General features: G+C 39.8%; 8 protein-coding genes across 10 annotated transcripts; 5 read left to right on the top strand and 3 right to left on the bottom strand.

Moving 5' to 3' along the window:
- Positions 1-11445: 11445 nt before the first annotated feature.
- On the top strand, positions 11446-13209 carry LOC103970369 (protein RGF1 INDUCIBLE TRANSCRIPTION FACTOR 1-like). The gene is made up of 5 exons (XM_009384123.3): positions 11446-11898; positions 11985-12164; positions 12265-12339; positions 12481-12621; positions 12707-13209. Exons 1-5 carry the CDS (start codon positions 11896-11898, stop codon positions 13028-13030), a joined length of 723 nt encoding a protein of 240 aa, XP_009382398.2. The 5' UTR covers positions 11446-11895; the 3' UTR covers positions 13031-13209.
- A 1762-nt stretch (positions 13210-14971) lies between these two features.
- On the bottom strand, positions 14972-16951 carry LOC135596548 (probable xyloglucan galactosyltransferase GT19). Its single transcript, XM_065088601.1, has one exon. It carries the CDS (start codon positions 16542-16544, stop codon positions 15111-15113), a length of 1434 nt encoding a protein of 477 aa, XP_064944673.1. The 5' UTR covers positions 16545-16951; the 3' UTR covers positions 14972-15110.
- Positions 16952-17795: 844 nt separating this feature from the next.
- On the bottom strand, positions 17796-27938 carry LOC103970366 (carotene epsilon-monooxygenase, chloroplastic). Of its 2 annotated transcripts, none has more exons than XM_065089141.1 (10): positions 27306-27938; positions 26481-26777; positions 25137-25334; positions 23296-23397; positions 22033-22173; positions 21848-21955; positions 19568-19650; positions 19232-19394; positions 18870-18928; positions 17796-18098 (listed from the first exon to the last, which is right to left on the bottom strand). In XM_065089141.1, exons 1-10 carry the CDS (start codon positions 27828-27830, stop codon positions 18086-18088), a joined length of 1689 nt encoding a protein of 562 aa, XP_064945213.1. In that variant the 5' UTR covers positions 27831-27938; the 3' UTR covers positions 17796-18085. The 2 variants fall into 2 exon arrangements, with proteins under 2 accessions (XP_064945213.1, XP_009382394.2); XM_009384119.3 differs by having other exon boundaries at positions 17796-18104; positions 27306-27935.
- Positions 27939-28237: 299 nt separating this feature from the next.
- Positions 28238-30328, top strand: LOC103970365 (purine-uracil permease NCS1-like). Its single transcript, XM_009384118.3, has one exon. It carries the CDS (start codon positions 28349-28351, stop codon positions 30014-30016), a length of 1668 nt encoding a protein of 555 aa, XP_009382393.2. The 5' UTR covers positions 28238-28348; the 3' UTR covers positions 30017-30328.
- A 9060-nt stretch (positions 30329-39388) lies between these two features.
- LOC135596889 (clathrin light chain 2-like) lies at positions 39389-44797 on the top strand. The gene is made up of 3 exons (XM_065089139.1): positions 39389-39997; positions 43764-43917; positions 44029-44797. The coding sequence occupies exons 1-3, from the start codon at positions 39504-39506 to the stop codon at positions 44446-44448; spliced, it is 1068 nt and encodes a 355-aa protein (XP_064945211.1). The 5' UTR covers positions 39389-39503; the 3' UTR covers positions 44449-44797.
- A 9188-nt stretch (positions 44798-53985) lies between these two features.
- Positions 53986-55741, top strand: LOC103970363 (CBS domain-containing protein CBSX5-like). Its single transcript, XM_009384116.3, has 2 exons — positions 53986-54406; positions 54662-55741. Exons 1-2 carry the CDS (start codon positions 54081-54083, stop codon positions 55476-55478), a joined length of 1143 nt encoding a protein of 380 aa, XP_009382391.2. The 5' UTR covers positions 53986-54080; the 3' UTR covers positions 55479-55741.
- A 1320-nt stretch (positions 55742-57061) lies between these two features.
- LOC103970362 (uncharacterized) lies at positions 57062-61559 on the bottom strand. 2 transcript variants are annotated; one of them, XM_018820809.2, is made up of 5 exons: positions 61265-61559; positions 59841-59993; positions 58763-58810; positions 57793-57844; positions 57062-57531 (listed from the first exon to the last, which is right to left on the bottom strand). In XM_018820809.2, the coding sequence occupies exons 1-5, from the start codon at positions 61484-61486 to the stop codon at positions 57332-57334; spliced, it is 675 nt and encodes a 224-aa protein (XP_018676354.2). In that variant the 5' UTR covers positions 61487-61559; the 3' UTR covers positions 57062-57331. The 2 variants fall into 2 exon arrangements, with proteins under 2 accessions (XP_018676354.2, XP_018676356.2); XM_018820811.2 differs by having other exon boundaries at positions 57796-57844.
- Positions 61560-63771: 2212 nt separating this feature from the next.
- LOC135596887 (sphingolipid delta(4)-desaturase DES1-like) lies at positions 63772-67098 on the top strand. Its single transcript, XM_065089138.1, has 2 exons — positions 63772-64140; positions 66000-67098. Exons 1-2 carry the CDS (start codon positions 63979-63981, stop codon positions 66837-66839), a joined length of 1002 nt encoding a protein of 333 aa, XP_064945210.1. The 5' UTR covers positions 63772-63978; the 3' UTR covers positions 66840-67098.
- Positions 67099-70752: the final 3654 nt, after the last annotated feature.

Here is a 70752-nt window from a genome sequence, read left to right as displayed (position 1 = left end):
CAACAGCCCTTGTGGGGCCTCCGTGGCTTTCTCCGTCTCCATCTTTCTTCTTCCAGCATCCGCCTTTGCGCAACAAGCACCTGATCGCTCTAAAGCACACCCAAACCATGAAGAGACTGAGGATTCCGAACCAGCTCAGGAGAAGGATGCCAGTGTAGGGCGGATTAGAAAATACTCGCACAATGGCGGCCGAGAATGCTAATGCCGTCGAGAACACCGCCAGCCATAGAATCCACTTTAGGATTCCCATCACCATTTTAGTCTGTCTGGGCACACAACATATCAACAAGAGGATGATGCTCAAGGATGAAAACAACGCGAACATGTCGAACAGCAGGAATAACCTGAGACCATGTTTTAGAACTGCCTCCCCTTCACTTGAACTCCCATCAAAATTGACTCCTGTATTGGGGGGAGTCGGCCCACCATCATCTTTCTGCTTAAACCCACCAGGGGGGTTTAGCCCAGCTTGGAATGTGACGGTGGCGATCAACGTCGCCACCAACATTAGTGTTGCTGGTTTGTTGTTGTACCTTTCTTTAAGTTCAGACAATACTTTTCGGGGGCTGCGGTCATCCTTAGAAGGTCGAGCCTGGCGTCGGAACGGGTTCCAACGATTTGGTCGGCTTCTGTGTGACGCGACAGTGGCAGAGGCTCTGGCATCACTCGGTGACGATTTCGGCTGAGTCTTCCCTTCTTCTGCGGCGGTTCTTCCACCTGCTGCCCGAATCAGTTCTCCCAACAATAGATCTCCATGTTGGAAGGGTGAATCCAGTAGCATATCAAGGACGGTGTCGCCTCTCATGTTTGTGGCGTTAACTTCGATACCTCGCCTTCCCAGAAGCAACTTCACGGTCTGCATTCATTCGAGCTATGTGTCAGAATTAACGTTGCACACATGACTTTTTGATTCTTATGATATTAAAGATCGTATCTATTAACGATAAAAGATGTAATTCTCGGATAGATGTGTCTTCCTAATGAATATATATTAATTTCAAATTAATATTTTGATGAAAGACATCTTTTGTCACTATAAATTTTGGAACATGATCCTCTCTTTTCATCCATAGCATATGTCAAAACAAGGGAAACTAGAATTATGTCAAGGTTTTTTTTTTCAATTAAAGTTGATTTTCTTAAAAAAAAATTAAATCTAAAGATCATGAGATTTATGTTGTGCACAATGATGTTTTAGTTGTGCAAGAATTAAACTATTTAGATATGGTATCAGAGTCATGATTTAATATTTATAATTTTTATTTTTGAATTTGTTTATCTTATTATCGTATCAAATTATGTTTTTATTATTTAATATTTATAATCTAAGAGTTATTGATTTTATTCCCAGAATTGTAGAAACTAGGAATGCTAGATTCATTGAAATAGATAAAATAAGTGAGAGTGGTGAATCACGAAATACAATTATTTAAAAAATTCAAATAGAGGTAGCTTTACTAGTAACTTCAATGTTGTTGTTCCCCCAAACTGTTAAACAATTTGATAATGTTCAAGAGCAATAAATAAATAAATGATCAACCATTCCATGATGAAATAAACATCAATCAGTCTATAACAAGTCAATCACAAATAATAATATTAAGAATATCTCAAAATAAAGGAGTTCTATTATTTCTAATAATTATGTGGTCTATTTACCAGAGTCAAAATTGACTTAGTTATATATGATGGTCCAGTTTTATTTTATAGGCCATTGAAACTATAATTTCTAAAAAAATAGGTTAATGCAAGAATTAAAATCTATGAATGAAAATCAAGTTTGAGACCTTTGATGAATTACTTGAATGATGTAAAAAAGTCAATTATTAATAGGTTTTTAAGATCAAATTGTACTTGAATGATAATATATACCGGGTCATGTGCTAAAGGTTTCACTAAAAAAGATAGCATTGATTATATAAAAAATATTTTATTTAATTTTCAGAAAAGATTTTTTCAAATTTTTTATGATCTTAGCTTGTTATAACTTAGAGTTACACCAAATAGATATGAAAAAAGATGTTTCTAAATGAGAACTTGGAGAAAGAAATTTACATCTACCAACCTAAAGGCTTTCCAATTAAAGGGAAGAAACACATGATATATAAACTTAAGAAATTAATATATGAAATTATACAAACTTCTGGACGATGATATCTTAAATATAAAAAATTCTTTACATTTATGAAAATACTGTTGATCTATGTACATATATGAAGGTTGGTGAGAGTAAGTTTATTTTTTGGATTGTAAATGATGATGATATTTTGCTTGCTTGCTGTTAATGATCTTGGCTTATTATATGAAATAAAAAATATCTTTCTAAAAACTTTAAATTAAAAAATATGAGAGTGGCAACTCATGTGATAGGAATTAAAATATTTTAAGATCGATCATAAGGATTATTGGGATTATCTCAGAAAAAATATATTAATAAAATTTTAAAAAATTTAAGAAAAAATTATTTAGGAGGAATTATTCCAATTTGGAAAGGGGATAAATTTACTTTATGCAATGTTCAAAGAATAAATTTATATTAGGTCAAACATCAGTTTTGCTATTGGAATATTGGGCAGATATCAAAGTAATTCTAGATTTGACTATTCAAAAGCTATAAAGAAAATTCTAAGATACTTATATACTCGCTTATAGGAGATCAAATAATCTCAAAGTAATTGGATGTTTAGATTCAGATTTTGGTAGATGTGATGATATAAAAAAATAACACTTGACTTTTTGTTCCTTTTAGTTGAGGAGCAATTTGGTGGATGAGGGCACAGCGGTCCATCATTCCTACATTCATTATAGAAGTTGAGTTTGTGATATTATTTAAGGCTACAATTCAAAAGCTCAAATCTAGTTTTCATAATTTACTCTTTAAAAAAAATTAAAACTTTATTATAATAATTTTGTAATAGTATTCTGCTTTAAAACTGTGTGCTATAAGGGTGCTAAACATATGAAAATGAAATATTTAGCGGTGAAAAAAAAAGTTTAGAAACAAACAATATTAATTGAACATATTAGCATTGCCCTTATGATTATAGATCCATTAACGAAAGGATTATCACCCAAGATATTTATTGAACATGTTAAAAGAATAAGCACTATTAGACATCATTATTAATATTATGTCATATTCATAAATGATTATTTAATATGATATTTTCATCGAGAACTTATTTCAAATAAAGGGGGTAAGGGAGAAAAACTAGAATTCTATTTATCTGAGTTGATTTTTAGGAGATTTTAATTTCTCAAATGATATCCAATTTATCAATGGATCAATATATGTTTTTAAATTATTATTATTTAATTATTAAATCTAAATATTATGAGATTTATGTTATACTATGATGTTTTATTTGTGTCTGAATTTAATATGAACATGAAGCTCCTTACTATTTCCATTTGCTTTTCGTGAATGAAATGCAAAAACACCTGGTGAAAAGAAGAAGACAAATTCATTTCCTCTACTTGGGATCAGGAATACCTACTTGGAGCTGTTTTCTGGCCACAGCAAGGTGCAGGACGGTGTTGCCTTTCGCATCTCCAGAGTAGCACAATTACAGTGTAACACTGTACACTGAAGCATGTTTCGTTTGATAGCGGTCCATGTACCGATATGTCATCGGATTGACACGTACCGTCCATACCGGGTTATCATTCGAAATTACATACCATGCTATATACTTTGTAAAAATAAAATAAAAAACACATTAAAATGAACTTTCATTAATTTTTATATAGAAGATGACATACAAGAAGAAAAAAAAAGCAAATTACATTCTGAAAATAAGATAAAGTAACTTTAAAAGATGATAAAGGATAAACCATATAAGAATAATGATAGGTCATATTATTCTATTATTGACCCTTTTCTTATATACATAAACACTGATAAATTTATAAAAAGAAATATTCCTAAAAGAATTATAATCAACACGCCCACCACAATCTTCGTGCAGATGGCAACAGCCCTTCTGGGGCCTCCGTGGCTTTCTCCTTCTCTATCCTTCTTCTTCCAGCTTCCACCTTTGCGCCATAAGCACCTGATCACTCTAAAGCACACCCAAGCCATGAAGAGACTAAGGATTCCGAACCAACTCATGAGAAGGATGGTAGTGTAGGGCGGATAGAAAAATATTCGCCTAATGGCGATCGAGAATGCTAACGCCGTCGAGAACACCGCCAGCCATAGAATCCACTTTAGGATTCCCATCACCGTTTTCTTCCGTCTGGGCACACAACATATCAACAAAAGAATGATGCTCAAGGATGCAAACAACCCGAACATGTCGAACAGCAGAAATAACTTGAGACTAGAAGTGTAGGGGGAACCAACATCATCTTTCTGGTTAAACCCACCAGGGGGGTTCAACCCAGCTTCGAATGTGATGGTGGCGATCAACGTCGCCACCACCATTAGTGTTGCTGGTTTGTTGTTGTACTTTTCTTTAGGTTCAGACCAATTTAGTCGGCTTCTGTGTGAGGCGACAGTGGCAGAGGCTCTGGCATCACCCGGTGAGGATTTCGGCTGAATCATCCCTTCTTCTTCTGCGGCGGTTCTTCCACCTGCTGCCCGAATTAGTTCTCCCAACAATAGATCTCCATGTTGTCTGGGTGAATCCAGCAGCAAATCAAGGGCGGTGTCGCCTCTAATGTTGGTGGCGTTGGCATTGATACCTCGCCTTCCCAGAAGCAACTTCACAATCTGCATTCATTCGAGCTATGTGTCAGAATTAACGTGGCACACATGACTTTTGATTCTTATGATATTAAATGATCGTATCTATTAACGATAAAAGATGTAATTCTCGGATAGACGTGTCTTCCTAATGAATAGATATTAATTTTAAATTAATATTTTGACGAAAGATATCTTTTGTCACTATAAATTTGTAACATGATCCTCTCTCCATCCTTGGATCATATTTTCATCGATAGCATATGTCAAAACAAGGGAAACTAGAATTATGTCAAGGTATTTTTTTCAATTAAAGTTTATTTTTATTAAAAAAACACTAAATCTAAAGATCATGAGATTTATGTTGTGCACAATGATGTTTTAATTGTGCAAGAATTAAACTCTTTAGATATGGTTTAGATGTGTTTTAATTGTGTGACCTTATGCAATGTTCAAAAGAATGAATTAGAACAAATGAAAAGAATTCTTTATGTATCTATCGTGGAAAGTTAAATGCATGCCCAAACTTATATCAGGTCAGACATCAGTTTAGCTATTGGAATATTGGGTAGATATCAAAGTAATCCTAAATTTGACCATTGAAATGTTATAAAAAAAATTCTAAAATATTTGGGAGGAATGAAGTATTATATAATCACTTATAGGAGATCAAATAATCTCAAAGTAATTGGATGCTGAGATTCAAATTTTGCTAGATGTGTTGATTTAAGAAAATAACACTTGACTATTTATTCATTTTAGTTGGGGGAGCAATTTCATGGACGAGAGGGCAAAACAGTCTATCATTCCTACATCCATTATAGAAATTGAGTTTGTGACATGCTTTAAAGCTACAATTCAAATCTTGAGCTCAAATCTCGTTTTCATGATTTACCCTTTAAAAACAATTAAAACTTTATCATGATAATTTTGTAATAGTATTCTTCTTTAAAAACGAGTGCTATAAGGGTGCTAAACATATGAAAATGGAATATTTAGCGGGTGAAAAAAAAATAGAATTAAACAATATTAATTGAATATATTAGCATTGTCCTTATGATTACAGATCCATTAACGAAAGGATTATCACCCAAGATATTTATTGAACATGTGAAAAGAATAAGCACTATTAGACATCATTATTAATATTATGTCATATTCATAAATAATTATTTAATATGATATTTTCATCGAGAACTTATTTCAAATAAAGGGGGTAATGGAGAAAAACCAGAATTCTGTTTATCTAAGTTATTTTTTAGGAGATTTAAATTTCTAAAATTATTAAATCTAAATATTATGAGATTTATGTTGTACTATGATGATGTTTTATTTGTGTCTGAATTTAATTTGAACATGTAGCTCCTTACTATTTCCATTTGCTTTTCGTGAATGAAATGCAAAATACTTGTATCTTTTTGCTATGACAAGGCTGTGTCTCAAGATGTACGGGACGTATAAAAACCTTGTGAAGAAGAAGAAGAAGACATTTAAATCTATTTCCTCTAATCGGGATCAGGAATACCTACCTGGAGCTGTTTTCTGGCCACAGCAAGGTGCAGGACGGTGTTGCCTTTCGCATCTCCAGAGTTGAGTAGCTCATCGTTCTCATCCGTTCTGTTCAGCAAGAACTGCACGGTCTCGAAGCTGTTTGATTTCACAGTAAGATGAAAGATGGAGTCACCTTGCGATGTCACAGCTCGCGCGGACTCCGGGCACGCATCCAGTAACACAGTCAATACATCAAGCCTGCCTCGTAAGGCTGCAGTGTGGGCCGGCATGAAGCCATCGTTGTCGGTCGCCAAGCAGAGATTGGCAGCGGCTGCGTACTGCAGCAGCTCGTTCACCACGGATAAGTGGCCTTGGGCAGCGGCCAGGTGCAAGGCGGAAAGGCCTTCGCGGTTGCGGCCATGCGCGAGCTCCGGGTTTACGGTGAGGATCTCCCGGACCAGGTCGGAGTGGCCGAGCGATGCAGCGATGTGGAGGGGGCTGTCCGACAGGTGAGCCGCGGCGATGGCTTGCCTGTGGAGCAGGAGCCGGTCTTCTTGTAGCGAACGACGAAACAAAGTGAGGTCTCCCGCATAAGCTGCTTCCTCTAGTCTCGGATCCATGCTTAGTTACGCACACACACACACTCTCTCTCTCTCTCGATTTGGTCACAAACAACTCGAAGTTAGGACGCCTATATATATGCTAAAAATCTCGAGCGATTCCTCCCGGTCGGTCTTCTTGGTCGTGTCTCCATCAAGACGCCGGCCTTGTTGAAGAAGCCGTCTCCAAAACGGAAGTTGCTTCCTCCGGTCATGCATCCCATTGGTCTGGAGTTGGTAGAATACTTTTTCTCAGCTTGCTTTCTCGTTCGCCGAAACTACCAAGGGAATGAAGTGAAGCTGGGCCAGTCGATGTGCGGTATTTGTGTTTGAGAATGTTGATGAAACAAGATGGACTTATGATATATAGCTTTTCCTAAGTTTTCTTCACGTAGAAAATGACAGACACGACCGATCCATATGATGATAGTGTCCCTTAATATCCACCTACAGAAACCCGAGTAAAAGGGCAGGACAAAATTAATAAATTATATAATTCTATCTATTTAGACTTTTGTAGCTCTTTCTCATCAACACTTACAGAACGTAAGTTCATTTTTTGGAGTTGTTTCAACGAAAGAAAAGAGGGGAAGAAAATTTACTAAGTCCATATATTAATTGCAATCATAGCTATAAGAGGTTACTAATTCAAATGTACGATAGGATTGGCGTCGACTTGGATTTTGTTGTTGTTGTTGTTGTAATTCTCATTTAATGATGATGTTACTTGAGAAGAAAACTTGATTTCCAAGTTTGCTGGGTCAACAAGCAACTTGGTCCTTAAGGAAGAAGCATTTCTTGCAAATTAACAATCGAGTGTTGTACAAATACCGAGGAACTTTGTATATCTTCATTTGTTTGTCTCTTAGATTTGTAAATAGTCAAGGTGTGTTTTGAAAGATCCACCTCGTGATTATTTATTATTATTATTATTTCAACTCATTTTAATTTATTGATAATATAGGACTACCAATCTATTTATAAACATACATTTTTGTTTTAGAAATTTCTCCCAGTATAAATAGGGAAAGATAAATGAATAAATATACTGATAATCTAATAAATGATCAAATCTAATTATATAATCAATATTATATATGATATGAGAGATATGACATATAGACGATTATCGAGACATCACTCAAATTGGGCCAACACCCTATTTTCATCTATCTAGTTATATGCCATGAAGGATTTAATTTTATTAGGTCAATAACATAACATTAACGTTGACTCAAGTCATTTAGTTGATATGCAGATTCAATCCCATGAGATTTGTTATATAATATTGAATAGATGATTGACTTGATTCATCGTTATATTATGTTCCTCCAGTTCGATGCAAGATCACATAACTCATCGATAGTCGGATGATACACACAATCATTTCTAGTATACACTGTGATCTCAATCCAATCGGTATCTACCGCATCATAAAAAGATCTTGTATGTGCATTCTTAGAAACTTTTTGCTAATACAATGGTAGTAGAATGATAATATTTTTTCATTATAATTTTTATTTTTTTTGCTTTTGTTTTTGAGTTTTTTATTTTTTTTTATTTCTTCGTTAGAAATCATATGCCATCGATGGTCATCGGGTCCCGATCCGTCACAAAAGTGTATATGTTCTTCATTTTCACTTGCACAATAAACTCAGTTCTTCTTCATACATATTGGACATTAACTCGGATTTCATTCATATATTAAAATTAAATTGATTTTCATGAGAGGAGATATTAAAATAGATTAGGTCATTTTCTAACCATCTAAATTTATAAGATCTTTGGTCATTCAATTCAATCCTTAATGCGCACATTTTATTTTATGATTTCAGACAAGAGGGAGTAAATGTTGCTCTCTTGTTCCTTCAATTCTATCTTCTTCTCTTACGCTTACAGGCTTACACTTAGAGGCGACGAATCCATTCGATAACTATTGCATTTCGCCTTGGGAGAAATGACCCCTTCCGCTTAAACTAAATCAACTTAAGGACACATCGCTACTGCTCTGCAGATCAAAGTCAACGGTGGGAGTTCAAGGAAGCAAAGCTCGAGGCAGTGGATCCACTACTAACTCCATCAGCCGCCGGATTCCCTCGCTGGGTTGCAGCAGAAAGTTCAATCTGCTACTAAATGCTCGACCAAGGAGAAGGGAGGTTTCATGGATTCCAGTTGTTTTGTTGACCCAGCCAATTCAAAGCTGCTGCTTCCACGTCGTAGTAGACATCGACGTGCCCGCTTTCCTCGAACTGAATCGAAGTAGCTGTAATGTGGTTGCGTCGAGTGCAATAAGAAAGGCTTCTTCTTCTTCTTCCCCTTCTCCTTCTTTAGGTCTGATGTGACCTTACAGAAATCGTCGTATGGTGCGTTGATGGCGTTGGTCCCTGGGGACGAAGCGCAGTGGTCTGGGAAAAAGAGCCAAGCGGACCACTCTACAGCAGTAGAGATCATGCACACCGTCCGGCGCATGACAAGGAATGTGGACGGCACATCCCTCCGGCGTGTCATAAAAAACCATCCCTCCCTCCCTCTCTCGATATACAGCGACAGTGTTATTAAATTGGTCAATGCTTTGACCGTCCGTACCGCATCTTTGCACTCTCTCCCTCTGTGTCTTCTCGCTCTCAATCAGTTTGTCTCGTTCATTATTCTAATTGGGATGCACTATTTGCATTTGTTCATCCAATACGTACCCATCCAAACACAAACAAACTCTTTTAGTTTATTATCTTTCCAAGAGTACTAATTACATGAATAATATTTCTTAGATGCAAAAGTAGAATAAATGTATATTATTATAAAAGTAGAAGAAATTGCAAAATTATTATATTAAGATATATTTTATCTAAGAGTTATTGTCATTTTTTTTTCCACGTATAATTTCGTACATTTGCGGGCGATTGGGTCAAACCGAGCGGTCCACGCGGGACCCGCTGCAATTTTGATCACCGCGTGCATCCCTCCCGAAGCAGGCAAACGCGAATCACGACGCCGTTAAAACACTCGTCCTTCTTGTCCCGCGCAGATCACCGGGACGTGACCACACCATGATCCGGTGACATCACCCGCCGAATTCTGACGCGACGGACGGTCCTGATGACATCTCATGCCAAACGGTACGCTTCCCATGCAAAAAAAGACCCTACGCGTACCCTGCCGATATGGCCGTCTCCCACGGCCTCACAGACCCACGCCTGCACCTGCCTCGTCACTGTACCAACCGTAAAAACCTCGTCGGTCCCACAACCCCTTTAGCTGAGACAGGCCGCAGTTTTTGTTTCGTTCCACGTACACAGACAAAGATTTCTTTTTCCTTGTTTTGTTGCCTTGTTTTCTCGTGGAGGAGTAGGTAACGTTGTGTTCCACAGCCTACTCTTTCACCTTCTTTCAATCCTCTCACAGCCGGAGGTGAGCTGTTTCCCTCTTCTTTACCGCGGCGGTGTAAATTAATTTACGCACATACCTCGACATTAATTACCCGTCTCAATGCCCCCAAACACCTGCAGAGTTTCCAAGGACGAAAGCGCCCCCCTCCTACTCGCTTCAATTTCCTGTAGCAATTAGACGTTGAAATCATCATCATATAAACTCTGATGGTACTTCTCTTCAACCTCCTGTGCATCTCAAATCAATCATATTGGACAGAAAGTCTTGGGAGGAAGACATTGTGGTAGCTGTTGTTCAACAGCATGCATGATCGGAGGCAATGGTTCTCGGAGACCAAGCAAGTGCTTGGTTGGATTCATCACCACCTAACAATGTATCAAGATCCGCTGCTGTACTGTTCCAGTACACCGATCTAATTGCTATGGTTTGGGGAGTGTGAGGAATTCTTTGCTAGATTTTGTTATGGGTGCAGAACTTTTGGAGGAAAATCTGGGAATTACTGAAAGGTTGTTCCGACGTAATTTCCATGAAAGAAGTGGAGTTCATAGAGAGTCTACCCTATGCGTGGTGTAGGTCCGGTAGATCTCTTTGTAGGTCTTCCATGGAGTAGGCTGACAAATGTTGGAATACTTCTGACAGAAAGGAGAGTAGAGAGAACAATTAACACCAAGTGGTCTGAGCAACTTGGGAAGCAAGGGACAATCTCATTTATTAGAGCAGACTTCTCGCGTCTGATAAGATGGAATTGAAGGACATTGAAGAATAATATGATGAGAAGGTGAACTGTTGCTATAACATTCCACAGCAGCAGGATAATGTTGTGAGAAGATGGCAGAAGCTTGAGGCAGCATGGATCCAAGTTAGTGAAGGTGATGAACAGTGATATGGTGGTGAGGGTTTATGTTTCTTGCTGCTCTGTTCACCAATTAATAGGAGAAACGAAAGGGGGGAAGACGATAGAAAAGAAGGGTAGATGCATGTTGTCCGAGGAGAAGTTGGTCAATTGGATCAACGAAAATGTGCATGGAATGGGATGGAGCATGAGAAAAGAAGAGGCGGAGAGGGGGGGTGCGTTGGGGACTGGGAACAGCAGTACCAACGCCCAACCACACCAACGCTGTCGTTTTAGAACAGCGGCTTGTGTTCTTTTACCGAGGCGGAAAGAGAAGTGGCCGCCTCGGGTCTTGTCACCGAGCTCGCATAGGGGATCTCCAATGGCCTTCCATTTGTTTGTATTCAACCTCAGTTCGAAGTGATCATCTGTTGATAAATAAATAATAAAAGAGACATCTTTTTTCCTTTCTTTTGTTTTGTTTTGTTTTGGGTTTGATTGCTGCTGCTGCTGGTTATTGCTGGTGTGATTGGTGGTAGGGCAGTGGAGGTGATGGGAAGTAATGGAGGGCAATAATAATAATAAACCTCTTGGTTGCGCCATTGAAGGCAGGCTTGGCCATCCTCCCCTGCTTCTCCTTTGGCAACAACACAGCCAGAGCTCCTCCAGGGGGCCAGCGCAGGTCGACGTCTCCTTTTCCCTGCTCCTCTCCCCGTCTCCCCCATCCCCTGCTTTCCGCTCCGCCTCTCCACTCTCCTGTCGTATCACTCTCCTGTAGCTCATGGCGAACGTGATGGGGCGAGTTACTGCTGCTCGAGCGCACTGACACACCACTCCTACTCTTCCTAATCCGCATTGAAGGCCGGTCATCTGCTGCGAAGAGGAGCCTAGGGAGCATTATGGTATGTGTTCGATCTCTCCTGTAGTGGGTTGGGGAGGGGGAAAGATTGGGACTTGGTCTATTCTCCCGTCTGATTTCTTGGAGCAGGTGGGGTATTCGAGCAGCATGCCGGGCTGGCTTGAGGCGATGCTGGGGGAGAAGTTCTTCAACCCTTGCATGATCCACGAGACGTCGAAGAAGAACGAGAAGAACATCTTTTGCCTCGACTGCTGTTCTAGCTTCTGCCCTCAGTGCCTTCCTCCTCACCGCCCCCACCGCCTCCTCCAGGTACTCCACCCACTCCACTCGTTTCTCTTTGCTCTGCGTCACCAAAAAAATCCAATCTTCACACTCACTGATGATGTTTTTTGTTGGGCTTGGCGTGTAGGTTCGCAGGTATGTGTACCACGACGTAGTGCGAGTTGACGATTTGGAGAAATTAATCGACTGTTCTTCCGTCCAGGTAAATCGAAACCCAACAAAATTAACGAAAAAGATGCAATTTTGCTCTTTTTTGGACGTCCACAAAGAAGAGACTTGTGTTGACGAGATTCAATTCTGCTGTTCTATCGATCGACCGAGTTGTTGTTTTTGGCCTTCGCAGTCGTACACCACGAACAGCGCGAAGGTGGTGTTCCTGAACGAGCGGCCGCCGAGCCGCCCGTTCCGGGGCTCCGGAAACGCCTGCCTCTCCTGCTACCGCCCGCTCCAAGACCCCTACTTCTTCTGCTCCCTCTCCTGCAAGGTATCGTGAGATTGGAAACCATGCACGCGTAATCGAAATGAGATCTTTAATTTGTTTGTTGTGGCTGTTAATTAATGGAGAACAGGTGAAGGAGCTGCTGCGGAGCGAGGGCGGGCTGTGGAAGGAGCTGCGTGAGTGCGAGTACCTGCCGCTATCGTGCGAGCTGGACGAGGGGCAGCTGACGCCCGACTCCATCCTCGAGTCCGCCTCCGCGACCTCCTCGGCTTCCAGTGGCGGAGGGGCGGCGGCGGCGACGCCGGTCGCCGCGGGGACCGAGGCCGCGTCCCGGAGGAAGAAGCGGACCGGCGCCGGCTCCGGCTCCGGCCGCCGCGGTGGGGACCGGGCTGCCTTGCCGGAGATGGCGAGCCGGCGGAAGAAAGGGGTGCCCGTCCGAGCTCCGTTGTTCTAATTTCCAAACAAGGAGGGAAATTGCGGAAGGAAGGTGAAATCTTTGACCCGATTTTGTAAACCAATCCATGGGTCAAATTCATGTTCGACTTCGGAGCCAACATCTCTCTCTCTCTCTCCTCGGGTTTTGTTTGCATTTGCATCGTTGAAATCAAAAGGACTTGTGCGTTTCTTGTTTTACTCGGAATCAACTTGTGGGATGAAGACAAAGTTTTGATGATCCACTGTCGTTGTTTGACGAGAGAGTCGCAGCGGCAGCTTTAATTCGAAAAAGAGGAAGGGGCGGGTCAGGCTTTGCGCCCGCCTCCTCGTCCTCCTCTCTGGTGTCTGCTCTGCTCTGGGAGGGTGGGGGGGGCTTCGTAGCAGCGGTTGGGTGGGAACACGAGGAGGAGGAGAGGAGGAGGAGAAGGTAGTGGTCAAAGCGGGACGAACGTAGGAGGGCGGACGAAGATGGAAAAGAAGCCAAAAGCGTGCATGTAAGACTGCTTGATGGGTCCCACGGAGGAAAAGAAAGGGTGGGCTACTGCTTTGCATGAGCCTTTCCCGGCTTGTCTTCAGCCCAGCCACAGGAATATGCCATCTGAAATATCAGATCTTATAGTTGATATCTACATTATATTTACTATAATTTATTCATTATATATATATATATATATATAGACAATCCGGATACGATAATGTCAGCTGGGCATATGATTAATATGACTTTCTTAAAAAATTATTTTATTAAGATAATTATATGGAATGGGCCAGATGATGCTGGACATTCTGAGACCTGATGAAGTTGGGCCTTTGCTAACACCAAGAACTTGAGAAGTTGCTGATTGGAAAATTGGAAAGGGCTTCATTTTGTACTTATTTATTGGATGATTTCGTCAGAAAAAAACTTGATTTCAAGAAAAATGATGAAGAGATTTATGTCATTAGGATTTGGCGGCGTGTGTCGGATGACTTAGCAGCAAAATATTATTTTAAAATTAAAAGCAACTTATCATTCCTTTACTTTTCGATAAAACAACAATAGGAACAAAATGTTAGACAAGTGAAAAGTCAATTTTTGATGGCATAATTACTTATTTAAAATTGATTTTAATGCAATAAGAATTCACTAAAGATAAATTAATATATGATAGAGAATATTCTGGCACCGACCACATGTTGTCAATTGGTAACCGCCATAGAGTCAACATGGAAGATAGGCTCGACTCCCATCTGATACAACAGAAAATGGTCAAGATGATGGGTAGCACTCTTCCGGTTATACCTTGCTAGCTCTGCATGGCATAGGATTACATGGATCGATACTATGCTACAGGAGCCCAGACTCACACCACACGAGGTGCGGGCAATCCTTACCGATCGTAGCCCCCTTCTATCGACTCCATAAGTATAAAAATTGATTTTTGATGCTTGAACAAGGACCAGACTCTCACATCCGAGGGGTTGAGTCGAGAAAGTCCCTCGATATTAACCTTTTGTGCAAGATCCCCGAGAAGACTAGAACCGGCCTAAGCTCCAAGCCATCTCAACCAATACATCCCCAACAATAACCCCCTCGTCTAGTCGTCGCGAGGGCCATTTAAACAGCTACAACTCTGTGCCTCCTCGAGATATAATCGAATCGTGTCGATCCATCCACGATTGTTGACATCAGGTAACAATAATATATATATTTTTATAGTAAATTTTGATCGCTAAATTAAGAAATTGATTTGATGTGGCTGTATTTTGAATATTATAGTGTTAGAGAATAAAAAAGCAAAATGATTATATCCCAACTCATCGGAAGACTTGAGCGAAGTAGAAATCCTCTGAGAGTTGAATAACCCTCGAACGATCAAGTTTAGAATCTATTCGCTATTTAAGGGAAAAAAAATCCACATTTAAAATATTATTATTTAAATCAAATCAATTCAATCCTCTATATCATAGATTCCAAATCGAGTGGATAACACATCCATTTCTTTCTATTAACACTTAAATTTCCCTATAAAATATACAATTAATGTTGAAATTGACATCAACCAAAACTGCAGTGGACCCTACACCATATAGAAACGTGGCCAAAAGCAAAATCCACGTCACTCATCCCACTCCTCTTCATTGTCGCCCACCAAGAGGAGCGCATCCTTCCCCTGTTGCATCGCCCGCACACGCCGTTGGATCCGCCGCAGCGCCCCCTCGATGGCTAGATCGATGGCGTCCTTCCTCGCCCGCAGCGCCGCCGAGCTCCCGTGCCGCCGGTACATGACGCCCGGCGCCAGCTCCAGCACCGCCTCCCTCATCCGCCGCTCTCGCGCCGGGGGTATCGCCTCCAGGACGTCCGCGATCCGCTGCCCCCCGAACATCACCTCCTCCTTGGGTATCAGCACGGAGAACTCATCGTACCTGCGGCGCGGTAGGTGCCACCCGAACTGACTCGCCGCCGATGCCTCCTCGAAGAACACCGGGATGCACCCTGCGAGGATGCCGTCGAAGGTGGACCGGCGCGTCGGAGTTTCGCCCGGCGGCTGGAGGCAGAACCGCGCGCGGAGCATGGGGCGCATGAAACGGGCGGGGTCGTGGATGCAGACGCCCCCGGAGCAGTCGACGAGTTCGCAGAGGTCGTGGCGGAGCTCGCACTCGGCGTGGATGCTCGAGACGACGTTGGGTCGGCCGCTCCCGGGAGCGGCCCCGCCGGCAAAGAGCATTAGAGTGGAACGGCGGGAGCGGCGAGCACGGGCGAGCCAGGCGTCGAGGCGAGCGAGGTTGGCGGGGTGGAAGGAGGTCGGGGGCGGGACAGCATGCTCCTGCAGGGACCAGGCGCGGGACTCGAAGGTGAAGACGGTGAGGTTGTAGAATTCGGGTAGGCCGAGAAAGGCGGTACCCCATAGTGGGGTCTGAGCTGGGTCGTTGTCGAAATCCGAGGCGAAGCCGGCAACGGCGAGGAAGTGGTCGTGACCACCGAAGCGGGACCAGATGGCGGACCGATCGCGGCGGATGAGCCATTTGGCGAGGTCGCGGCCGTGAAGGGCGGAGAAGTTCCATTGGGCGGGGGAGTAGAGGAAGGGGAGAGCGGCGAGGCCGGTGTAGTAGGGGACGAAGATTGCGTCAGCGGCGACGGGATCGGCGGTGAGGCAGGGGTACTCGAGCATGCGGCGGTGGAAGAAGAGCTCAAGGAAGAGGGGCTCGGTGCGGTACCAGGAGCGGGAGCGGTTGTGGGTGCGGGGCCCCAGTCCATGGTTCGCGAGGAAGGGGATGATGCTCTTCTCCGGCTGCTCCCGGATCTCGAAGAGGATGGGGAAGTCGTCGCAGGTGGCGAGAAGGTCGGTGTTGAAGCGGCTCGGAAGCTCGCGGATGTAGATCCGGCGGCCGTTGCACTCGGGCCGATCGCTCGCGCCAGAACCAGCGGCGCCAGCTTTCTGCGGGAGGCCGCCCGATCTGATGGCGGTCACGGTGGTCGCCCTGGGATCCCACGCGAGGAGGAATCGGAGGGCGAGGAGCAGTATCGCGAGGGAAACGGAGGGGATAGCCATGAAAATGTAGGCGATGATGGAGTTGTCGAGCGGATTGAACAATTAGGCCGCGATCGGCGTCGCCATTGTGGTGTCATCGGTTGCGGTCGGACGATATGGAAGAGGCAGGATGGAAGAGTCAACGAAGGGAGTGGTGGAGGAGGAGGCATGTCGGGAGTGGTCTCCGCGCGTCGGTCGGTGGAGGAGAGGAGCGCCTGCGGTCCGCACGAACTCCGCCTGCTGCGGTGATCGTGGGAGAGGTGGGCTCGTGGAGGCGAATGATATGAGCTATTGAACGCGAACGACTACGGGTCTTTAAAATACGTGAAATTGAATCATCATCCGTTTCGTGTTTCATTTCTTATGGAGTATTCATAACTATTACAAAACTACTAAAACAACATTGAAAAGATATTACACGAGCATCATTGAAGATTATTTTGTTTGATTACACTGTGGTGTTTTATCCATTGAACTAAAATAAAAATAGGCACTGATGTTGCTATGGTTCCAAAACTCTATCAATTTAAAGCTAAGTTCATTTCTTTTCTTTTCTTTTTCTGAAATGGGATTTTTTTTTTACCAGTGATGAGAGCGAGTTGTGATCTAAGGACTCCTCAATAATCAGACAACTTTTACCAAAAAAATATGACATTTTAGTTTTATAAAGCGTATTATAATTCTAGACAGTCTTAATATAGATACGATAATGACATATACATACCTATATGATATTTATAAGTTCTGTCAAATCTCTCTTACTCTCATAGATGTCTTTTGAAATCCTCCCTTATTCTCATATACATCTTTTGGAATTCACATGCTTCGGAAAGATAAAATTATGCAAGTACCTGCATCGATCAAAACGGATAAAACCGTACGAATATACCCATCACATAAAACTGATAATTCCTCATGATTCTACGGGTCACAATAATGATCGACCGATCAAATTATCCTTTATTAAATACATGCACAGCAAGAATATAGGCAAGTTGAGTAAAAGAACATGCCTACATATGCATGACAAGTTATGCACATATCTGCAGAAGTTGTAAATTTGTCCTGATTGATTTGGCAATAGAAAAAAGGCAAACCAGATGTAGTGAACAAAAAGGAGAATGTTTCTCGAGATGCATTAGTTTAGCTTATAATAATTTTGATCATCCAAGTAATTATTGCTCTTCTTGTACGATTAATTGTTCATGTAGACAGACTTGGCTACAATTTTCCTGAACCTGTTCTACAGGCCCACTCATTTAGATCCACAAATAGAGTCAAAACTACCAAAACCTTCATATCAATTATTCATCCTCTTCACATCACAGACCATGCACATTACAGAAAGAAAGAACATAAGAAGGTTGAGAATGGTGGGTTCAGCATACAGGTGTTTTAGTATCTTTGCATGAGTTGAGCTCAATGGTTGAACCAGACAATGTTGCCTGGCGCAAAAATGTGTTGGTGTGCTTCCACATTTGAGCATAGCATATTGGAATTCTTCATGAGTTGACCAGTACTTCTGAGTACCGTCTTCCAGCCTCAATCCCATGCTTAAGCCATCAACCTGACACGCTACATCTAAGGAAATTATTCATATCAGTCGCACTATGAAGAGTTTCTTCAGGAGTCAAATTATGATCTCATTATGCATCAGTAAACTCATGGTAAAATATCTTTTAACAGCTTCACACACTTTAATCCTTTGTGTTAATCCCATGTTCTTGATGGTTCAGATATTGTTTTCTTCAGCGGCAAGCATTTATGTTTTCTGGACTTCTCATTATAAAGTGTACCATGTGTATGCAAACTTTTGGTTCAAGACTCCTGAGAAATAAAAGAAGGATGGTACAACATAACCATTTAATCAAAATCACCTTTGATTCATCTCATTTTGTTGTATTTGTTATTCTAATTCTTATTTTCAATCATACACTTCATTTCTATATAACCTATCTGTTCTTCCAATTTCTTTCTCAACCATAGTCACTTTAATCATAGCAACATTTCCAATATAATTCGTTTTATTCATCAAATCCTTTTGTTCAAGTTTTATCTTCTCTACGATTCCTATTCTAGTTTAAGAAATAGACTTCCTAACATCGAACTTGTTAAAAGTAATCTCTCATAAATTATTGAGATCTTTTCACCAACTTTATCATTATAATATTTCTGTACATTATGTAGTAGTCTAGAGCTATACATAAGTTGTCATTACCCTGAAGTGCTTACTTACATGAAAATAACAAATTATCTTTGTGAAACAGACAAAGAAAACAATAACAATCTTGATCTTACGATGCTACAGAAATAAAGGTAATGCAACATGTTGGCATAATCAGTTACCTCAAGGATGGACCATGATCATGCTGCTTTTTCCTTGGACTTAGCGTCATATACAAGCCCTACACAAAAGCAGGTTTACTGAGCTTTTACGATTCAGAAAGTACAGTTGAGTGTTCCTATTAAGGAAGTTTTCCAAACTTATATTAATGAAAAAGAGATGGTTTTCATTGATAAATGAACACTTGTAAAATCATAAGTTCTTTGTTGGAGGATATGCACTTCATTTAATTTTGACTTGTAAAAGAGCTTAGACTACATATTATAGGCACAATACTGTTTGACTAAACGTAAATTTGTATTGAATTTTCTCTATACAGGTTAATGAAGCAATAAATGTGCAGGAAAGGTTGTCAGGTCCTCACATTAGTTGTATGAATAGTTGCTCCAGTTGTCATGCTAATCTTTTGATCAGCAACAAGTTCAAACTCCATATGTTGCAGGAAGATGGCAAGAGCCACGATTGCTTCCAGCAAAGCAAATTGATCACCAACACACTTACGTGGTCCTCCACTGAAAGGGATAAATCTAGCAACATTGACAGAGTCAAAAGACAACCATGACGAAATGATCTATCAGCAGCAACAACTTGACAGTTCTCATGACAAAGCTGGAGTAGCCAATATGGCTCAATGAGGTTAATTTACTAGCTATTTTGGATCGTATGAAGTTCATCAAGGAAGTATAGACAAATGGTAGACCTGAAGTCAGTATTTGTCTCATTTGGAATTGGTCCTTCTAAATTGAATCTTTCTGGACAAAATTCTTCTGCCTTCTCCCAAACCTAACAAGTGAACATGAGCATGAAGTAAAATGAACACATAAGTAGTCTAACATATAGAACTCTTTTATATTTTCTAAAAACTGTACCAGATAGAGGGAGAACAAAGGTAAAAGCAGATCATGATGTTGTGGTGACAAATAAAAAATACAAAGTACAGAAAATATAAACAAAGAATGATAAGTATTAAATCTACCAAAGGCAACAGTTTCTCTAAACTTTGGTAAGTGCAGTCCGTCTCATGGGACCCTGTCTTCAAAGTAAAATGCTGCCACTTCAGTAAAAGGAGCTCAACATACAATACAAGAAAGCCCAAATAGGGAAGTGAATAGCAACGTAGCCTCACTTTGAAGAGGAGAAAAAAGACATTCAAAACAAAAAAGTTACCCTGATTAGCAGACTTATTAGCAATTCGTTCAAGCAGAAATCTAAGCAGCACAGGCATGGACATGGGACATGGACATGGCAACATGTCATTTTAAAAAAAATTAGGACATGGACATGGCAAGGACATAAATATTTTTTTAATATATATAATGTTCAATTAATATGAGTTTTATAGTATTTATACCTGAATTTTACAAACTCAGCAATGTGAACAAATAAATATCATCATACAGGTTAAAATAATTAAAATAATCTAAACGTAAGTATCCAAAATAAAGATTGAGTATATCAAATAATATTTAACAATCTTCAGAAATAATTAATATATGTTTCCTTGCAACGATCTCCAAATTTCTCTTTAGATTTCCTTCCCTACGACACCAACGATCCGTCTCCACGCAAAAATCCAAAGTAGATGACCTTTGCGTGAGGGCCACATGAATGCAGCACTACATGCGAGGGCGATGTGACAAAGCACGTGGAAGCAAAGCGGGAGCAATGCCATATCCCACAAGCAGAAATGAAAATAAATAAAAAAGGCATGGCTGTATATGTGTCGAACACATGTCTAGGCATGACAACATTGAATACATGTCCAACATGTGTCAGACATGGACACGTCCACCAAAAGCACGTGTTTGTGCTTCTTAGGCAGAAATTTCCATACTGGCCATGTTGCTCATTGCTAATCATGTTATAGCCAGGTTTTTGGAACTACAGAGAGTTTCATGATCCACACCTCTATATAAACTTGGTGCACGCAAACCAACACAGACATGGCATGCAGGAGCAGAATATCTTATGTAGTGCCAATCCAAGACCATCAGATGCATAATACTTGAGACGGCAATTCTTTATCTCATAACCAAAAGGAAACTTCAGATGAAAGCACAATAATAGAACAGTAAACCTTGGTGTATGGTCAAATCGATTAATTTAGCCACCCAAACTCAAAATGACTATAGAGAAGTTTATTGGAATATTCCCTTTACTCTCTACTTTCTTTCATAAACCTTCCCGGATAATATAAGTGAACTCCTCATAGTACTCCTTCCCTTTGGAAAGGCTTAAAAATTTTGATCTCTACATAAGTGAACCTGTTCTAATTCTAGAAATCTCCACCAGCTGTTGCATGGACATGTGCACAAGAGTCTGATTTAGGCACATCTAGCATCCAACTCAGCAAGTCAAAGAAAGAAACACAGAAAATACAAAATATTTTATTATAAAGTATAAATATTTGATAGAGTGGTAAAACAGGATCTCACTAGAATCAAAACCAAATCCCACAAAAATTGATACCCATTTTCCCCAATTCTCCAGGATCTAAAACTGACCCATTATCTAAGGGAAGATGGAAGGCTTGATTCTCAGCAGTGTGAGACCCAGCAAAAGATTTAATTGAGACTACTTGGAACATCAAGTATTTTATCATTAAAAGGGAGATTATCTGTGTCCTAACACAAGGATGCTTCTTTCCAATAATAGCTTCATAACTTTCTTTCAGATTAAATCTTTAAGATCACCATCAGCAGCAGCATACCTTGTGCTACAACATGTATGCCAACATGATATAGATCGATCATAGGGATAATGTTGGCATCACAAGCAGTACGTCAATAAGACAGATACAGTAATCTTTACATAGCACAATCATCACAACCCCCTACTATCAATATAATGCCCAAAGAAGAAACTCAACAGGTACCAAAAACAGTCTAAGCTGATAAAAGATAAAAGCTTGATGGTTATTAAATGCCCCCACTAGTTTTTATAACAAGAGATATAAGCAACATTGGAATCCAATGCATACCTGTGGTGACCGGTGTATATTATACACGGATATCATTATATCTTGACCAGCATTGACCTTATAATCTCCAGGAAGCACATCATCAACTTGAGCACGCCTTATCAACACCTATGGATCTTAAAAAGTGATGATTTTTGGACAAATAGGTATACCCACAAAATAAAGAGAAAGACATTGAAACATACTGGAGGGTGAGGGTAAAGTCGCAATGATTCATGTATGCATCTCATCAAGTATTTCAGCTCTTTCACATCTTCATATCTAGGAAGTCTTCCTTGTAGAACATTGTCAACCTCTTGTCTTGCCCTCTTCAGAGATGAGGAATCCTTCAATTATTCAAAGCTGAAGAGTCAACATATCTGGAAAAAAATATAATTGACTTAATTGGACTATTGGAAACATAACAATGAGAACCAAGATATAACCACCAAATTCACAATAACATTAGCAAAATCAGCAAATTTCTTTAATGCATGTATACAAGAATGCACAACATAAGAGGAAACTATTATTATTATATTCAGGAAGTCCTCAAGCAGTATATTTGAACCAACAAAGTTAGTCACAATAATGCAAACAGGAAAACTTGGAGTTAAATAAACTATTATTATTATACAACAGATGTCAAGCCCATTCTAGGGTGTGGAAATTCACTCATTCTTCTAACCCTTTATTAATACAATGTCTGAGATCCAAGTTATCTGTACAGTTGTTTAGAACTGCTATTAGCCATTTTTACCAGACAAACACATGCAAGCTTCTGGTACATGGCATTTTCTTTTATAGTAATTAATCTTCTACAGATTTTACTTGATTTTCTAATACTTGCCCAGAAAATATTTTTGTTGGCAGCTATATTTATTGTCATTGCTTCTGCAGTGTAAGACAGAGATAATGAGAAGAGAGTTAGTGTCTTAATTGGAAGTTGTGTTGGAAAGCACATCATATACCCATATGTTTAGAGCAAGGATCTATCTTCAGGAAAGTGACACTGCACAATTTTGTAAGCAAAACAAAAAGCATAAAAAATCTTGTTGAGGATCCTCCTAATGTAGAACCCAAAAGCTTTTCAAGAATTCAAAAGGTTAAAGAAGATAAAAGCTAATGTTCATAAAGCATGAACAAGACAATATAAGTATAATATAGTGAGATTGCTTTTGCCAGGTGTCAATGGACAATGTTGTGGGGAATAGAAATAACAAACAAAGGAAAATTCCAGTATCATCATACAGAAAAAAGAGGATGGATTAGCCGATTAGGTGTACTAGAAGAGTATCACTTAATCCAATTGATGTAAAAAGTAGTTTCCTTGAAACAATCAACATAAATAGGGAATAAAGAAAAAGTAATGGCAACTTCAGTAACGTAGTTTCATTCTGCTGCATGCAACTTTTTTGCTTCATTGCTTATAAGATTACAAAAAAGCAAGAGAAGAAATTCCAGTATACCTTACTTAAAAGATAAAGAGTCCATGTCAATACTGATCCTGTTGTTTCATGGCCAGCAACCAACATAGATAAAAGGTCATCACGCAGTTGTACACTTGTAACCTGAAATACAACAAAAAGAAAGATAAGAAATGAGAACTTTCTTCGGTTATCAGATGACTAAATCGAGGTGGTAAAGATCATGTTAACACAAGGAAGAATCTGTTAACAGTTCCAAGGCCATGAATCATATTCTAGCTGACAATTATCTTGATACATATTAAAGCATAGAATATAACAAGAAATTTAGGATCACCTGTCGAAAGCCAATGAGACAATAAAATCTTAGGTGTGATTGTCAAAAGAAATGTATGATCAAAGACATTTAATTTTGTTTATTGGAGAATTAAAATTGAATCATTACATAAGCTCAAGACCTATAATACATTGTTAAGCACAAGTTATGAAACATAGCTGTACTTCCACATAACAAGGTGAAAAAGGAAAGTTAGTCAAGGTGAAAGTAAAGTTAATACACAGAGTAGTAAACTTCTTCAAACGTTTGACAAGTAAGAAAATCACAAGACTCCAATTTTTCGTTTTCAAATCCTGGAGCTTTCTTTGCTCTAATCCTCCTTTCCACTTAACAGGGATGCAGTAGAGTTTGAAAACAACTGGGAGAAGATAACCAGAATCACCCAATGAAGCCCCTAAAAAGGCTAATTGTGACCTTCACTTGGCCTCTTTCTCAGTAGCATGATCAATCTTTTAACGGACAGTGATCCCTCCAATAGAAGAGAGAGAGTACACAGATGTGTAACCACAAGATGATATAGTATATGTACTAGTTGAGCCTAGCCTCATTTATATTTTGAGCATGATATGATCTGTCCAGTACCAGAGCAGTGTGCCTATACCTAATTTGCATCAAAGATTTTACAAGATTTTTCTTGCTTTATTTGAGAGATCATAGATCAATATACACATAGGATAAATTAGTTATACTCTACACCAAAGCAAGTCCAGAAATCAAAGAAATACAAATGAAGAAATACAATATGCAAAGTGAACAGCACCCACTACTATAACAACAAAAGGGAGAAAAAAAATGCACGCTAAGATTCCCTTAATTTTCTAAAGACAAAAAGTAGCAAGCATAGTTCGCCTTACCGGTCCCCAACTGACTATTGATATGATATATATTGAACTGTACTGACATACCAACACATGGTATGGTGGCGTGTACTGATGTATCAGTATATATCGTCCGTACCAAACCTCTATTGGACCGGTACATACCGCTTGTACCGAGCGGTATGCTGCAGTATGGCAAACCTTGGGAGCAGGTATAGTGAGTAATTTTGAGCACAAGCTTTAGGCTTTGTCAAATGAAGAGTTTGTCAAACAGGATAGGAGCCCTCAAAACAGGCATCAAAGTTTTTACAGTTTAACATAATCATCCAGAAGATATTTTGGTGCATATAGGATTACAAAGGCATAATAAAGATAAGATCATCAAAAAGCATCCATTCAGCTGAATTCTGATATTCATTGGTAATTAGCCCTCCAACATGAAGAACAAAATTCCCTATGTCCAAATATTAAGCAAAGTAACTAGGGAAATTATAGATCATCACTCTGCAAGTAATTTCTTATAATCATTTTTTGGCATATAAAGTTGGATAAAATACCAGCAAAAGCTGCATAACAGAGTTATTAAGCTGAAAGAATTGATACATGATATAAAAAGAAATAATACAAAACAGAAAGCAAGAGTTCCAGTAAGTTTATCCAGGTAAAAGCAAATGAAGCACCAGATATCATCATAAACACAGAAAATAGACTCCAAGAGGATTAAAAACCTCTTCACGGCTGGCTAATAGAAAGCGAAGGATGCTAGGGTCTGTCTCATTTACATACTCTTCTCCTTCAATCTGTTCACCTTCAGCTTCTACAATCTCTTTGCATTTTGTAATGAGTTCTTCAACAGTGTTTCGGATTACAGAAACTGCTCTCTCAGCTTTTACCTGTCTGGGTATGATCTTGCATAGAAAAGAGATCTGCTACACGAACAGTACAATAAAATTTGACAATTGTATACTCTCAGACAAGCAATTAGATAAATAAAGAAGCATGAGAAATGAAACAAGTCTCTTTTTTTCCTTGTTGGAGCTTAACCATGTTAATGCAACAGTAAGCAATTACTTTCCACATAAGAAGGAATTAGAACATGTTAAACCTTTTTTTGGATAAGCAATCCACAATAGACATACTTCTGACTGCCAGTATAGTTCAGATAAAAAGATACTCATCCATCAATGTTTAATTAACATTGGATTCTTCAAGAACTAAATTTCTTAGATCTGAGCAATATCATCTAGTATAACTGAATTTCCATTGCAAATGTTGATCATACATAACTGAAATGGTTAATGTATGATTTTCTATATGCATGAAACTCCATAACATAGGTAGGAAAATGTAGATTGTCAAGTCCCAAGAAATTCGTCTTAGACACAGTTTTCTCCATAACAATGATAGCTAATTGAGGAGAAAAACTGACATGCATTCTACAAGCCAATAATATGTGTATGCTGAAAACTGACCTTACAACAGCCTTCACAGCTCAAAATGCTGGCACATACTATATCATAATTCATATATTATCTCTAAAATATCCTTAATTAGTATGATTGAAATGCTTAGGCAGTTAGCCTAAATAATCATATATACATGTAAGCATCATTAGCTGTCCTTCTTGCTTAAGTTTGGCAGTAACTAGGAAACAGCGAGCTGGACCAAGAACTCCGAGATGGATGAGTATGCGATTGCACTAATGTCAAGTTACAGGTAATGGTAGAGGGTAGAAACAGAAGAGGGAATTACTAGAGCCAAGATTCTAAAATACCATGCACACCACCTGGTACAGCCCAGTATGTACTGAGACTGATGCAACTCTTAAAAAATCAAAATATTTGGTTACGAAATAAATTAGCAAGAGGCCAAAGCTTCATCACATGTGGTACAGAAAATATGATAAAAGAAATAACAAGCCTTTAAAAACAACACTCTTCCTTGACAATTAATAAAGAAGAATGAAGTGAAGGATGCTGGTTTTTTTTTTCCCTTAATCTACTGTTTTATGAATATCTCAATCATGGAATATAGCTTTATGTGCATTATAAAAGAGGTACAAGAAAACCTGCCTTCCAGTATGGCAAGATGTCAGTGGAGCGAGCCTCTGCCTCTTTTAATGCAGTGTAAACTGCATCGATAACTGGACTATCTGATGTAAGCGAGTCAAAATTGTAGTTGAACAATGACATGCCTATGACATCTAATGTTAATTGAGAAAAGTTTTCCTCCATGTTCACTGCTTCACCATTTTTGGCATAGGTTTGAAGCTTGCTCACTAATCTTTGAGCACATCTACAGAAAACTTTATCAACCATTATAGATAAATACTTCTTGTGGAGAGATGGGGCAACTGCACGGCGCCTTACCTGCCAACAGTATTTGGAAGAGATAAATAAAGGAGAAAGTAACATGAGAGCAACATGGATGAGGACTAAAAATTGGTCGGTTGCGAAAAATTTAGATCATAAAAATCTTGCATTTATGAAAAGAACACACAACAAAAAGACTGCATTAGTCTCATGGTAAGGAAAGGAAAAAAAGAAAGTCAACAAATGAGCAAACATTCCACGGAGTATGGACTATGAAATCAAGGCTTTTAGCTCGAAGAATTGAATCTCCTGTTGATGCAATAACTAGGGTGAAACTGACAACAAATCAATATGACACCACAAACCCAAAAGAACAGAGCTGAAAATATTTGAGTGAGGAATGCATTTGAAGCGAAATCCACATGTACCGCTAATTTGTTGGTAAATTTTCTGGTTAATCTCGTTCTTAATTTTCTTTCCCGTTCTTGCATAATTTTATCTTCCTTGATTCTCGGTTGTGTCTCCTTTTTACTTCCCATAGATCCACTTGCGATATAAAAAAGAATAGCAGCGGAGAGCACTGACCATCCAAAGGGGACCTTCGGCCACGGCGAAGCCAGAGCCAAAGAGGAACTCGGAGACCTCAGAGACGAGACCCTTGGCGTACTTTCCGTAGTTGCGGAGGACGTGCTTTGCGATGGCGGGGTCACTGACGACCACGAAGTCACGGGGGCCGGCGGCGAGGCGGTAGACGGGGCCGTACTTGAGCATCAACTTGAAGAGGGGCAGGAAGAGGGCGCCTCCGAGAAGGTCGGAGACGTCCTCCAGCTTGGCGTTGGCGATGGGAATGCCAGAATCGTCGCCGCGGCCGAGGGCGAGGGAGCGCACGAGGGAGGTCAGCCAGTCGGGGCTGACCCAAGAGCCGTTGGTGGTGGTGTTGTCCGGGTTGTTCTTGGGAGAGGATGATGCGGAGACGGGATGGGGTTTTCTTCCGACGAGGAGCGGGCGGCAATGGGGCATGGGAGGGCGGCGGGTGGATACGGTTGGGAAACAGGGAGAAGAAATAGGAAGAAAGGATGGGAAGGAGGGGGAGATGGATGTGGAAGCCATGGTGATGTTCTGTGATGGAAGTGTGGACAGTGCGACGGTGAACTCCGCTGTGCCTTTGAGAAGGCGGCACGTAGACGAACCGTCGGTGGGCGTTCAGGATCAGGTGTGGTGGACTTATATCAGCTGCAACAAGTTATGAATTGTTCAACCTTAGAAATTGTGTTAATGCTCTTCAAAATGTGTACGAGTCGCCTGTCTCGGCCGAGCCAGGGACCATCCATCCTGCTCTTGTAATCACCTCCCGGTATGGCACGAAAGCCGAGGTTTGTCGTGAACCTGCAGCGCATTATAAGGAGACGTTTACTTCTACCTTACAATGCTGCTGTCTATGAGATGTCATGTTTTCCTTTGGTGACGCGGAATCATACCGTCACGTTATACCTGCAGTCCACCCCACACTCGCTAAGCACCTCTCATTCGCCATCGTTTCTCTATTTTCTACGGATTCCTCCACGCAGTTTTCTCCCGCACGATTCCTATCAAAAAGATTCCGCAGCCTCATCGAACGCTCCCCTCAGATGGAATCCAATTGCATCCGTCGCCGTCCAAATCTTCCTCCTCCCCCCTTCCGCTCGTATGGTGCGACCATCACCACCGCCACCAGAATCCACCACTCCAATTCCCTCCCTATCAAACTCAACCACCGATGCTTTCCCTCCATCGCCACCCCTTCCCTCCGCTTAAACCCCGAGCCTGTCCGTCCTGCCTCTTCCCTTGCTATAGTGCCCAAGTCCGCTTCCGATCCAGATGCCGCCGCTGCCGGGGGATCCGACCTTGCCCCCGTCCCCGCCTCCGCCCGCACCTTCACCGCCTGGGACATGGGTAGCCTCTGGGTTAGCCTCGTCGTGGGAGTTCCCTCCTACTACCTCGCCGGCAGCCTCGTCGACCTCGGCATGGCCTGGTGGCAGGGCGTGGCCACCGTCGTCCTCGCCAACCTCATCGTCCTCTTCCCCCTCGTCCTCACCGGCGTCCCAGGCACCCGGCACGGCGTCCCCTTCCCGGTCCTCGCCCGCGCCGCCTTCGGCGTCCGCGGTGCCCACGTCCCCACCCTCCTCCGCGCCCTCGTCGGCTGCGGCTGGTTCGGCATCGAGACGTGGATCGGCGGAGAGGCCATCTTCCTCCTCCTCCCCTCCGCCCTCAAGCAGTCCGCCCCCGCCCTGTCCGTCGTCCCTTGGTTGGGCACCTCGCCTCTGGAGTTCTCCTGCTTCTTGATCTTTTGGCTGGCCCAAATGGGCATCATCTTACGGGGGATGGACGGCATTCGGGAGCTCGAGAAGTACTCGGCACCGATCCTCATCATCCTCTCTTCATCCCTCCTCTGCTGGGCCTACGTCAAGGCCGGCGGCTTCGGGCGGATGCTTTCGACGCCTTGTCGGCTGTCCTCCGCAGAATTCTGGAAAATCTTCTTCCCCTCGCTCACTGCCAACATCAGCTTCTGGGCAACGGTGGCGCTCAACATCCCGGACTTCACCCGCTATGCCTGCAGCCAGAAGGACCAAATCCTCGGCCAGGCCGGCCTTCCCGTCTTCATGGGCGCCTTCACCTTCCTCGGGTTGGCGGTGACCTCCGCCACCGAGGTCATCTTCGGCCGCGTGATCTCCGACCCCATCCGGCTCCTCGGCCAGATAGGAGGCCTTTCCACGACGATCGTCGCCATCTTCGGCATCAGCCTCGCCACCATCACCACGAACATCGCCGCCAACGTGGTCGCTCCGGCGAACGCCCTCGTAAATCTCAGCCCGTCGGCTTTCACGTTCCGGAGTGGCGCTCTCTTGACTGCTTTGCTGGGCATCGCCTTCCAGCCCTGGAGGCTGCTGAGGTCGAGCGAGAGCTTCATCTACACTTGGCTGATCGGGTACTCAGCGCTCATGGGACCAATTGGAGGGATAATTCTAGCCGATTACTACCTCGTGAAGAGAATGGAATTGGATGTCAGCGCGTTGTACTCGGAGAATCCTCGAGGCCCTTACTACTATAAGAAAGGATTCAATGTCGCAGCAATGGCGGCTCTGGTAGCGGGCATACTGCCCATACTGCCGGGATTCCTCTATAAAGTCGGCATTTTGGCAAGCACTTGGGAAGCATTTGTTGCGGCCTATAACAACGCCTGGTTTGTGAGTTTCTTCGTCTCTGGTGTCGTCTACTTGGTTCTCTCTGGTTCACAAAGGAGATTGAAGGGTGCTTAATTTGCTCAACGATTGATGCCTGCGTTAAAAGCTTTCGTTGCTCTCCGCACATAGATCAGATCAAGAAGACACGTTTTATAGAAATAAAAGACTTCAGCTTTGTCGGTGGTATGTCTCCTGTTTTCTGTGTTCTTTCTGTAGGCCATAAAGATGCAGCTGTAGATATCCTTTTGGTTATGAACTGCTTATACCTACAGCTTTGAGATTTTGCTGTTACAGCTTCAAATATTGTAAAATTAAAGACGAAATCCATTGCAACAATCTAAAACATCAAATTGTAGACAAAAAAAGAAATTCTAGTTATTTTCATTATTTATCTTTCTTTTTTTTTGCATATATATAACCCTGCAAGCTTCTGTATTGGGAGTATATACTCTTCTTTATTCATGCATCAATAAACTCAGATACAGAGTATACTTGCACACCCCTGCATGCTCAATGGAGAGATTGTGATCCTAGAGATTATGCCTAATCAAATGCACCTCCCAACTTTGAAAGAGTTTCTTATAACAAAGTCAATGTTATTATATAAAATAAATTTAATATCAACTTGTGAAATCAATTAATTATAAATGAAAAAAAAATATGTATCTCTTTCAATGTCATTCAAGATATCTTTATTCAATTCGCAGAACACATTAATATTGATCTACAAATAGAATTAAATTTTCTTTTTTTCTTTTTCTATCTTTTACATGACCTTTATCAAAATAAGAACTAAAAACAGACAAGAATAAATATATAATCTTATTTTGTATTATATTATTATACATATGCATCATGTCTACTTACAGGTAAGTAAGAGTGTAATATTAGGATAAGAAATTATGAGAGATATATGATATTTTAATGAATCTTATTTTAAGTGGATGTTATTTCAATTTGATATGATCAAATCTATAACATATTATATATAATTAAATAGGATCATATAATCTAACATTCTCTTACTTGATTCTAGTAGGACATAAAAATAATATGAAATCAAAATAAATAAAATAAAATAAAATGTATTTGAAAATAATTTTATATAATTAAATTTTAAATTTTAAAAAATATTTTATACATAATTATGAATTTTAAAATAAGTTAATAAGTTCAATAAATATAATAATACTTTATTAAATCTGACTATTTGTATGAGTCATCAATATCATACTCTATTCCATGTATTACAAAAGAGTCCTTCCTAATATAGTTCATAATAACCTCTATAATTTATCTTATCAAGACAATCATATTATTATATTCAATTATAATATGTATACATATATATATATACATATATATATATACATATATATATGTATATATATATACATATATATATATATACATATATATATATATAAACATAATAATAAAAATAAATAATTCTAAATAACAAAAAAATATTAATAATAATATCTATTTAAACATAGATAATCATATATCATTTTCTTTAAATATTTTAAATTATAAAGCTTTAGTAAATATATCAATAATCATTAAAGTTCTCAATTGACATTGACACTTTTGTTTTTATACTACTTATCTAATCACAAAGTACTTTATCATAATATGTTTGTAACGAGTACTTGTTATTTTTAAAGAAAAAAAAAACTATGATCTTATTATAAAATATTTTTAACGACATGATAATTGAGTTGACTATACCAAATCATTAGATAAAATTTTGTGGTCATAGAACTTTATTTATGGCATGAAAGCATATCATAAATTCAACTTTATTTTACTTTATACCTTTCTAGGAAATTATTCCTCAATCTAATATGAATATATATATATTAAGGTTGACTTCCTACCAATGTAATTTATAAAATTAATATTTGAATATCCTATCACATCAAGATAATGTGTACGAGTATATAGTCTTTTATCCTCTATAGATATTTTATTATTTTCTTTTTAACTTTTCGATGTTTTATTTTTAGGTTATTATGTTATCTACTAACATTCCAACTACAAAGCTAATATATATGATCATGTATATTATACTTTCAACTACTTATGTATAGGAAAGATTAGTTTTGATTGAGTTTTTCGCCTCTAATAATAGATGTATAATTAATCAAATAAAGTTATATACTAAATATTTATAAAATTTTATCAACATATTTTTTCTGAGACAGTCATAGTAATCTTTAATATCTATCCTTTAATATCTCAATATTAAAAGCATAAACTACCTCATTCATATCAATCATCTTAAAATTCTTGAAAAAAAATATATTAATTTTATACAATAAATCAAAATCACTTCTAGCAAGCAAAATATCATTCGATCAACATAATAAATTTACTCTTACTGATCTTCAAATATACATACTAATCAATAATATTTTTTTTAATTCAAAAAAATAATGATGTCATTAAATAAATTAATTATATATTATTTCACAAGCTTCGAAAGAGTAAAATTATATGGGTACATCCAAATTGGATAATTCCTTACTAGTTTATGAAGTCACACCAATAATAATCAAATGTTAACTTATCAAGTTGAAAAGGTATTTTAGATCTTTTGTTGAGATTTATTATGGGTTATTTGTTGATCAAAGATTGAAACGACTCTATGTTAGGATCGAGAGCACTAAGAGGGGGGGGGGGGTGAATTAGTGCAACGGAAATCTTTCAGCGATTAAAAACGAAAGCTGCGTTCGTTTGATAAAAACTATTTTGATGCAAAAGCCGATTCTAAGAATACTTATGATTAAGTGCAGTTTATGTCTAAGCACAGTTTGCGTCTAAGCGTAGTTTACGTAGTTTGCGTCTAAATGCAGATTGCGTCTAAGCGCAGTTTGCGTCTAAGATCAGATTGCGTCTAAGCGCAGTGCAGTTTGCGTCTAAACGCAGTTTTACATCTAAACACAGTTTTACGTCTAAACGTAGTTTTACGCAGTTTGCGTCTAAACGCAATTTTACGTCTAAACGTAGTTTTACGTCTAAACGCAGTTTGCGTCTAAACGTAGTTTTACGTCTAAACGTAGTTTTACGTTTAAAAGTAGTTTACGTCTAAAACACATTTTTACGTCTAAACACAGTTTGCGCAGTTTACGTCAAAAACACAGTTTTACGTCTAAACACAATTTGCGCAGTTTACGTCTAAACGCAGTTTTAAAGGGATCTGTACTTAGAAACTTCGTTCGTAAAAGCGCAGAAGACAGTTTTGCAGAATCAAAACGTAAACGTAAACTGTAATGTATGAAAACACCGATTTACGTCTGAATGCAGATTCGGAAAGATCATCACTTAGAAACTTGTTCGTAAAGGCGCAGAGAGCAGTAGCTATGTAGGGGGTTTGCAGTAATGATAAAGTGCTCAAAATAAACGCAAACCAGAGATTTAGAGTGGTTCGGTCAGTCTTGACCTACTCCACTTTTGGCTTCCTCCACCGACGAGGTCACCGACGTCAACTAGAGGCCTTCTTTCAATAGGCGAAGGCCAACTGGCCTTTTACAGATTCACTCCTTTTGATGGGCTCAGGAGACAACCCTTACAGGACCTTTCTCTCCTCTCTTTACAACTCAAAACTTGAAGAACATAAAGAGGAGAACTTTAGGACTTTACACAAATTTGAGCTCTTAGAATCACAGAAAAGATCAAGAATTCGGTGTAGGTCTATATCTTTTCAGTGCTGAATGGGTGGGATATTTATAGGCCCCAACCCAATTCAAATTTGGAGCTCAAAACGATCAAATCCCGAAATTCCGGGATCAGGCGGTTGCACCTCCTGACTGGAGAGGTTGCACCGCCTGGCAGAGCTCGAAGACTGAGCCCAGGCGGTTGCACCTCTCTGTTAGGGGCGGTTGCACCGCCTGAGTCTGGCTCGGAGACTGAGCCCCAGGCGGTGCCACCTCTTGACTGAGGCGGTTGCACCTCTTTACCATAGCTCGAAGACCGAGCTCAAGCGGTGCTACCTCCTGGCTGGGGCGGTTGCACCGCCCAGTCTCGCTGGGAGACTTAGCCCAGGCGGTGCCACCTCCTGGCTGGGGCGGTGCCACCTCTTTCACTATTTCAGCTCACTTGGTTTGGCTCCAAACTTGGCCCAAACCAGTCCGAACTTGGGCCTAATTGGCCCCTACTTGGGTTATAGGATTAACACCTAATCTATTACAAAGTCCGCAAGTCAAGACTTCTTCTGGCGAGCTTCCGGCAAACTTCCGGCGGTCTTCCGATGAACTCTCGGAAACCATTCTGCGGACTCCCGGCAAGCTCCTAGAGTTCACGATTTGTTCTTAGCGAGTTCCAACGAGCTTCTTCGGCAAGCTCCGATCTTTCTCGGCGAGCTCCGCGAACTCCCAACGAACCTTCCGGCGAGCTTCCGAAAAACCCTTCGGCAAGCTCCCAACTCATTCTCGGCTAGTTCCGGTAGCATTCCCGACGAACCTTCGGACTTCCGTCGAACTCTCGAACTCGCAACAAATCCTTCGCCCTTGACTCCGACACTTTGTTTCGCTTTATGTCTTCATCGTTATCATAGTTAATCCTACACAATTAAAACAAAACTTCGATCGAGACAATTAATCCTAAGCAATTAACCAAGTTGTTTGGCATGTCATCGGTCCCTCGACGCTTCGTCTGATTCTTCGACGCATCATCCTCTCCTGCGGCCTATTGCCCAATCGGCCAGTTGACTCCGCAACTCCGATATCCTTGGCACAATAACCGCTCTTCTTGGCCCGATGCCCGAGTCCACTGCCCGAAGCCTTCTGTCGATACATCGACCGATCTACCGGCCCGACGTCCAATCTTCTGACATGTTCCTCCGGCACAACATGATTTTCCTGCTTTAATTGTCTCATCCTGATCAAAGCATCCTGCGTCACTCAAAACGTATATTAAATCATAAACATATATCAAGTAGTTTCATTATCAAAATATGAGATTCAACACTCTAGACATATAATATCCTTATTTATTAGATTTCTAAGGAGAACTATTAAGTTTCACTGAAAGATCGAGGAAGGCATCTCATCCTACTCATCTTGATATTACTTCTTATAGGCTGATCTGGTACATATTTATGTTCAAATTAAATTCAATAGAATGATCTAGTCCTAATTCCTGTTCCGATTAAATTTCTTAATATGCTATTTGTTTGTTTTATTTCATCTTTAATGTTATTCTACGAGGAATATTTCTATTTAACATAATGAAATTTGGATCTACTGTCATGTCAGCGATCTACATCACCTGACACACCCTATCACATCAGCATTTTACTATTGCCATGTCAACACCTGCCTATGTCAATTCAGCATGACTGCTGACACAGCAACCTGCATGGCAGCCTATCAATCTGGCTTTTTTACCAACAAGATACCATGCCAGCACTGCTGATGCCACATCAGCATCAGACTGTGCCAAGTCATCTATGTATGTTGTCATTGATGACTGCTGATACAGAAGACCGCATTGTAGTCCACACTCATCTGCCATGTCAACATTGCAAGCCAGCAATGCCTACTAACACAGCAAACTGCATTGCAATCCATACTAGGTTGACACTGTCACCGGCCACATCAGCACTAACCCACTGCCATGCCATCACCCGCTGTGTACATTCAGAGGACACTGCCATGACCACTGTTTACTGCCATGTCAGCATTGGTTACTTCCACATCAGCACTGATTGTTGCCATGTTAGTAATATTCATAATCACATCAACGTGTCATGGCTGTTGTAAATGCTGACACAGCATGATACAATTCAGCCACATAGGATATGCCACATAGAGATGCCATGTCAGTGAGCAACTGATGACACAGCAGACTATATGTTATCTAGGGGACTAATATGGAATAGTCTAACATTTTTCTTTATAGAATGACTAAATACAACTAAAATAATTACAAAAATCAATCAAAATGAGGTTGTCGTCTTCGTTGCTCGCTCGGTCCGTTGAGCTTTATGGAGTTATCGGATACCCCATTAATATGTGTCGTTTGTTACATATGATTCCCAAGAATCACTACTTATCCCTTTTGGATATATCTTGTAGAGTAACTTTTTTCTTCGTATCATTCCTCCTATAAGTTTTAGAGACTATCATCCCCTTGGACTAATCTATTTTGCTGAGTAAACTATGCACTATTTTCACTTCTATAGACGTAATCCTTACCCTATTGAAGAGAAAGTTTTTAATACTCTGTAGCATCGAGTCCTGGTCACCTTATGATGGCCATGGATAGTTCATTTTCTATATACAAGCTCTTACATGAGTACAAAATTCTTTTAGTTTATAATTTTTCTTGCCTTCGTGAGCTTTAGACAACTCTTTCAGTTGTCGAACAACCCATACCTCCTTATATGATATCATCCTTTACCAAGCACCCCACTTGCCTTGAGCATCATCAAGTTTGCCAATGTTGAGTCATAGCTCGAACTCGATGATCTCAACTTTTGTGTATTATGCATTCCTCTAAGCTCGTTTGTTCTTGTGTGATCTCTTGCATGAAGGGTTGACTATTCTTCTAAATGTAAATATCGGATGTCCATTCCTTTGAGTGACTCTTTTCCTTATGTTTCTATGTATGTTTCCCTCAAATGATTGTACATACTGGATGCTCTCAACGTAGCCATGCTAAGTCCCCCACATTTCATGCCAAGTATTCATATGTGCTTCGTCCTACTTTAACACCAACAATTATGGATTTAACTAGTTTTGCGTAAGTCATGTGATATCCTTACGTATTTACCTACAAATGATTAGTCTCCTCGAATCTTCTTATGGTCTCTTAAGAACCTACAAAAGAGAAGACGGGTTAGAGGAAGTATTTCATTCAAGATTTAATAAGTAGATATTTCAGCATACACTCGATAGACAATGCAAATTACAAATATAAACTTTGTAAGCTTTAAATGGTAGCCTAACAAAAGGTTCAAGATAATCCACTATAACCAAAAGTTCTCATAAGGGATCATATGACGCTACTATGAAATAAGACAATGAACCAGCCCTGGATACTACCCCAAATGCTAATCCAATCATATACCACCCGGATAGTTCTTAGGTGCTATACTAGTTGACACTCCACACTACCTTGTAAAGTTCAAAAACTCATAAAATAACTATCTAGATAGTTTATTTTTAGATAGTTTTATTTTTACACTATGCCTACACAACAACCATAAAGTTCAAATCAAAATAAGATTCTTTGCTACATGTCCCCAGTATATATAAAGAATAAAAAAAAATAGATAAATATAAATATTACATTGAATACCATGTTTATATATTTGTCTACCACAAGTGGGTCGAACCAAGCCATAAATCTTGATTAAACCCAATCTCTACATATGGTCAAACCTGATCACTTGCTGATTGAACCCAAACCATACCCAACCATATCGCGAGATTGAACTCAATCACTACATGGGATCAAACCTGACCACATTCTGGTTAAGCCCAATCTTTGCAGCCAATTTTGACTGGGGAAGTCCAACCGTGCATAAGCCCAAATAGCGGGCTGGTAATGCGGTCTAACAAATAGGTTGGCACTGCAGGCTGTTAGTGGGCTGATCCAAGAACAGGCCCATGAACAGTAATTTAATTGAAAAATAGATAATTAATAATATGTAAATACTTTATAATAGTATAGAAAATCATAAAAATTACATAAAATACCCAAAAAAATGCAGAAAATTTGCAGGAATGTTAAATGATAATATGTGATTATTGGATTACTTTGAATTCCATAATAACATGGAACTATTGATTTAGACCTATTAAAACCTATATATTGTAAATTACAATCATATATATATCTATGGATGTATGATTTGATGTGACATGATTATATTGATTGATGTATGATGCTGAGTAGAGACACTTGTTTTCCGACTGAGAGCAGGTGATTCTCTAGGTGCTTGTAGTGCCTAAAGAATTAGAAAACTATCATATGTGATAATTGTTTGATCTCCCGTCACAAAAATATTGGAGATATATCGTCGATATAATAGGTGAGACACCACTCGATTAACTATTAGGAGTGTGATATGATTCCTCTCTTATGAGAGTTGAGTCATCCTATGATATTATATTTATATATATAATCCTTGTGTGTGTATTGTATATTATATTATTTATAATTTAATCATCATTTATGAAGCTTTTTTATCATTTTATTATATCATTTGGTTTGGCATACCTTTTGCCTACTTAAATTACTCTACTCAGCATTATTGCTAAATATTATTGTTATAAAATTTTTGAAAGGCAACGACAAGATGAACAAAACACATTCTATCAATATAAATATTATTGAGCAATCAACTTCAAACTTATTTCCTTCTTCTTAGCTTTCTAGATTACAATTAAATAATTTTAAACATAGTATCTAATAAGTTGGATCATTATAATTATAACTTTTAGTCATGTTATGACATCATGTCATGTTATCAGTCTTAGTTATTTGTGTTGTGTTAGAGTGTGCTTGAGATGTAGGCAATATGAAATACACGTAGTCTTCGATACATGTGGGTAGGTAATAGGAATGTGTATTTGGGGCATAATTAATATGACCTACATAGGAATATGGTCGAATTTAGTTTAGACTAAAACTAATTAAACTCTTAACTTAATATCTCATATGTCTCTACCCATGATAGAGTACTACTTGAATATCTCGATGCAATGCATTTACCTTGTGGTCTTCTGGCTCTTATATCGGGTCTTCTAACTCCTATATCAATAGCTAGTTTGTACACCCTAAGTATTCTATAAATTCAACACCTAATTCATATTCGATAGTTGCATAATTCTAGAATCACTTTAAGGTTTGATAAAGATTGAACAAGTATAAATGTTAAAGAGAGTTCTATAAACCTCACAACAAATGCAAGCAAAACTTTGTAAAAGAAAATAAGGTTGAGAAATAATTCAAAAGATAAGGGCTTGTGTTATTAGAGGGGCGACAAAAAGATATTAAAACATAAAAATAAAAAAGAAGAAAGAGGATGACTCATATCGGATATTATGACGAGGACATAGTCGTGTTAATTTCTCAGTCTTTATTTTTATAATTTTTCTATAAAATCCTAGTTTATATTAGCAATGCAAAGTGGTAATGTCTCACCTTAGATTTGAGGGTACGATTAAACTCAACTCATAAATAGGATACAACTTCCATATGCATCTTGTCGTTAATATATATATATATATATATATATATATATATATATATATATATATATATATATATATACTTAATTATAGATATACGTTTTTAGATTATGGGGGAATATATAGACACTAAATTAAATGTAAAAATTAGAGAATGCAGAGGGAAATGTATGTAATTTTGCTAGTTTTTTTTCTTGAGAAAATATTATTTTTGGAAAAAATAAAAAGAAATGGAATAGACGTAATACCAAACCGGCCTTCCATCTTTTCTCAGGCAGTCGGTACAAACCAAATCGCCCGACGCAAACGAGATCTCGATCGACAGAAGCGAGAGAGGAAGCCGATCCCAAAGTCTCGAGATGGCGTCTGCCTTCGACACCTTCAGCAACGACGGTGACGACGCCGCGGCGGCGGCCGCGGGGGGATCAGTCGCCACGCGCCCCTTCGACGACGGCTACCTCGGCTACGACCCCCGCCTCCCCTCCCAGCGCTTCGACGCCTTCTCCTCCTTCTCCCCCTCTGAAGACGTCGATCCCACCGTCGACCACCTCACCCCGTCTTCCCCTGGCTTCCCCGTTGACGTCGCCTCTGGCGCTGGCTTCGGCTTCCACCATGATGACGTCCCCGTGCACCGCCAGCACTCTGATGTCGGCGGCGGCGACAGCATCCCGGCCTCTCCTGAGGGGTATGGGTTCTCGTCGGCGGCCTCCCCCTTCACGATGCCGCAGGCCAACGGGACGGCTGCGTACGGGGTGGAGGAGAACGGCGAGATCTTTACTTCGGATGGCCCGATCCTCCCTGACCCGAGCAATATGCAACGTGAGGAGGGGTTTATCCTGCGGGAGTGGCGCCGGTGAGTGCCTTTCCTTTTAGATCCGGTCATACTGGTGATCCAATGCTTTGTATTCTTCTCTGTTGCCTCTTCAATTTGTTGAGATGTTCTATATTTCTTCTGGATATCGATAGATCGGATCTTATGTGTGCATATAACTACTGTAATGTAGCTCGTGTTGGGATTCTTTTGCAATTCTCCGGATTTCCTCTCCTTTTTAGGTCGATAGCTCAGTTTCTTTTACACATAACACAGATCTTCCGGTCTTATTTGCATCTGAAGATCATATGGTTGGGGTTCTTGTGCATTCCTAGATTTAATTGATGACTTTGTTGTGCTAAGAAATATTTTCTGATCTCAGCTTCCTGTTAGCCAAGATTTAAAAGACAACTATGTACTCATCAAAAGCTTTGCACAATTATGAGATACCACAACATGGTACATAGTCCACTCCTAGGCCTTTCGAAGTCGTGAAGAAACTCGGGATCATAGTTGCGGAGTAGTCTAGGCAATAATATGTGGTGAATCTATCTTTAATATCCCAGGCGGTGGCCACTTAACTATGTGATAGTTCAGATGATGGACTTGAGTTAGTTGAATCTATAATTTATCTGATTAAAAAGGTTTTTGCATTTCATATTTGTATGAAAGTAGCATAACTTCACAAGTCATGATGGGTAGTTTCCTAAAAGGACAAGATGTCATTACCATCCTAGCTCAATTGATAACTTATGTATATGCTACATCCTGGATATGTCCATCCTATGTTTAGTCTAGGTACCAAGGCAACTTCCTCTTACAAGAATGTTGGGATCCAAGCCACTGTATACTATAGATATCATTTGGTATGCGACACTAAAGGACAATGACATGGCTTTTGAGTTCCTAGATACGTGCCTTGATTTTTGTTTTCCTCATGTTTATAGGCCCTCTTGATCTTGATTTCTATAGTCAACAAGTTTTAAGAGCACTAATTCTTTTTGTTTATTAATTTTTTGTTGGAACAGTAATTCTTTTTTAATGTGTGATATAGAATATATAGCTTTAGAGTCATTGAAAGGGAGCCACGTCTATTTGCATCTTCTACAAGGAAAACTTAGGATTTGGAATAATTTTGACCGTTGAGTTTTCTCTCATTTTCCTTGAACCTGGTTACCATGTGAAACCTCTTTGCCTAGTGTTCTCTAGTAATGGTGACAAGCTGATTTGTTTTACAATTTGGCTACCTTTAGGAAAAGCAAACCTAAAATTGTGATTCTTCTTTGAGAAAATATGTGCTTCATAATATTGCACATATTAGATGACATTCCAGCTTTTGTTCTTTCATATTTGGTTATCTACAATTATTATGTCATCTAAAACATTTTTTTTTGTCAACAAGGCTATCATTGGCCGAAGGTGTCAACTAACTTACTGATAAAGACCTTGATAGTTTATCACAAGGCTCTCGGCTCGAATCCCATCTTCACCACACCTATTACCAAAAAAAAAGTTGATGTTGTCTTTATTATTGTTGTCGTTGTTGTAATTATAATGTGTCATCTAACCTAGCTGATAAAGATTTTGACAATTTATCGCAAGGTCTTGGGCTCAAATCTTGTCTTCATCGCTTACCCTTTGCAAAAAATAAAAAAAGAAGCTAATGCTACGTCTTTGTTATTGTTGTTGTTATAACAAGGCTGTCACCGACTTGAAGTTTACCATTAAACTTAGGTGTCTATGTACTTTCTACTTTTTTTGTTCTTTTCTTCAATGTATCCGAAGGCTGATTAGTAGACTTGCTTGTACTGTAACATAGGTTGGATAAGTCCAGAATCAAAAGTAAAAAGGCCTACTAGACGTAGATAAACATTCAATATTCATGCTATAGTCACATATTGTTGTCTTTAATTTTGTCCTGCATGCAGTAGCTATCTGTACCTTAAAGGAGGCCCAAGACATTATCAATTTTGGTTAATTTTTACAAATATTTCAATGTCAAAAATATGGAGAGATTGATAAAGATATTATTTATAAACGAAGAACATGATGGTTAAAATGACGATGGGTGTTAGGAGTCTTGTGTGATCATTGGATACCTTTGAGATTAAGAGAAAAATTTTATAAGACAATTGTGAGGCCAACAATGCTTTATAGATATGAGTGTTGCATAGATAAGAAATAATATATACAAAAAGTTTATGTTGCTGATATAAGAATGTTGAGATGGATGTGTGGAGTTACTAGGAAAAATAGGATAAGAAATACTCTTATTCATAAACAATTAGGTATCGCTTCGACAAAGGATAAAATGAGAGAAAATCATTTAAGATGGTATGAGCATACGCTTAGGAAATATTCGAATGTGGTATTCAAAAGAGGTGAAATGATTAATGTTAGTAGTTTAATGAGAGGTAGAGGAAGACCTAAAAACAAGGTTTGTCGTACCACAGTATATCGCTCGGTACGGGCGGTATGTACCAGCCCGATTGGGGATCGATATGGGTGGTACCTCGATACGCCCCCATATACCGTATGTTGGTATGCTTGGTACGACTTAGTATAGCTCGGTACATACTGTATTGATAGTTGATCGGTACACTAGTATGGATCGGTAAAGCGAATTATGCCTAAAAAGATTTTAATTGAAATTATAAATAAAATTTGAAGTACTTTAAATTTAACTAAACATATGGTTTCTTACATATCTCAATGGTGGCAAAAGATCCATATAGCGACCCCAAATAGTTGGAACTTACGGCTTGTTATTATTGTTCTTGTTGTTGTAAAGTTACATCCACATGACCATCCATGTCTCCGACAAATATTGCAGAGTTTAACAGTTGGATATATAGACTTGACACATTATCCATTCCAATACCTATGCATGGGCGTATTTACTAAACTTGGCAGTTTAGGATGCTTGACTGTGTTTTTACTTGCTCTTAAAGCAAAGATGCTTCAAGATTAATTTTGAATTCTTTCTTTAAGTTCAAGATTGTTGATCCTTTTCTCCTGTTATTATTTGTTATCTGCTTTTTGACTTAGCGGCATATGCATTGACTAGTGCTTGATTAGTTGTTTCTTTCTGCACAAACTTGGAAAAGTAGGATTTTTCAAATTTGTCATGGGACCTTCACTGATTGCATACCTGTCATCCATTTGTTGACTTACTAGAACACGGCTTGTTAGTTGTTTCTTTCTTACTGCACAGTATTGGAAGACTAATCTTATAATTTTTTAATATATCTTTATGAGTTATTTACATGTAAACAGATAATCTTTAGAAAATTAATTCCTCAATAGTGTTGTATTGTTGCTGTAACTTATTTTAAAGTTCTGTTGATACAGTTTGAAATTTGTATGGTCTCTTAACATTTTATTTGTTTATTGTTCGGCTAAATCCCTACCATCTAATTAAGTACCATGCAATCCTTAGGATGCAAGTATGCCTGGAAGTGAATCCACTGTGTTTTAATATATTAAGATAGATAATTCAACATGTGTTTTTGTCACTTTTAGGTTATGGTATGATATTAAGTTCCTGGGTTATGAGGTATGACTATATGATAACTGTGACAGGTAAAACAAAGCTGACACTCCCTGTTGATAGCTTTCTTAGACCATGTTTTGGACTATAGTATGTCCATGCAACTCACCCTTTGGGGGCTTGGGATTTGTATATGGAATGAAAAATTGAAAAAAGAGGTGTTAGATGTTAAAAAGTACTTCATTGCTTGCTCTTATAACCGCTTTTGGTTTTACTGCTCAACTAAGCTTTGGATCATGTCTATTAATGTGTGCACAGACAAAATGCTATCCTTCTTGAGGAGAAGGAAAGGAAGGAAAAGGAGCGTCAAAATGAAATCATTGCTGAAGCTGAAGAATTCAAGCAAGCTTTCTATGAGAAAAGGAAATTGAATTGTGAAACGAACAAGTTGCAGAACAGAGAAAGAGAGAAGGTAAGTGATTCTGTTTGTCCCTGAAGTTGAACTATCTACTTGCGTGATTAAAAAATGTGTATATGTTCTGAAGTCTTTATCTAAGAAGTACCTTGTTTTGTTTATTGGCAGTTATATCTGGCCAACCAGGAGAAGTTCCACGCAAATGCAGATAAACAATACTGGAAAGCAATTTCTGAGCTTATTCCCCATGAAATTGCCAGCATTAAGAAGCGAGGGAAGAAAGAACAGGAGAAAAAGCCTTCAGTCGTTGTGATCCAGGGACCGAAGCCTGGAAAGCCCACTGATCTCTCAAGAATGCGCCAAATTTTGGTAAAGCTGAAGCATACTCCCCCGCCGCACATGAAACCTCCAACACCACGTACCTCTGCACCAGCCAAAGATGGTGCTGCCGCTGCAGCTGCAGGAAAAAAGCCATCGTCACCTACCAAGGATGCCAAAGCTAATGCTCCTGCAGACTCACCAAAGGTAGACATCTCTGTGACAGAAGGGCAAACGGTCAAGGCACCAGAACTAGTTAGGACTGCTTGATCCTCATTTTGCGACATATTGCACGGCATTCATCCTCAAGGCTAAAGGCTTCATACGAGTTTCAAGTACGTGCAGCAAGGAGTATTCATTTCAATCAATCATCCTTCTATTGCCTCTTCACTTCATTGGTTTTTTGCATAGTGATATTGTTTGTTGATGTTTGTCTCCTTTATGAGGCATGTGACATCCTACCCATCAGATATCTCTCAAGAACCAAGTAAAACTACAGTCATCGGCTTTGTTGTGTGTGCTTGTTGGTATCTATCATTCGTGTATCATGTTCTAAGTAAAGTTGGACATGTTGCTGCTGTGACAGGGTATTTGCAATCCTAGTTGGTCTATTATGATATCTCAGAGGCGTGGCTGCTGTTAGGATTTGTCTGCAGGAATGTTATGTTTTCTGCTCTAGCATCGTTTTGTATATCGATCTAAGATATTTTTCGTTTATTGTATGAATTAAACCATTGTATGGTAGCAACTTTAGTTCCTGAAATTGGATAGGGTAACCAATTTGAATTTATAGATGTGGTTGATGCATCAACAATTCCAAAAATTTTAGTCTTAGGCTTCTTAACACTGCAAGCCTAAGCTTGGATATTATTCATTGTATTTCCACATGAGCTCATGCATATCAGTCTGTGTGCCCTAAGTTTTTCATGTACATTATCTAATGCTGTACCAGACCTCACCACACCATTAGGGGATAAAATGGTGGAATCTTAAGTGAGCTAAAACAAGAAAACTACAACCTTCAAAGATTTTGATGATCAGGTTTCTTATTTAAAGGCTGCCTTTTGGAAGAGGAAAAAAAAAAACTTTATATTAGTTATTTCTTGTTTGGCATTCCTCATGTTCTTCTTTCCCTCCTAAGATCCTCTCATATGCCTTTTTCTTATTAACACATTCTCTAAAAATTTCCAAACAGTATAAAGAGGTTCCAAGCAAAGAAAACATGAAACAGCGGCTATTCCTCTTGTTCACAAATTTTCTTCTATTTATTCAAGACACTCATTTCTTTGGGAAAAATATTTCTGGTGCTTATTCAGTGAGTCTGTCTTTTTGGTTCTGAGTAACATTGCAAAGCAGTAGAGCAATTTTGACAGCTCCAAAGAACAGTGTGGCAAATGGAATAAGATGTTATAAGCAGAGAGACTGGCAAATAAGAACACACTCTTGGGTCAAGTTGCCCCTTCCTGCATCCAATTTCAAGGTCCATATTCTTTGGAAAGTGTTTAAGATCCATTTCTTACTAATGTTCTTATATGACTCCACACAAACTGACCCATTCATCCCATTATCATTTAGTAATTGCTTCACTAACTTCATATGCACGTGAGATGTCAGAAGGTCCTCATGGGTAGAGATCTATTCTTTATCTCCACCCTCTCCCGATCTGGTGTCTCTACACATGCAGCTTGTTATCTTTGTGCCAGCTCCCATGCATTTTTCTTATGTGACTAAATCTGCTGGTCTACTGAACTCCTGTTGGATTAATTTTTAATCGGATTAACTAATGCAATTCCATCTTCTTTAAGTTCATCAATTAAGATATAAGTGTCAAAATGACTGTTATTATTATTATAGGCAATGATGATTATTCTCAGTGAAACACAGGTCTTATAGAAAGGCCATCCTCATCACCAGTCCAATCACAGGTGCATTGTATAGTGTTTGGCTCTTTGAGATTGCAAGGGACAATTCAGTGTAAGTCAAAATTCTCTGTTGGATGCTGCATTAATAAAATGATCACATTCAATCACGCATGTTAAAAACATTCTATTATTTTTTCCTAGAACCCATAATTAACTCGAAAAATATATTATTATTATTTTTAATTATTATATCAAATAACATACATGACGTCGATAGATGGATTGGAACCTGAGACATTGCATAAGAGTTAGGGGAAATAAATATTTTTTTTATATTTTATAATTAATTTATTTTAGAATAAATTTATTATTATTTTTATTTTCGACGAAGTAGAGAAAGACTCCAATGTATTTTTCTTATGTGACTAAATCTGCTGAACTCGTGTTGTATTAACTAATGCAATTCTATGTTCCTTAAGTTCATGAATTAAAATATTAAGTGTCAAAAATGGCTGCTATTATAGGCAATGATGATTATTCTGAGTGAAAAGAAGGTCTTGTGGAAAGGTCATCCTCTCCACCCACAGGTGAATGTATAATATAGCTCTTGGAGATTGCAAAGGGACAACTCAGTATTTCTCGCCTTAATAAAGTAATCACATTCAATCATTCATGTTAAAAATGTTCTCTCTTTTTTTTCTAGAACTTATAATTATCCCAAAAAATATAGTATTAAATTTTATTTAATCATCATATCAAATATCATATATGAATGCACATATGTGGATTCAAAACTGTGATTGAGACCTATAGTAAATAAGAGTTAATTTATTTTAGAATAAAATTGTCATGTTTCATTTTCGATGAACAACAAAATGACTCACTAATAAAAAAGGGAAGGAGAAAATGTTTGGGTTTTCATTCAAACCAAGCATATGTATCACGCGATACCTACCTATGAAGATAAAACATTGAAAAAATATGATGTTTTATTGACATAGCGTTGACATTTCACCAAAGTCAAGTTTATGAAATATCGCTATCTTTATACACACATACATCTCATCGCATTAATAATTATTCGCTGAATCAAACGAATAGAAAAATATAAGCCTTATGCCATCGACCGTAAACTTTCTAATGAATATTGTGCTTTCCACATAGAAGGATGAAATATTACCATGTCAATTCCCTCCCATAACTCGCAGAATGAAAAGGATTAGGAACAAGTTCGGAAAAAGCATGACATGTACGATGATGCCAAAGTCCGCTGCATGAATGATAGGAGTCACTCAAAAAGCGTGTTGTTCTGCCAATGTCATCGTCATCCTCGTCGTCGTCGTCGATTGTGTTCGGCGTTTTCTTGGCTTGCAGGAAATCGATGTGCGAATCACGTGGAGGATGTCTGACGCTAAGCGAAACTTGCGTTGCTTTGAATGGGTCGTCTTCGGGCGCCGTGTCAATCCGCCACAAAATGGCATGGTCGGACTACCGTCTTGTTGCGGACAAATTCACCGGAAGACAGATGTTCCTCGATTCCACCACCCTACTTCGATCCTAAACTATTTAGATCATTGCTTTGCACATTTTTGCCGTGGCACGAGGTCATCCGAGAGACCTGCCGAGAGAAACAAATATAAGATGAGCGACTTCAGACTTAGTGGGTGGCTTCGAGGCTACGACCGAGAGCCTTCGAGGGCGTCCGAAGTGAGGGCCGGGGTACGCTCGATATGTCGAGTTCTGGATCCTAAAACTTAGAATTTTCGATTTATTTTTTTTGATGCTTAAGTTACTAATTAAAGGATAGATTAAGAATAGATTTATATCAAAATAATAATTATTTTTTTTACCGGTCCCTAGTGTTGAAGATTGATTATTATACCTACGAAGCCAACGAGAGAGAGAGTTACAGCTGATGAGGATTAATCGTACCTCTTTATGATGCAATAATACGGACAATCAACCCGTATGCCCCTATGACATAGGTCGACTTGTCCTACCCCTTGTAGCACGACGTTGATTCATGCAATCCCATGCAACGTAGGGCTAGCGACCAAAGGGGCATCATCCGTCAGATTGACTCTTGTCTGTGTTAAACGGATGTCAAGTTATCCTTCATATAAGCTCTATGGTGATTATCAGTTGATGAACTATGACTAATGTCGAATATTTCCTATCATTCATTATATTAGAATTTGATTCAGATATTTATACAACGTAATTTAAACGTTCAAATTTGAGTTGAAAAACGGGAGATTATAACTGTTGAGTTGGGGTGGTAAGAAGCGTCATAAATTATTTTACATGTTATTTAACTATTTTACAACTATCGAGACTCTGATTATAGTATAATAATTTTATCAAATTAACTTCTTTATCGTAATTATATTGTTAACTTTATGGGAATGAGTCCATATCATTATCAACACTCTAATATCAATCTTTTGGAACGTAATAATCAAATGGGTTTGACGTCATTGTCTACCTAAATGTTATACTCCTCCTATTCAATAGATTGATTAGATGAGGACTCCAAAACACAAAAAAAAAACTCAACCTATTATCATTCCTAGAATATTCGTTAGTGTCTATTATTTTAATATTTAAATTCATTATAGTTGAAGTGAAAATAGAAAACTATCAAATTAAATTAATTAATTCATACTAGTAAAAAATATATTCATTCTCAACACATAATCATGTCCCCATCACCCAATCACCCATCATAATCTTATCTTCTTCATCAAAAAGCACTATATCTTAGCTTGCATTTAGGATATATATATATATGAAGTTATTAATTTATTAAATAAGTTATAAATATATTATGAGTGAATTGATTATGGATTTAAATACATGATGAAATGCATTGGGTAAATCATTCATATTTGAGGATTGCATTCTTATTCTTACAGATTATTTACGGAATTAGACATTGCACCATATGAGTGGAGGTATTACAATTTAGTTGTAATCAAGACGTTCATTGTGCAATCAAGATGATTAAAAATTCGAATTCCTCTCTAAGCACAATATAGTATTTGCATAGAAGAATTATTCTTTTACAATAAATTATTATCATGTTAATAATTTATTATAAAAGATGGGTAAATCATTGTACCGTCGATGGGGAGCGACGTCCATCGGATCATATCACACCATCTCATATAGATTTGCGATGGAGACTTTCCGTTGAAAACACAGACGACGACACGTATTCGCCACGCGAGCCGGCGATGGAAGTCAAGCGCCATCGAGCCGCGTTTTCCACGAAGACGTAGGCGCATACGTAAGCGTGGCTACAAGTGGGGTGGGGAGAAGGACCCGATCTTATCTTATCATTCACAACCTCCGCAGCGAGCCACGGCGCATACGTAAGCGTGGCTACAAGTGGGGGGGCGGGGGGGGGGGAGGGAAGGAGCCGATCTTATCTTATCATTCACAGCCTCCACAGCGGCCACGTGAACGGATGATAAGCAGGGCCACAGCCCAGGCGGTGGCTGGCGCACATTGGGGCCATGTGCGTCGTCTGTTTACTTATCGTCGCGAATCTTATGATGGAGTACGGCCATCGCCACGACGTGGTCATTTAAAGCGCAGGGCAGATGTATCTGTTCCGGTGTGTTAAGTAGGTGCGGTCAGGGGCGACTGCTGTACCGCACAACAAGCCGGTGGGGTCCATTACGGCCGGCTTGGGACCCCCCCTCGATGAAACGACGAGCCCACGGGCATCCATAACATAAATCGCCAACATCATCGATCAACGCTTGTGTGTTTTCTTCCTCGATGGGACAATAAGCCACGGCCTCCGTAAGAAGAAGAAGAAGAAAGTAGATTAGATGTTGGTTGGTAACTTAATAATTACTCTCTTTTTTTAATTTCCCTTTAAAAGTAGATTGTGAGCACGATCACACTTTATTATCCACGATCAAATTCTGGATAAAAATATCAAATCTGATTTTAAACTTTCAAAGGCTCTTTATGTTACTTCTACTCAGAAACTCAAATGGTACAAAATAAATTTATATATTATTTATGTTTATGATCGATAAAGGATCATTTGGTTAGATTCACAAGTAACTATCCGTTTTGGATAATACGATGAGTATATCTATACGATTTTATCATTTCGGAACATGTGAATTGAACATGTGAAATTCGACGAACTTATGAGCTATTGATTTTCATACTCCTCGATCAATGTCGGACTAAATGACTTTATATATATATGAACGAAACTGAATTGTATGATACAAACTGAAATGAAGAATGAATATTGTATAAATATTTAAAAAAATATAAATATAAAATGACTAGCTTTGGTACCATTTTAAATAATATCAAAAGATTAATGTTAAGAGAAAAATGTTGATCGCATGGATTCTTTAAAAATAGAGCACTGGATAGTGTTCGTTGCATGAAACAAAAGAGCTAATAATAAGTAGGGTTAGATCAACCCAATCTCTCACAGAGCTGATGATAGAGTGGCATGCATGACTTTGGAGACCACAGAAAAGGTAATGGTTAGTGTACTATGCTATAATTATAAAACCCGAGTAACTTTATATCATACGAGAAAATGAAAAAGAAAAATAATTGTAGAGTTATGGAAGAGGGGACAGAGCATGAGACACGCTGACATCTGCGTGTGACCTTTTGCTTTACCTTTTTCTTTGTCATGCATGCCTTTAAGTACTTCTTTCGGGCAGCAGCATGCGACCTTACTGACCCACAACTCTTCTCAAAAGAAGTCCTCAATTATATCTGCTTTCGCTAAAGGCAGAAGGGGGGCAGGTGGTCACCATACCTATAGTTCGTCTTGACCTTCGCCCATTCTTATGTCCGATGGTTACTCTTCCAAAGGGAGATGAAAATAATTAAAAAATCTAATTCTTAAGATTTTGATCCTAAATCACTTAAAAAATTATAATTTATTTATATCTAAAATAATTTATATATTTTTAAAAATATAATATATAAATTTTTTTATCAAGTTTGAATCAACAGACATTATAATTTGATTATATGACATGTTTGATTCATAATAAATTATTAATATAATTATATATAATTTAAATATAAAAAAATTAAGATTCATTTTAGTCCCATGGTTTTAATCATGAACTACTTAAGTCCTTATGATTTAATCGTATCTAAAATAACTCATATATTTAAAAAATATATAAAATATAAATCTTTCGTATAAAGTTTTAGTTAACATAAAATTTAAATTAATAAACGTTAGAGTGTGCTTATATGACATATTGACTATATGACAAACATAATATATAAAAAATCTAATTATTAACAAAATAATTAGATTTTGATATACTGACATATAATTTAAATTTAAAAAAAATGAGATCATCATCAATAGAGACGAGACATCGTAGTGAAAGTGACAACTAGTAGTAGCACTAAGCCGCTACTGCTTAGCAGAGCATTGTACGCACGTAGTTTCTTCCACGTTGATGACGAGCTCAAGAGTTGCTGGTTCTACCTCAAGTGGATGTGCATCGATCAGTTCAACGCTAGGCGCATAGTGGTCTCTTGGTTCATCTTTTTTCCTTTTGAGTATCTTCATCCCTAACGCCTTCTACTTCATCCTCTCTTGCATCCTCACTCGTCGTGTTTATGACATAGTGGTCTAGCTCTCCCTCATCTCCGCCTCTAGCCTCTCCACCTTCATCCGTCACTACGACCTCCGTCGCTTTCTCTTCTTCGACAAGATGGACTTTAACTCTTTTTTCAAATTTAAATTATACATATCATTATATTGATGATTTATTGTGAGTCAACATACAATATAAGCAGACTCTAACATCTGCTAATTCAGACTTAACGAAAGGATTTATATGCTATGTTTTTTAAAACATAAAGATTATTTTAGACACGAATAAATTATAAGGGCTTAAGTAATCCAGGATCAAAAACAATTGAGACTAAAATGAATCTTAACCTAATTATTAATAATTAAATAAAATACTAAAAAATTTATATGGGTATCCATATAAAAAAATAAATTTTTTACCATATGAAAAAAACCAAATAGAAAGAATATCTCACATAATAAATCCCAAAATAAAAAATGACGTACCAATCGAATGGAATAATTTATAGGAAATGAGACGCTGCCAGAAAAAGGGGGACTTGGTATCAACATGTGGTGTGTCGTAAAGGCAGCCGAATGTGACCAGGCGAACGAACCTCTGTTCCTCGCTGCGGGATTACCGAACACCATGTTTCATTCAGTCATTCTCACGAACATGTTTCGCGCGCCATGAATCGTGCGCCGCGGCTCGCCCCCGACCACATCGGCGCACCCGAGGATTTGTCACCTACCGTGTAGGTTGTGGTGCAGAACTCCGGTGGGGCTGAATTCGCGTCGAGGAGGGGAAGAGAGACGGGTGCTATCATTTCGTACCGCGCCGTGTCACGGACGCCGTGGGATCCGCCGATGGGAGTGTGTCTCACGGCACTCGCGGTGGTGGACCGCACTCGCTCTGGTGAGCCGTTGCTTTCCCCGCCTCGGATTTTTGCCTTTAAACCGATTCGACTCGGAGCATCCAACCGACCTATTTATCTTTGAACACATGGAGAAGAAGAAGAAGAAGACGAGACTTGTAATCTGCTCCGTCACGGCCACGGGAAAATGATTGGGAGGTCAAATCTGAGCTGCTGCTAATCCGATACCACAACAAACTCCGCATCGACGCAACGGGTCGCTCGCGAGCGTCGGTCTTCTCTGGAAGCTACGGGAACGCGCGATGTGATTTCGAGAGTATCCAAAGGGGCGTGGATGTGTTTGACCTCGTCATCTCGCCGCCCTCGTCGGTTCCGTCGATCCACCTTCGGAAAAGCTCCAACAATGGTCAAAGCCTCTCCTCTCCGTCTGTGAAGCAACAAAAATCTCTCTCTCCTTGTGGTTGAGAATCCAACTATGAGAAATCATGAGCTAATAGTGGTGCTATCAGTAGGTGACGGTGACGACGACGAGTTCATTTGACTGTTGACTTGGTTTTCCACTGAAGTCATAATTCATCGTAAAATGAGAATTCATTTGGGCGCATGGTTGGGTTCCTCGGAGAAAGGGTGGAGGCCAAATCACGAAGGGCTCCATCTCGAACACTTTTTGTGTTGACGTGAAAGGTATACCTCATTGCAATTGCAGTATCAGAAGGCAACGATAGTACATCAAATGTCTCTCCGGCTTTACGTAAAGCAACGGGAAAAGCATCTCCCAGACTCTGTGAATAGATAGTTGGAGTAGCACACGCTAGTATTAGTGAGACATGCCATGACACCAAATGCAAATTGCATTTGCATTCACGTAAAAGATGCACATTATCAGATCTACGTCACATAAATTTTCAATTCACATTATTGAAGAGCCATTTAATAGTCGTATTATTATCATTGAGTGGCTATAAAACAAAGAATGATTTGCTGAGACTCTTGTCCTCTTGCAACTTGATTTGGTACAGATTCTGCAGGTATACACAACTCTAACACAATCCTCAGATGAATAGAGTCAGCAGTGACCACTATTGAATGTTGGATCGATGGATTGTGCAAACATAATACGGTTGTCATTATCTCAGTGAACGTCACTAATAATTATTTTTCCGTTTTTGAAGTATTTTTTTTTTCTCGGTGTTATTTAAGTAAAACGACGACTATTGGTTTAATTATAATTAATGCGAGACTTCGACTGCCATTATAGAGCACAATCTGATTGGGTGCGTGGAAGTCTCTGGAAGCACGCTATTACTTTTACCGATTCCTTTGGTCGAACTGAGGAAATAACCGGCTTTTCCCGACATACGAATGAGATTATACCGGCTCGATGTGAATAAGTCGGAAACGATGCGATTCCCGAATCCCGCGCCACGTTTCCCGGTTGCAGCCGGTCCACCAGTCCGCTATTTATAGTGCCCAAGATCGCGTCTTCTTCCTCCACTGATCTGAGATCGAGACCTGCGCGTGAGGATTTGCTTTGCGGTTGTGTTAGGGTCACGTTCGGGCTCGGTTCTCCAGTGCATGGCAGTGAGCTTGGTGTCGAATGAGGTGTCGGACCTCTGCATCGGGAAGCCGGCGCTAAGATCGCTGCCGCTCTCCGCCGCCGCCGTCGGCGACGCCCTCCTCGCCCTCAGGAGAGGCGGAGAGCCCCACCTCGCTGTGCTGGCCGCCGACCGGGCGGCACCGGAGAAGAGGGCCGTCGTCGGGAAGCTCTGCGTCGCGGACGTGCTTTGCTACCTCTGCTCCGACGGAAACCTCGCGTCGCCGGCCGCCGCGCTCGAGCGGCCCGTCTCCGCCCTCCTCCCCAAGGGCGCTGGCCTCGTCCGCCGCGTCGAGCCGCAGTTTAGGTACTCTTCCGTCCTGCCTTGGGTAGATGAGTTGGTCCAAAACGCGTTCTTTTTTACCTTGTGCCAAGAATATATATATTTTTTATGTTGGGGTTAAAAGGCGACGCCTTTTTCGTTTCGATACCGAAAACAACGGGATCTTTATATGGATCATGTGAGTCGTGCGAGAATAAGAATTCGAGGGAAAGTTGTGACCTTTATTCGATTGGAATGCTAAAGATTCGATCTTTTCTTCTGTTGTTGTTTGATTCGCAGCGTCTCGGAAGCCCTTGATCTGATCCTGGACGGAGCGCCGAGCCTTGTGGTCCCTATTGGCTCCGTCAGCCGGAAGAAGCTCGCCGCCGCCGAATTCTGCTGGCTGACACAGGAGGACTTCGTCCGCTACTTCCTCAACTCCATCGCCCTGTTCTCCCCTGTCCCCGCCCTCTCCATCGACGCCCTCGGCCTCGTCCGCTCCGCGGACGCGCTCGCCATCCGCCACGACGAGCCGGGCCTCTCCATCATCCCCCTCGTCCGCCGCGCCCTCTCCGACCAGACTGCCGTCGCCGTCGTCACCGACGATGGGCGGCTGCTGGGCGAGATCTCCCCAGCCGCCCTTTCTGCCTGCGACGAGACGGTGGCCGTGGCCGCCGGCATCGCCACCCTCACGGCGGGCGACCTCATGGCCTTCATCGACTACTACGGTTCTCCGTCGGAGTCCCTTGTCCGCGCGATCAAAGCCGGGCTGAAAGAGAAGGGATTGCAGGAGATGCTTGAGCTGATGGAAGACGAGCTGTCCTCGTTCTCCATCTCATCCTCCTCGGCCTCTTCCTCGTCCTCCGACGACGAGTCAAGCGGGGGAAGGCGGCTGCGGAAACTGCGGTCGAGGAGCTTCTCCATCGGGAGGCGATCGGAGGAGCCGGAGGTCTGCCATCCCGGGAGCTCGCTGGTGGCGGTGATGGTGCAGGCCCTGGCGCACCGGGTGAGCTACCTGTGGGTGGTCGACGAGGACGACTACGGCCTCATGGGAATCGTGACGTTTGCTGACATGCTGAGGGTTTTCCGGGAGCAGCTTCAGCAGTCTTCTCTCTGAGACGGAAGAGTGCAAGTCGATCACATGGGCGGAGGATGAACGAGGGCGGTGATGGCAGCTGTTGTGGATGAGTCTGTGTATTGTTTGGGTGTGAGAACGCTTTCTCCATTCCCTCCCATGGTTTTTGGAGATCCTGCTTTGTTTATTATGTTTCTGGTAATAAGGACTCAACCTACCATCAAATCCGTATCACTTTTGTATTTGTTGCAGTTACTATTTTCTGTTCTTATCTCATCTGCCACCAAGGCGTGGCCTGTTCTGAATGTTTGATCTCTGTTGTTGCTTTATGGGCGCAAGTACTGTCGCATCTTTCTTGCCACTGAAAGCTGAGCAAAAGCTTCTGTAATGGCCAATCTACTTGTAGATTTTGTGCATCTATGTTGAAGAAGAATCGAGAAAAAGCACTCTTCTTATGTGGCTGGATATAGAATCGAGAAAAAGCACTCTTCTTATGTGGCTGGATATGCCACAAACTATAAGAGCTGTCAAGGGGCACATAGCAGACAAGATGCAGCAAATAGTCAAATCTTGGAGGGCTCTGCAATCTATGTTTAGATAAAGCTCAATCCATGCCACCTCCAATAATCAATATCCTTGAAGATTTTGAATCCAGTCGCCTCTCTGTTTCATAAAGAAATGTGTTCCTTTTGTCACAGCATATTCCAATATACCAGAGAGTGGTTCTCAAGAAACAACAGCATATTCTAACGCTAATCTCTTCTCAACAGTAAAAGGAGACGAGAAAGATACCCACTAGTAGTAGTAGTATTCAGTGAATCAGAATGTGGAGTGCAAAAGTGCCAACTCTCATCGAAGAATGTGTCTGTTGACTGCTTCGTGATCGCCAGCTACAACTGCCCAACTTTTTTGACCACCAGTGGAGATTTTCTCTGAATTTGGATGGCTTTCACCAAACATCATTTTCATCGACTGCTGCTGTTCGGAATTAGATCCTTAAACTTTCATGCAAATTGCTTCCTGCAATCAATAAAGGCTTCAGTTTCATGCAGTAAACGCAAACATTAATGGGTAGGCATTACAATCAATGCACATCCATTAGTCATTAATTTGGCAAGCCGTGTCAAACAAACCAGGCCTTCTTCTTCTTCTTCTTCTTCCATGTCTATTATAAGCAGCATGACGCTGAACGTGTCCCTGGTGGCTATAATATTTGTACGCGGGATTCCCTGCACAACAAGAACGAACCAGTCTCGTTATAGCTTTCCAGCACTAACATGGTCCAAAAGTAAGATGAAAAGCATACATGGTCCAGAGCATCAACTTCACCTTTTTGCTATAATATAAATTGTATCCCTCGTACATGTATAAGCCGGGGAGAGGAAGCATAATCCCTTCAGATTTGTACAGGAAGCATATAGCAGCAAATCCTTGTGAAATCTGTGCAAATTACAGTAAGGGAGTCCATTTCCTTCTACCTAATTCCTTTTTCCATCTTCTATCTTTATCTTTCCTTCCTCCCATCACATCAGGAAGAAAAGGTTGGGCTTCTCTACAATGTGGAGGCCACCTATATTGAAGAGGACTACTTGTAGGATTGTGATATATCAATCAGACAAAGAATGTTGAAAGAAGAAAAAGAACTAGACGGTGTCTAAGGTCAGCATAAATCTCTGACCCTGGAAGCATATCCATGAAGAAGAATACATGAGGGGCAGGGCTTCGATCCAATCGGATGATCGTCAAAGCAACATTAGATTCCTTCCAGTTCCATTCAACATGTCTAATGCCTCTCAAAAGCAAACAAGAGGAACATGCTCAAGGAAGCTTAGTCATACGATTGTTCGTCATAAAGGTATAACAGAGTGAGCATACCGATATCTAAAACAAGAGAATCAGGAAAAACTAGCAGTCACCCCTTCTGCCATTTCATTCTGATCCTCTGATACCAGCTTAAATTTGAGAATTTTGTGCAGGCTAGCTATGGGCTTGACCTGTTTTGATGGAGCTTGTTTTGAATCAAGGAATTGTTTGTCCTTCAAAACATTTGTTTCAGAAGGCTTCGTCTCAGAACATGTCACGGTAGGTGCACCATCTACAAAACCATGAGATGTCAAGTTGCCAATAGAAAACTTGCTTTTGAAATCTCACAGGAATAAAAGACACATGAATCTGCTCCAATGACTAAAGTTCAACTTTTGAAATATAAAGATGTAAGTGAACTCATTTATTATCAGTATTAAAATTCCCAAGCAGAGGAATCAAATCGATAAGCAGAGGAAACCAAGATCAGTGATCAAGGTTTTAACAAGATTGAAAGAGAATGATGAAATGCATTCACAAGCACGAGAATTACCACCTTCAGAGAAGATGTAGCATGTTCCCATGGTCTCTTGGTATTCTCCAATCTGTTGCAAGGTAAGAAAGGAACGCCACATTACAGGACTAGCAATGAAGAAGTAAAACAATGATTAAAAGAGGAAAAAGGTAAAATCAGTAACAGAACTAAAACTTCTGCAGGTGAATAGAAACAATTAACAAATACATATCTGTGCTTCATATTAACCAATGAAGCTGATAGCAATACAAGTTCAACAAATCAAAAAAACGATCCTTGGTTCTTAATTATTTATTACTGAAGTATCATGGCTGGCAAATCATACATCTGGATATGCTTCCCTACATTTTCTTCAAAAAGTTCTAATAGCTCCAGAATTTTATATCTCAAAGTGCAAAAGGTGACTAATCTAAATGAACTGGAGTTATTTATGATGTAAATACACAAGATTAGGCACAATCATATGGGGCACTTTAAGTATGCATGTGCAATCTTTGAGACAATTATAGAACTGTTAAATGACCAGGAAGGTACAATAAGTTATTATAATGCTTAAGAAAAGTTCATCTAAGTCTGCATCATATCCTTGGACTTTTAAGCTAAAAAACGTGATGAATAGAAAAATGTCGCACCATTCTACTTGAACCTAAACTGAAGCATGAATTGTGGGAAGCACAAATAAAAGAAAGTTATATCCACCATCCTTGCCTAGCTGTCAGCTACTAAGAGTTATTAATGCCAGGGTTATAAACCAGAACTTTCCAGCCTTTCCTATCCAAAGTAGAAGCATGGTTGCCACATAAATCAAATGTATGTTAGGTGATGCTAATGGCCATGGACTGATATTTTACACAGATCATGCATCTTGGATGGAGATTCTACCTTTTCTTCATGTAAATTGAAGCATCAAAATAAAGATGCCACCAGCTTTATACCATCAACAGTAACATCCTATCAGAGTTACAGATGGATATAGTTTATTACTCACCAGTTTCAGATCGCCAATGACCAACACCGGTTTCGCTGTATCCAAACCCTGCACACCATGGGACTACCACATTTATTTTCCTTAAAACATGTGAATAATTAACAAATGCATGTCAGATAGTCATATACTACTAATAGCGAAGTGGGAAGAGTTCAGAAGAAAAGAGAGGGGAAACAGCACTTTGACTTTATAACTTCTACTCAGATGTCTCATTGAAATAGACACTTGGAAAACAAGGTCCAAATGGTTCATTGTGAAATTACCAAAATAAACTAAGAGACAAGTTTTTCCACATTTCATACTTTAGAATCAGTATTCATCATTTGTCATGTCAAATTCACAGATAAAGAGTATGAATAACCAAGTATAATTTTTTTTCTAACCAAGTTTGCAACTTATATTTACCAGCAAATTCTTGTATAAACTCCTAACGGAGAATATTAAACAAGATGATCCCCAATGAAACCCAAAACCAATTCACTGGTAGCAGGAGAGTTGTTAAGTGTGAAAAGCAAATCAGACTACACCACCAATCCAATAAGCCCATTGCATAGGAGAAGCTAATATCCTATCATGCCAAGCCTTTATAAAATAGCTGTCATATCTGGAATGGTTCTAGTGTTTAGATACCAAAAAAATTGGATGTTTCTCATCTGCATCGTAGAATAAGACCTAACCAGGCAACTGTTTGTTTCCTTCTTATTTGATAACAGCCACTGAATAAGACTCGTGTGAGTCCTAAAAGGTGCCCTTTTCCATCACTCCTTCAAACACACACATGTGCAAAAAGTTATTTCAGACCAGTCACATCAACAGACCTTTTCTTAATTACCATTTAATGAATTTTTTAATTAGTTGTTAGTAAAATCCATTGATCTAGTACCAATTTTTTTAAACAATGAATTTAATATGCAAAAATCAAGTATAGATGTAAATGGAAGAATTTTATCACATGTAAAAAAACAGTACATACTAAATCCACAGCTAAAGAACATGTGAACAAAGAAAAATATTCCATAAAACAGTATCGTATTTCATGCTGTAATCACATGTTCATAAATGAGAGGTAGCTTCTTACAGAGAGGACATAGGGAGCATTGGCAGGAATATCAGCACGAACACACACATCATCCAAGTCAAGTAACACATATTCTTCTTCACCCTCAACATGGTTAATCTGGGCCATACTGCCTTCCATTCTTAAGATTTCAGCAAGAAGCAACTTGGTCCTCTGTTTGACTCAAGAGACAAGTTAAAAAAATCTGGTTTAGACAGAAAACTTTATTGGCAATCTTTTTGAACTTAATAGATACTGAAGAAACAATGCAAAAAGAAGATTTTTTGGAGAAACTGGAAAGTTAGGCAAAAAGCATGTTACACCCTGTATTAGACAGACACACAAGAACAGAGTAAAAGTAAAAGCAATTTTCACCCTGCAGTTCAAATGCATTTGTGACCTATAAGATGATTTTTCAGTGAGGACTCATCAAAAGTATCTTATACTACAGGACCAAAAAGTAGCCTGTATGGTCACACATAACAGTAATATGATAACATGGAATAAGGCCTCTGTCTTAAACATGAATTAGCATAACCACATATATGCACTCCAAATCAGCTAGAAATCAAACAGCATTTGACTATGAGACCTCATGTGCAGTCTGAATACACATGAAAATGCAGTCACATATATGCTTTATGTTAATTTCTTGTTACTAATGGATCTAATAGTGTAATGTTTCAACATCACAGTACATTGTTCGATAGATTGTCACCTTTCACCATGTTACTTTTACCACTTATCGTATCTTATCACTTAAATATCTTTTCAATGAATTGAAAATATCATTTCAGGTTGTTCTTAATCTGGCAATAGCATGTATTTATGTATTCGTTTATAAAACTAAACTTTATTTTTTCTTTTTGTACTCAGTTATGGATAATTTTGAATACCTTAACATGCACAGATTAAATAGCAAAGATTCTTTTTAAAACATTGGCCTTTAATTCTATACTGGAGTGAGCTTCCATATAGACTAAATGATGCATGACACACCAACAGGGGCACAGTAAATGATTATGAAATGAAATTAGCGATGCTATGCAAAATGAATATTCACACTGAATCTACCATTATAAGCCAAATGAATATGCAATATGATAATGCAGACGAAGAATATCATCCATCCATTAGCTGTAATTAGATATGAAATTCTCACTCAAATATACTAAAGAAACACAAATTTACACCACAGGATAAAAACCTGCAACCAAGTTTCAGAAATAGTTACTTCTCCGAGAAGTCTACAGCCCCTCGAAAACCAGGGAAAAGCCTATCCAGATATCCAACAAGCCTGGAGTCGGCTAATGGTTGAGGCGAATCAACAAGCAGTATGCGGGTAAGCTTGTTGAGGATTCGCGGAGGGTTCCAGGGTGGCTAATGAGATATAAGAGAGCGAACATCAGGCGAATCAACAAGCAGTATGCAGTTAAATATGTTACTTGGCCACGAGATTGGAGAGGCGAGGAGGAAGAGCATGCCCAACCCACGGCGTGCCCAAACGCATATTTCTTGTCAAACGCACTCAACTTGGGAAGACGAACCGGTTCGATCGAACCCGGATGGGTGCGGTTCGACTCCCGGGTTGGGCGGTCCTTTCCCCACTGCGGCATCTTATCGAACGACATGAGGGCGGGACGGTTTCTCAGCAATAGTAACCCCATCGCAAACGGTCGGTGTTTCTCAGATCATATATGGGGTGGAAGGAGAACGGGAAAGATACGGAAGAAACCGGAAGCTTACCGTCGGGTTCTCAGTAGGTTCGAGCTATCGGCAGCGCGTGATGAACGCCGTTGGAGACGAGAGGAAGATGAAAGGGAAGGGAGAGGCCGTAGAGATGGAAGACGTAGGGCCGAGAAACGCTGCGCTTGCCCGAGGGAGAGGGCGAGCAACAGAGACAGCAGGGGAAGGGAGATTAAGTTTCCTTTTAAGGCCCAAATCCTTCAATAAAATGTCTCTTCTTCATCCCCTTTTTCCCAAACACGATTTGACTCGGATTCGACCATTCCACCCAAAATTCACTTATAAACACTCCCATCAAGTTCAAAAAAAATCTAGCAAATAAAGATCGAGAGTTCGAGATTTCATTATCGAATATTGATTTGATCGTGACCGAAGGGTTCAAAACACTATCTTGAATTTTTCTTGGGTAATTTACTTAGAAAAATCTTCACTAATACCCTTTTTAGGCACCTTTTCCTTGGTGGATGGACCAACACTGTCTTGTCCATTTTGGCTTATGACATAGTATTATTAGTGATGAATTTTTTCTTAAACCGGATCGGCTTGGTTTAAATAACTAAACTGGTTTTTTTTGCTTATTTATTCTTTCTTCTTTCACCGATCTCTCTCTCTCTCTCTCTCTCTCTCTCTCTCTATATATATATATAGAGAGAGAGAGAGAGGTGATGAGGTCTTTGGGTTCCATTCTTCTTGTTCCGCGAAGCTATGGTCGTGCTCGTGTGATTGGTATGGCTTGATCTAACTGGTGACGTCCAGGACCACCTTGGGGATGAAAGTCTTCGCCTGATCGAGTCAAGGTTGGATTTGGTGTGGACGCACTTTTTTCGTGAACTTGTCCGCCTTTTTCGCCCCTGGATTCTTGCAAACAAGCTTGGGTCGGGATGGGAGGTGATCCCGACTTCGGTCCCTCCAAAGCATGAGTTAGTAGGGGGATGATATTTTTTTCGATGCTCCTTGTTAGATGCTGGCGATGGGTTTTTATTGTAGCCCCCTAGGGGTCGATGTCGACTCCTCGGGCGGTGAGCATACCTTCGGACATTCGTCGCTCGGGATACGTGGGATGGCGTCATACGACGCCGTCCCGAGCTTCCTAGAGCGGTCCTCGTTGTGATCGAACTAGTCGACGCGGGGAGTGGACAGTTGATATCCCAGATTTCTGGTGGAGTTTCTGACATGGCACTATGTCTTCCTCCCGAGGCCCCACACTCGGGCTGACATAGCGAGAATCAAGTCCTCGTGAGGTAATACATAATATCCCCTATCACTTCTAATTATGTTTACTGACTCCATTTCATACAAATCAACGGTGCATGCAACAAAATTTCAAATGTTTGATCATTCGATTCCTATGCTTTACTGCCAACGACAAAAAGATCAGCCGTAGTGAGAAATGCTCTATTAGGGCGCCGTTGCAGAGGAGAGAGACAGAGAGAGTGCGCGTTGGGCGGTGGTGGCGTTCCGCTCTGACCTCTCATCACTCTTCCAACAACGCATGTTCGGATAGGTCTCCATCATTCCGATGCCGTCCTTCGGTCCTGTGCATGATGCGCCCACCCGAGGATTTCCTGCATCGTCCGCCGGATAGATGAATTCGTACAATGACTGCCGTTGCCTGCCACCTGCAAATAACAACGGTGTCACACGCTGTCGAGGGTTACATCACCGGACGTGGCGCGCGTGCAGGGAATACCTATCAGATACCCTGTGATGATGGCAGTGCACCAAATGCCGGATTCGTAGATGGGAATCTCATCCCCGATGACACCGATCAAGTCCTAGTCGTTTCCATTCACAGATGCATGGCATGTCTCTGCTAAATCATTTCATAACGCATAATAGATGTACTAAATCATTTGGAGGCAATCAAGGTTTTGATATTGTGTTAGCCGAATAAAAAAAAAGGCAAAGAAGTGATGAGGTTGGATATTTGACTTGATGCTGATCCACTCAATTCGATCTATACAGGCAATTTGTGGTGTATTAGGTCCACACAGTACTCATGTCCGTATGTGATTCCTGATGGCACAGTTGGATGTGCAGCTGTATTTGTCGTATATGGGATCGATCCACATTAGACTCATGTCATTATGTGAGTGTATGTTATAATCTAATGCGATTTCAATTGATTGTCTCTTTATCTGCAGCCTTAAATTGGAGGAGCGCATGATCTGTTGTTTTCCAGTCAAATTGTTTCCAAGTATAAGCACGACTCTATAAATCATATACTTAATATAGCGAGAACTATCCCTCAAATTAAAGGCCGCTCTCTCTTTTGCCTTTGGTGAGCGGCTATCGAGGGAGGAGGAAACAGAGGAGCGCAGCAACGCAAAGGCAGATAAGAGGCGGCGGCTCCTCGTCCTCTCCCAGGCTAATTGGTCATCGCGGGAGGTAGAAGAGAGGACGAGAGAGACGAATGGGACTGGTAGGCGGAGAGGACCGTGAGGAAGGTGTAATGGCGACGGATTTTTTCTGGTCGTACACGGACGAGCCCCACGCCTCTCGCCGAAAGGAAATCCTCGCTCGGCACCCCCAGATCCGGGAGCTCTTTGGCCCCGACCCCTGGGCGTTCCTCAAGGTGAAAAATACCCTCTCGTTTCTCGTGGCCTGCAATCTTGCATCTTGCGTTGTTGTGGCAAAATGATCGGATTTTGAGTGATTTTCCTCTGGTGTTTGCGCTGATTTGTTGTCGTATTCTGCCTATATTTGTTAGCTTTCGATGTCGGTCCTTCTTCACTCGTAGATGGCCTTCTTCTTGAAGGTTGCTGTCACGCTCGGACTCCAAATTGTTCGCGTTGATGGGCTTTGATTCTCCGCTTTGAAAGACGAGGCTTTTATTGTATGTATTTCGTGCTGCTTTTGCTCCATCGTATCGAGCACATTACTTCTTTCTCTTGATTGATGCCAACTTTTACTCTTTTGGTACATCATTGAGGTTGATTGCGGCCAACAAGTGGTTCGATGGAATTTTTCGTCATGATGTGACTTTGACTTTCTATCTTGCCATAATCGGGTTTTGATGGTCTTTGTAGCTTTACCGCGAGTTTCTTACTTTATCTCTACCTATCTACATCCACAGAAAGCTGATTCTGGTGAATTTATGCGGAGTCTAGGTCGTTTCATCGATTCTAGATCGGATGCATTTTGTCGATGCGGAAGCATTTTTTGTGATTGCTTCCTTTGTCTCTAGATCTTGTGCTCTTTGGTTTCAAATATGGTTGTCTTGAAGGTGCAGTTCACGAGGATTTTGTGATTATTGTTTAAGTGGGTTGGAGAAAGAGATTGTGTTGATGTTTTCTCAAAGTTGTGTTTATTTAGTTCTTGCGATTTACTTGCGTTGGGAGAAAAATAGTTATTTTTCTTAGTCTATGATTTCTGTGATCTTTGATGTTATTATGCCCATTCTTTTAATTTGGAAAATTTCAATGACCTTTATTCCTTGTTGTCATATTAAATTGGAGGGCACCTTTTTGTGCTTAGATTTAAGTGTCACTTTGGGTGTGTTACTTGCATAGTTGTTATTACTAAAGAGAACAAACATATATTCACCCATTTCTTTGTGAATAATGAGTTTTGCAGATAAGTGAGGCCAGTTTGAGGAGTGCACCATCTAGCTTTCAATTTAATTTAGTCAATGATTACATATTAGTATCTCTTTATGTATTAGAATATGGAAACAGTCTGAATATTCCTTGTATCATTTTCTTTCAGCATGAGAGTGGAATTATTTCACATGTTTTTTCAATTTTTTACTTTGAGATAAGTCTCTTTTCCTTGTTTAGTCAGTAATATGGTTGTTTAAGGCTACATTGATGAAATAGGTAAATCTTAATTATGTTTATTCCACCTTAAAAATTGTTCTAAAATGTACTTATTTCGTAAACATGTCTTAGCTTGGTGTTCTTAAGCGGTATCTGAGAGGTCACAGGAAGATTCATTATTTCTCTGCTTACACAACCTTGTTGTTTGGTGTATATTTCTTCTTTGTATCACTATTAATGTCACATTGCGGTTTTTGAACTGGCCATTTTTCCCTTTTCTAGATCAAAAATCTTGTTTAGCTTGGGCAGCCTTGATATCCCAAAATTGTTCCGATATTCCACATCACTCTTAAGTGATTACGATGTTGGTACTTTTTGATTTGTTGTCCTTTCCCTGTGTATCTTTAATAGATTTATTTGTGGCTGAGGCACCTTAAAAGGTTTCTGCCGATCCTGTTTTAATTGATGAGTAGACGTAGTATCAAGCAGCCTAATTTCTTTTTCTCCTTGTTTGTACGCTGTCTTGATCTCACCTCAAGGTGATGTCATGTTACTAAAAGCCTTTTGGATTTTAAGATATCCTGTTTCTACCTGAAGTAACTTTATCACTCTTGAATAGTTTTTTTATTGCTTGTTTCTCATGATATTTTTGAACATGGAAGGAAACTGTTTGCAGGTAAGTGCCGTTGTTCTTCTTCAGCTATGGACGGCAACCTATCTCCACGATGCAAGCTGGCTGAAGATACTAGTAGTTGCATATTTCTTTGGCTCATTCCTCAACCACAACCTCTTTTTGGCCATCCATGAGATCAGTCACAACCTTGCGTTCTCAACTCCATCCTACAACCGTTGGTTAGGGATCTTGGCCAACCTTCCAATTGGTGTCCCCATGTCCGTTACATTCCAAAAGTATCACTTGGAGCACCATCGCTACCAAGGTGTTGATGGAATGGATATGGATATTCCTAGCCACGTCGAGGCTCACGTTGTGACCAATGCGATAGCCAAATCCATATGGGTCCTTTTCCAGCTATTCTTCTATGCTTTAAGACCAGTCTTTCTCAAACCAAAACCCCCTGGCCTATGGGAATTCACCAATCTAACAATCCAACTTGCACTCGATGCCTCTCTGGTCTATTTCTGGGGATGGAAATCCTTTGCATATCTAATACTTGCAACATTTGTCGGAGGGGGTGTGCACCCAATGGCAGGCCATTTCATCTCCGAACACTATGTCTTTAATCCAGAGCAGGAGACTTATTCATATTATGGACCCTTAAATCTCATGACATGGAGCGTGGGATATCACAACGAGCACCACGATTTCCCCAGAATACCGGGTACCAAGCTCTACAAGGTGAAAGATATTGCTCCCGAGTACTACGAGAACTTGAAATCATACAGGTCTTGGAGCCAGGTGATCTACATGTACATCATGGACCGCACGGTCGGACCCTTCAGCCGGATGAAGAGAAAGGCACCGAAGAGTGCAGTGACCGTCAAGAAAGACGAGTAGGACCGCTGATCACAACAATCTTTGTTGCTTGACTTGAGATTCCATTTCTTTGAGCTGTTCGGAATGCACTAATATTGATGGATTCCACCACTTGTTTGTTCATCATCCTAGAAAGTATATTTCAGTGATTTCTCTTTCTGTCTCTTGCTATGGATTTAGGAGAAGATGCCATTTTTTTTGTACCATTTCCTGTACCCATACTGGATAACTGTTGACAACAATTTGTTAGAATTTGATGCCAGATTTTGTTTCCCCATAATGCTTTACTGGTATCAGTGTATGGTGATACAACTGCAGGTTCAATTCTTATTCAACATGTGGAATTTTTGGGTTTCTACTGGGACATAATTGATCATCTTATTGTCTTTTCAACACAGGTCATGTCTTTCATCCTTTTCCTATGATCACTAAATCCCTTATCTGATCAATTTTTGGTTTGCTATTTGTGTTTTTAATGTCCTTACATATCTGTTATTCATGGTCACTGGGAAATCCCTCCATGAGAACTACTCATCTGTGCAGGAAAATTCCCCAACAATTCCTTTATATCAGCTAATAACCTGTGCATTGAACATTATACTATTTCATGAACTTACATCTTGACCTGTCAATTCTTAATATTTGCATGCTGTTCCAGACATCAGACAGACAAACAAATCACAGCCAAGTCAAATTATTCAATGAACTCCTTTTCCCATATGAACACTCATCTCAAACTCTTGAAACCCTCCACACATACAAACAAATACTAATTTGAATATCCAAGTAGCCATCATGCACCCAATATTATAAGCTTTGTAGAAACCATCCCAACGAAGATTGCATGGTTGAACCCATCTCGAACTAGGAGAGTTTTAGGTCCCAATCAAGAGAGAGACAACGTTAGCTGCTTTGAAACGGATAAAGTTGCTGGTAATCTAATTTGTACATATTTATTACAGAGGTTGCTTTCTGATGAGTATTCTGTCAGAGCTTCTTCACTCTCTTTCTACCTGAACTCAAATGTAAAGTTCAGCAAAGAACTGAATACAAAAGCTATCATGTTAACATCACTTCCGTACTCTGCAGCAAGCGATTACTAAGAAGGATCTCTCTGATAGGCCTTGAGAACCACACAAGAAGGCTACTTACTGCCCGTCTCACTGTCTAATTTTAAGCGACGCCCTCTCTAAAACAGCTAATCAAACAATAGGTAATTCGGCTTGGGAACTCCAGTGCTGATGGACGTTGAGATGCGTGTTTTATGAGGTTGTAGCTACCGACAGACACCACGGTATCTCGTATTCACTATTCTAGATTTATGTCTCATCGTTCATTTTTTATGAATTTATAGTTATCGGTGGAACCATCCAATATTCTAGATTTACATCTCATTCTTCATTTTTATAAGGTTATACCTACCGATGGAATCACGTTATCTCATATACACTATTCTAGATTTATGTCTCATCATTGGTTGTAGCTACCAACGGAACCATGTTCTAGTATTTACTATTCTAGATTTATGTCTCATCGTTCATCGTTTGGATTATTCTTTTGATATTAAGAGTTTTACCCCTACAATATTGATGATTTTATATACAATTAAATTTTGATTATGATTATTAAATAATAGAGTCTAATTATGATATGATTTCTTATAAGATGATTTTGATAGGAGGGACTCTCCATATTATCATATCAGATCATTTATTCTTAATTATAAAACGATAAATCGTAAGAATGAAAAAAATCAATTATTAAGATATTATAGATATTCTCTTTTTTTTATATCCTTAATCCATTGCTCATAATAATCTTATGAAGTACAGTAAGAGAAGATAAGTCGAGTCTAGTTCTCCTTGCAGATTGATATTGTTGTAGCTTTCAGATTTGACGATGATGCGCTTGATAAAGGCTTTTTGAATGACACAGAAATGTATACATCATATATTTGATATATCTTAATTTGATTTTAATTTTTGATAATTAAAGTTGTTCACATAATAGTAGCATAATCATGAATTTTATTCTTACGATTAATATCATATTTTTAAATTAAATAATTTAGATCATAAAAGTATTTTAGATCTATTTTATATTTAGATATGTTTATTAGCACCTTTGCTTATGAAAAGGTGTTATTTGATTTTGATTTACGATGATTAAATGATTCATTTGTGTTATCGATCTGCTTTCTTATCTAGTCCGTCATGTCACTTACTTATGGGTAATATGAGATTTCTTGTATTTGATTGATGGGCCATTATCAATAGCTTGGCGCCAGCGATAATATTATTAAGGGCAATTACCACCAACGGATGCTAGCCCAATCGTGAGCAGTGGCTAAATACATAGCGAAAGTGCCATGGGATGCAATAGTCATCGATGATCACATACATGGTTTCCTGTGTACAACAACCATGTGGCAACCGACTTGCCTTGTTTGCGGGTGACTACAATAGTCCTATTATATGCGACGACTATAGTAACATCACTGTGACATTTGTTGTTCATGGTTGACATCAAGTGGATCTTGTTGTAAGGTGTGATTCCCAATTATGGTTGGCAAGCTATGTCGCTAGTTGGCTGTGGGTAACAACCTAACTATGGACAATGATATTATGTCGTTGACAAAGGGAGAGATAGATTGTCTTGTCACGCTATGGGTTGTTAGGATCAAGAGCACTAAGAGGGGGGGGGGGGGGGGGGGGGGTGAATTAGTGCAGCGGAAAACTTTCGACGATTAAAACTGCGTTCGTATGATAAAAGTGATTTTAGTATGAAAGTCGATTCGTAAATCACTTTAACTTGTGATCAAGCGAGATACAGTTAAAGCAAAGATATAAAGGTAATTTGCAGTTATGATGGAAATCAAAATGTAAGCGCAAACTAAAATATGATGTTCGTACGATAAAACTGATTTCTGTCTTAACGCCGATTCAAAAAATACTTAACTATGAAACACGTTCGTAAATGAGTAGAAGGCAGTAAGCTACTAAGGAGGTTTGCAGTAAAGATAAGATGTTCAAAGTAAATGCAGACCGAGATTTAAAGTGGTTCGGTCAATCTTGACCTACATCTACTTTTGGCTTCCTTCACCGACGAGGTCACCGACGTCCACTAGAGGCCTTCCTTCAATAGGCGAAGGCCAACTACCCTTTTACAGTTTCACTCTTTTTGACGAGCTTAGGAGACAACCCTTACAGAATTTCTCTCCTCTCTTGAAAGATGAAAACTTGGAAGAAAAGAGGGAGGAGAACTTCTAGTCTTTACAACACTTTTGAGCTCTAAAATCACAGAGTAAGATCAAGCTTTCGGTGCCCTTTCATGCAGGAAAGGGTGGGGTATATATAGGCCCCAAACTGGTTTGAATTTGGAGCTTAAAAATGTCTTTTCCCGGATTTCCGGGGTCCTGGCGGTACTACCTCCTGACTGGGGTGGTACAACCGCCTGACAGAGCTCGGAGATCGAGCTCTGGCAGTGCCACCACCTGACAGGGGCGGTTGTACCACCCAGTCTCACTTGGAGACTGAGCTCAAGCGGTGCCATCGCCTGACTAGGGCGGTTGCATCGCCCAGTCTCGCTCGGAGACTGAGCCCATCTCCTGGGCGGTGCCACCGCCTAGCAGGAATTCTAGTCCGAATGGGTTGATTCATTCGGCCCAATTTGGGTCTATCAAGGGCCCAATTGCCCCCAGATTAAGTTAATGGGATCACCTCCCATTCCTAACTTAATCTACATGCTAACTACGATATTTCTTAAGACATTTGCTGCAACTTGCTCCGGTGCGTCAATCGCTTCTTCCAGCGAGCTTCCGGCGAACTTCCGACGAACCTTCAGCGATGCTCCGGTGGACTTCTGGCAAACTCCTGGACTTGCGAGAATCCACTTGGCGAGTTCCGATAAGCTTATTTGGCAAGCTCCTGGACTT

This window comes from Musa acuminata, chromosome BXJ1-11 (assembly GCF_036884655.1).
Source record: "Musa acuminata AAA Group cultivar baxijiao chromosome BXJ1-11, Cavendish_Baxijiao_AAA, whole genome shotgun sequence".
Taxonomy (NCBI): Eukaryota; Viridiplantae; Streptophyta; class Magnoliopsida; order Zingiberales; family Musaceae; genus Musa; species Musa acuminata.
The sequence above is the reverse complement of the archived record's forward strand: the minus strand, read 5'-3'. Positions and strand labels throughout refer to the sequence as shown.

Bases quoted from the DNA above. Each gene is read 5' to 3' on its own strand.
- LOC103970369 (XM_009384123.3), top strand. The intron at 12,340-12,480 runs GTAAATCGAAAC...TGGCCTTCGCAG, and splicing joins TCGACTGTTCTTCCGTCCAG to TCGTACACCACGAACAGCGC. The intron at 12,622-12,706 runs GTATCGTGAGAT...AATGGAGAACAG, and splicing joins TCTGCTCCCTCTCCTGCAAG to GTGAAGGAGCTGCTGCGGAG.
- LOC103970362 (XM_018820809.2), bottom strand. From the start codon at position 61,486: ATGGGGTTACTATTGCTGAGAAACCGTCCCGCCCTCATGTCGTTCGAT. The intron at 59,994-61,264 runs GTAACATATTTA...TGAGTCAAACAG, and splicing joins CTCTCCAATCTCGTGGCCAA to AGGACCAAGTTGCTTCTTGC. The intron at 58,811-59,840 runs GTAAGAAGCTAC...CATGGTGTGCAG, and splicing joins ATGCTCCCTATGTCCTCTCT to GGTTTGGATACAGCGAAACC.
- LOC103970365 (XM_009384118.3), top strand. From the start codon at position 28,349: ATGGAATCCAATTGCATCCGTCGCCGTCCAAATCTTCCTCCTCCCCCC.
- LOC135596887 (XM_065089138.1), top strand. From the start codon at position 63,979: ATGGGACTGGTAGGCGGAGAGGACCGTGAGGAAGGTGTAATGGCGACG. The intron at 64,141-65,999 runs GTGAAAAATACC...AACTGTTTGCAG, and splicing joins ACCCCTGGGCGTTCCTCAAG to GTAAGTGCCGTTGTTCTTCT.
- LOC135596548 (XM_065088601.1), bottom strand. From the start codon at position 16,544: ATGGCTATCCCCTCCGTTTCCCTCGCGATACTGCTCCTCGCCCTCCGA.
- LOC103970363 (XM_009384116.3), top strand. From the start codon at position 54,081: ATGGCAGTGAGCTTGGTGTCGAATGAGGTGTCGGACCTCTGCATCGGG. The intron at 54,407-54,661 runs GTACTCTTCCGT...TTTGATTCGCAG, and splicing joins CGCGTCGAGCCGCAGTTTAG to CGTCTCGGAAGCCCTTGATC.
- LOC103970366 (XM_009384119.3), bottom strand. From the start codon at position 27,830: ATGGCTTCCACATCCATCTCCCCCTCCTTCCCATCCTTTCTTCCTATT. The intron at 22,174-23,295 runs GTATACTGGAAT...GAATAATTGAAG, and splicing joins CTCTTTATCTTTTAAGTAAG to GATTCCTCATCTCTGAAGAG. The intron at 18,929-19,231 runs GTGAGGACCTGA...GCTTTTGTGTAG, and splicing joins CAACTATTCATACAACTAAT to GGCTTGTATATGACGCTAAG.
- LOC135596889 (XM_065089139.1), top strand. From the start codon at position 39,504: ATGGCGTCTGCCTTCGACACCTTCAGCAACGACGGTGACGACGCCGCG. The intron at 39,998-43,763 runs GTGAGTGCCTTT...ATGTGTGCACAG, and splicing joins ATCCTGCGGGAGTGGCGCCG to ACAAAATGCTATCCTTCTTG. The intron at 43,918-44,028 runs GTAAGTGATTCT...GTTTATTGGCAG, and splicing joins AGAACAGAGAAAGAGAGAAG to TTATATCTGGCCAACCAGGA.